A 72,089-nucleotide genomic window follows, 5' to 3' on the forward strand; every position below is an offset into this window, starting at 1 on the left:
CAGGAAATCTGTCACATGATATGCTTTATTAAGCGTTGTGCTCCAGGTCTGACATCTGCAAAGGTGAAATGCGTTAGACTGCATACGCTCTCAGTGACTCTTAGTGGAGCGAGGTTACAGAGCTGATAGGGCTTTCCATCCATCTTTTGGTCTATCTTTCCATCCATCTATTCATCTATCTCTCTATCTATCGCTTAATCTATAATTTTATGATTCCATCTCCATGATTCTAAGTTGTAGACAAAGGCCCACCGGCCTCCAACATTTTAAACTTTCAGCAGTACTTTACTTTCCCTTTACTTTTGTTATCATTACTGATGCATTGAAATGACTGAATTGAATCATTCATGCCAACGAAGCACTCTGAAATTGAGTTGTTTGCTTCATGTCTGCAATGCAATTAGCCGATTATGAGCAGGGTTTTACATCTTTAACCGACTGAAGGCAGCGTGGTGTGTGGTAGGAGAAGGCAGGCTGGTGTTAAAGTCTCAGTTGGTTGGTCTATGGCAGGTGCAGCCATCTTCATTGTCTTTGTCCTTGCTGTGGAGAGCAGAGACATATATTTACCTCAAATCCTTTTCCTGCGTGACCAACTAACTCTGTCTCTTTTGGCCCGTTTGACTGATCACTGCTGTCTGTGAATGTCAGGCTCGACGAGCTTTACATTTATGAAGATTCTTTAATATGTGCTGTTGAAATCACAAATCCAAGGACTCATGCAACAATGGCAGTTCCAGGAAGAATGTTCTTACCAGCTGGTTTACAAGAGGGATACGCTGAAAATTTGGCCACTTCTTTTGCAAAATGAGAATTTAGGCTAAACATTTTTACAGAAATTGCTGGGAAATTGGTTATGGAGTGTTATATGGAATGATTCGGGTAATTCTGGTTGATGTTAAAGAGCCTATGGTTGAGCCACATGCTGTGTCTTATGTAAGTAAAGAAATATACAATGTGATTAACTGCACAAAAATATGACTGATGTCATATGATAAATATTTTTCAGTCAAACTGTAAATGCAAAGCCTGTTTACCTTTGAACTTACTAGGTATAATGAAGCAATAATTTAATTTGGAGGCCTTTTTTTGCATCATGCTTCCAGCCAGCTTCATCTCTGCAATGTGTGCATGATGTGTGCAGGATGTGTGCAGGATGTGTGCATGGGGATTTGGTGTTACCAGAGTGACTGAAAACTGAATGAACCCTCTGGTACTGGTCAGACTCACAGCAGCCCTGAATGAGTGAGTGTTTGTTTGTGTGGGTGGTCTATTGATGGTTTATTTAACCTGCTATGCTTTTGTTTTATGAGGTTTACCCCACTGCATCTAAAGTTGCCCTGGATATGATGAGGTATTACCCTCTCATCATCTCCCAGACCACAGAGTCAAGGTCAGAAACAAACAAGGATTACCTCTCTCTCTCTCTCTCTCTCTCTCTCTCTCTCTCTCTCTCTCTCTCTCTCTATCTCTATAACTCCCTTTCTATCTATTTAGGTATCATTCTAACTAAAGTGTTACTTCATAAGTGACAGTTCTTGAATATTCTACATAGGCAAATATGTTGCTATTAGCATAGTGCAAATTCTGAAATAGGTAAAACATGTTTGCTGTTGCTCTGTGCAGACTTTGTGGATGAGATTCAATTATTCCAATAGCGATCTGGAATTTTGCAGGTTTCACTTATTTACAAGTTGGTCACATTGGTGTTGACCAACAAAAAGCTGCTTGGTTTGAAACTGAATTGTGTGTGAGCTGTGATTCACACACTACAATCTATCTCTTTTGCTTGCAAAACTTTGCACTAATGTGACTGCACCTTAATGCAAAAATAGCATTTTTAATTCAGTTTAATTTTCTAGTTGTCTGTTTTCAAGCTTATTTGTATTTTCAATTATATGTACTTTTAAGTTCCCTTTATCACTTTTTTTTCTGAGATTTTTGCAATGCATTCTGTTCTCTTAGAAGCATATTGTGCATGCAATTTGGCCAAAAGAAGGAAATAAATGAAAATATTAGTTTCAAAACATTTTGTTCTGCTTGTTTTGGAGAACCAAAATCATTAATCGAAACAGTGACTTTTAATCAGTCCTAATGGTGTTTAGTTTTTGCACATAATTTAGGATAGGATGCTAGAACACCAATATAAATGTAGCTTTGCTGAAATATTGAAAGGTGTCTCATTACCCAAATTTAATTACTGAAACTTTATTTATTTATTTTCTTTTTTTCTTCATTTTTTTTTTTTAAATGAAACATTTATTCAGTGCTTTAATACTTGAAATGCTATCTATGTATCTTACTATACTCTAAAGTACATAAAAATAGTGCACAGAGGGTTGATATAAAATTATTTTACATAGTGATTTTTTTCAAAGGTGTTTTACTTGTATTTTCAATTATGCGTTGCGCTGTTTTGTATTTTAGAGTTAAAGGAAATGTCCATAAACTTAACAGATAATGTCTTTCCATATTTATTAACTGGCCATTTTCCCCTACAATGTATGTTTTGGAAGGTCCTGTGTCCCCTTCATCTATGCCAAACATCACTGCGGCCGCTAATGTTGTTTGTGAGCTTGTATTTTTCTTCTCATTAGCTTTTTGCACATGCAGCAGGAGCACGCTGGGCATGCTCAGTTAATGTAAACATTTCCAGTTCTCTGGTCAGCTGCAGGGGCTCCAGCCGTGTGTCTGAATGATTGAACGCCGCTGTTACTTACCTCCCGTGTGCCGTGTATCGGACAAACAGCTATACGCTGCTTTCAGACGCAGACAGAGTGGCATCTTTGGCACAACGTAAGAATAGCATCTAAAAGAGAAGTGCCGGAAAAATCAGTCAGTGTCTCACTACGTGTTTCATCACCTGAAAGCTCAATGAAGGAACGTGTGGAAACGAGCGTCAGAGTTTGCCATCACTGTCGCCCACCTCTGCGGAGCATATCAGATCTGCTACACGCTACGCTGCCCAAGAGTGTGTATTTCTGGAGATGATTGAATCAATACCATTTTGACACGACTTGTTGGAACATGCCTCTTTATTTCACGCAATTCCTTCCGTTTGGTCAGGGAACATTTATCAAGGCAGCCGCCTGCTGTCAGCTAATAGAGATTGTTCTTTAGTCGGTGTGTGATAGAGGGCCACAGTTATGATACATGTTGATCGTTTGTGAAGATATTGACATGGGGCCAAAGAGCAGGACCACACTTCTTATAGCCTCACCATTATACACATGAACACACACGATAACGGCCAAGACCCATCAAGGCATATATATTCATTAAGGTATTCTTTTATCACAGAAAGGCATGTGGGAATTAGTGCTGGTGGTTTTAATTTTGGGTATGATATGTTTTAACCATATTAAAAAATTCAAAGAAACAGAAATGAATAAATTTTACAAAAGTGATCCCTGGACTACAAAACCAGTCTTAAGGGTCAATTTTTCCAAATTGAGATTTATACATCATCTGAAAGCTGAATAAATCATCTTTCCATTGATGTGTTGTTAGGAGGACAATATTTGCCCGAGATACAACTATATGAAAATCTGGAATCTGAGGGTGGAAAAAAATCCAAAATACTGAGAAAATCTTTAGATTTGTCCAAATGAAGTTCTTAGCTATGCATATTACTAATGAAAAATTAAGTTTTGATATATTTATGGTAGGAAATTTACAAAGTATCTTCATGGAACATGATTTTATTTAATATCCTAATGATTTTTGGCATAAAAGAAAAATCGATAATTTTGACCCATACAGTGTTTTATTTTTTTATTTTATTTTTTTGCTATTGCTAGAAATATACGACTTAAGACTGCTTTTGTGGTCCGGGGTCACAAATGATTACCGACCAAGTGATGGAAACACAGGTGTACAGGTGTTGTAGGCAGTCGTGAACAGACGGCTTTGTGGCACATCTGGGAGAAAATGCAAATAAAAAACATTGGAAGAGGGCAAAAACAAATGACGGATTCCTCCTATAAGTTCCTCACCCTGCACAAGTCTGATAGGAGCAGCTCTCCCGGCTCCCCTCACCCATGACTTAACATCTAATCCTAAGTGTAAGTTATTATTTATCTTTCACAAAAGTTTGTCAAAGCCAGGCTTTGATTTTTTTCCTCCCCGACCTGATTTTCCCCCGGTGGCTGGCTCTGCATCGGCGCAGACACATAATTTATGAGCTACCCGCTTTCTCCTGACACATTATTAAAAGCAGAATTAGTTTTTTGCCTGGGATCTGTCCGCTGGGAATAGGGAGGGCTGTGCTGAGAGCGGAGGAGTCCGGCGTGGGGGTTTGTCTGTGAGCAAAGGGGCCGTGATGGGCGTCAGGCCGCTAATGAACAGAACGCACGGTGGTCAAAGATGCATCCTGTGCTCAGGGAAAAGATTAACCTCCTGTACGCTAAGACCTTTATTGGATTGTTTAGAAGCATGATGTTGTTGTCATGGACTTCTTGGGAAACACACACACATGTTCAGGTGTGAGTAGGCAGAAGAACAAGCAAATGTGTGTGTGTGTGTATGTGTGTGAGAGAGAGAGAGAGAAAGGCATCTCAGCTGAGCACGTCAGTTTAATCTTATGCATCATTAAGCTCTCAGCAGTGCACAGGCTCCTCCCACAATTGCCATCTAAACCCATTGAACATAATGATGACATACGTAACATCTAATTTCAGCAGAATTTAAATTAGAAGAATTCACAAACGTAAATCATTGGGGAAGAGTCTAATAAATAATCATAATGAATTGCTTTGTGTTCACAGAAGTCGTCTTGTAGCTGCTTTTATTCCGTTGGCTGGCAAAACACACACAAACCTGTTAGAGTGTGTTTCTTAAAGAAAGAGACAAATATATTAAATACTACTTTTCATTTCTTTCTTTTCTTCACCCTAAACTCTTGAATGGAAATGTAGTTCTGTGAGACTTTACTTACTTGTGTGTGTGTGTGTGTGTGTGTGTGTGTGTGTGTGTGTGTGTGTGTGTGTGTGTGTGTGTGTGTGTGTGTGATGTGTGTGTGTGTGTGTGTGTGTGTGTGTGTGTGTGTGTGTGTGTGTGTGTGTGTGTGTGTGTGTGTGTGTGTGTGTGTGTGTGTGTGTGTGCGTGTGTGTGTGTGTGTGTGGATGAGAGTTCAAAGCTCAGCAAGTTTGAACCCAGTGGTGCATGTGAGCCAGTGCCAGCCAACGAGCCAAGAGCAGCGTTCAGGGCTCATTTACAGTTATATTTCTTCTTAATTTTCTCTTTCCTCATTATTTGTCTTTAAAACAACCACTGAGATTAGATTATACATGGAGGTCAAAGTTTGGATGGTTAGTGTGAACCAGTCAGTCCCTGCTGGTTGTAGCATTTTTCTCCATTGACGGCCATTCAGGTGTTTTTGCAAGCTAAAGTATTTAATAATTTCTGGTGGGCTCTGAATGTATCTATAATTTTCTCTATTTGTTCAGGGTAGTGATTAGTGACTGTTTGTGTCCGTGTGGTGTCATCAGCCAATCATTGTAGTCACTTTTTGTTTTTTTCTGCAGCTGATGCATCATTTACAGCTGCCAGAACTGAACGGCCATGAGCAAAGAAGGCAAATCTCAAATTGTGGGTTTCTAAGGGAGTCCTGGCATCTGGGATCGAATGGGAATGCTAATGCACCGCTCTCTCCAGGTATTCTAGACCTTCACAATAATAATTTGCAGTATCTCATTGCTTTAGTATTGCATGATCAGCTCCGCACTACTAAATTTGTGAGGAACACAAAGCTGTTTATGAGTGTGTGTTTTATTCCATTATAATTCTCCACTCCACGGACACACACACACACACACACAAAGACACAGATTGATTTATTAATAAGTCAGAGCAAGCTCTAATGAACCTGTAGAGTTAATTGCCTCCAGCAGCAACTGGCTTAAATGTAAATTAACCGATCGGAGTTGCAAAAAAGAAAGAGTGAGTGGAGAATGAATGGATACTTAAGAACGGGAAAATCAATAACCGTCAAAGCTGCCGTTCTCATGAGACCATTCATTACGGTGGATGCAACCTCTGCTCACAGGCCTCCAGTGAACATTTCACAATGTTTTGACCATTTTGAACTTACAAGAGTAAAAGACATTTAAAAAAAAAAAAAATATTGCATTTTTTTTTTTTTTTTTTTTTTTTTACAGTTTGGTTAGAAACAAAAATTGATACACGTGAATAATATAACAAATTTAATTGGTGATATTTATTACAATTTTTACGATTTACAATTTATATTAAAAGAAAATCGGCAGACCTTAAAAAGTACATTATTTCATAACTATCCTGTAGCCTATATAAAGTTACATTATTCAGTTTGAGATTTAATTATTTCAGTATCAATTTTGAGCATTCATTGATTGCTTTAAATGTTTATTGTCAAGTCATTTTATGTCTTAATAGCACAATGCTTCAGTTCATACCCTTTCAATGCCATTTTATCCGAACTTAACTGATGGCAGCACGCATTTGTCTACAAATCGCCTTTCAAGTCTGTCTGGTTGAAGCACCGTGGCCCACCAAAACCAAAAACATTTTTCTTTCCCTAGCAGGAAAAATGAACTGTCAGCGTTTAATGACAGATATTTGCATTGTGATACAAATTGTGTCCTTGGCCATGAGCATACCATACAGACCCATTAATAACAAAACCACATGATGGCTTCGCTTTTTTCCCAGCACCGCTGTCGAAACATCTTCATGGATATATGCACCTATCAGCAGTGAGCGCAGAGCATTAGGACAGAAACTCAGGACAGTATCGGGCCGCCCATCAATCATGCTTTCTTCTCTTTATCGTATATTGTTTGCATCCGATACCATTTTGCATCTTTTCATTTATTTTCACTTGCAACATTGAGCTTGACGGTTTAGTGCGGGATCTAAAATGTCAACATAGAGTTGAGCAAAATCGTGTTTAGTAATTTTATATTATGGTGATGGTGTATATTGCAATACAATTACATTTATTGTTAGTTGTGTTATAGATTATATATTGTAAGGCAATATATACTATAGCAAATATCTGCTGGCTAAGGTTTTTTTTTTTTTTTGCCACAAAATATGGCTATGTAGTTAGCAAGCTCTTCATATAAAGTTCATTAAATTATTTATAAGAAAAATTGTATATGTTATATAAAAAGACTATTTCTTGGATCATTTATGTGTGTGTGTGTGTGTGTGTCTGTGTGTGTGTGTGTGTGTGTGTGGGTGTGTCTGTGTGTGTGTGTGTGTGTGTGTGTGTGTGAGAGAGAGAGAGAGAGACTCTGGAGTGTATTTGTAGCAATAACCAAAAGAAAAAGAAAAACATTGTATGGGTCAAAATTATCGATTTTTCTTTTATGACAAAATTCATTAGATATTAAGTAAAGATCATGTTCCATGAAGATATTTTGTAAATTTCCTACCATAAAAATATCAGAACCTAATTTTTGATTAGTAGTATGCATTGCTAAGAACTTAATTTGAACAACTTTAAAGATGATTTTCTCAGTATTTAGATTTTTTTACACCCTCAGATTTAAAACAAAAGTTGTATCTTGGTCAAATATTGTCGTCCTAAGCCATACATCAATGGAAAGATTATTTATTCAGCTTTCAGATGATGTATAACTCTCAATTTCAAGTAATATGTCTGTAAAATAAATGTCTGTAAATATGACACACACATGACTTGTCTATATCTACCACAGTACAGAATAATCTCTATTATTGACACATTTATACCACTCCAAGGTATTTCTGGCATATATATTAACATGCACAGCATATCTGTCCTTCTAGTTCCCTGGCTTTGAACAGTCTTGAGGAGATATCAGGAGGGGGTGAGAGACATTAGCTGTGGCTCCATCATTAAACTGTGTGTGTGTGTGTGTGTGTGGAGGATAGTATTTATGTCTGTGTTGGAGTCTAGCTGGGCCGGTCTGATAGCCTTGATAATGACTGCCGATGGGACACTTCCACTGACTCTAATGGTGTCGTACTGGAGAAGAGAACAGCAAGAATAAATAAATGTTAGCCACTGTCTCCTAGATCTTTTCAGATATCCAAGATCACGCATCCTTGTTTTTAGGTCCATACCGTTGCTGTCTGTCTGTCTTTACTGTGTGGTTTACCTTATGAGTTCTTCTGCTCGGGTGGCAAGGAGGATGTGTGCTCAAACCCGCAGTTCATTAGCCAACACCACTGAGCGCTAAAATGATTCCCGCTTATGGAGATGAGTTTTAAGCATGCAAAGCATTAGAGTTTCTGTAAAGTGGCATTGGAGCTATGGAAAGGTCAGCATTTAACTTGATTATAATGGACAGGAAAGGTGAGTTGAACAGGTTTGACAACTAATGAAGCCATAGATAACATATTTCATAACGGACGGGGTTTGGTTTATCATTGCTAGTCTTCTATAAAAATAGATATTCAGGAAAAACAAGACTCTTAAACTTAGTTATTACTGGATTTGTTGTCTTGCATTCTGTGCAAATTTTGCAGGTCAAGATTTAAAGTGACAGATCATGCATTATTTAAACTTAACAGAAACTGAAATGACGTTTTGAGAGATGTTTTATTAAAGATCTGGCCAAGGAATATTTGACATTTGGGGATGGCCACTTTGTAAAAGTTTCTTTTAAGCTTAGCATTTTCTTTGACATTTTTTTATAATGTTAATCAAAGTTCCCCAAACCAGTGTTATCTTAGAGTCATGGAAATGCTATTGTTTTATTTTTTAACATTTTTAATTATATTTTATTTATATATATTCTGTTTTCGTGTTAATTTTAGTAAATGTTTTAGTAGCATTTAATTTTTATTTTTTTTATTTTTTATTTTGTCATTTGTATTGGTTTTAGTTTTGTTGTTTTTAAATGACCTATATCTATACAGTTTTATTTATTTTTAATATTTCTTTATTTCAGTTACTTTAGCACATACAGTCAAACTTTTTAAATGTATTTATTTGTTTTATTTCATCAAGTATTTCATCATGTCTTTTTCTTTCTATATATAAAAAGAATAAATGTAATAATTTCTCAGAAATGATCTCCTGCTTGCAATTCTTACTGGAATTATAAAGTAAATCACTTGTCTTGACTTAGTAAACAATAATATAATTGTCATTCAGTAAGAATATAGAGTTGTGTTGATTGCATCCAGGGAAGACTCTATAGCCACATTACAAACCATGGTCCACCTTTAATTTCCTTTTCACTTTCTCTCAGTCTTATGTTATGCATTAATTATGACCATGATAATTCTAATATTAATATACCAAATCCAGAGCACACATGGGATTCCAGCTACATGTGTAAAGTCCTATGTTTCCCCCGGAGTGAAGTATATATTGAACTAAAGATGCTTTTATTCTAAAATCTCCCTTCAGTCACACCTGACATTGAAATCTCACACCTGTATCACCATCATTCGTGCTAGTTGTGCGAATCTCGTCTCGTTTTGTCTGACTGATTCCACTCTGAGAGCAAACTCAGACGTGTCCCTCTGTTTGTCTGGCTGCGAGAGAAAAATCCATCTGTGCTGTTCCTCTCGCTGCTGTGAGTTTATTGACATATCAGACGGAGCAGCGGTGCAGAAATGGCCCTCATTTGTTTCTCTGTCTGATGTAATGGCAGCTTGCTTTCAGTCTGCAAAACATTGACAGACACTGATTATTGGTGAGCGAAGGCCTCGGTACAAACTATGCTGTTATATCGGTTTGATCATCTTTCTGGTGGTTGAGGTTTTAAAGTGTTCTGTAGGTTTTACTAAAATGCTGCAGCATGGATTGAGCTCACAGAAACTCGTGTCTCTCTCCGAGTGAACAGGTGTGACTCAGGACGCAGTAGCGTGCAGATGGCAGTGTAATTAGCATTGATTTAGCCCGACTCACTCAGGGCAAGGTCTTGATCGGCTGCAGCAACTCACTAACCTTCAAATCTCTTGATGGGTGAGCGCAGGGAAAGATCGAAGTTCATTTTCCTTTCTCTCACTCTCTCTATATTTGTCTTTTACTGTTAGCCTGACATCTATAATAATCGGGATGTGGACTAGAATAGTTATGGGATGATTCTGATCAAACTTAACTATGTTTTTCTCATCATGTGATGCACATATTTGTAAATTAAAACTCTGTTTTAAGAACTTGGTGACTGATCAGTTGCAACAGTTTTCCACACAAAAAAAAAAATAATAATAAAAATAAATAAATACAAATACAATTACAAATAAATAAATATGCATAAAGACTGAAATAGTATAATCTTGCAAAATGTACATTGCAAAATGTATTAAAAAATATATACCGTATTTTTCGGACTATAAGTCGCACCTGAGTATAAGTCGCATCAGTCCAAAAATATGTCATGATGAGGAAAAAAACATATATAAGTCGCACTGGACTATAAGTCACATTTATTTAGAGCCAAGAACCAAGAGAAAACATTACCGTCTCCAGTCGCCAGAGGGCGCTCTATGTGTTCAGTGTAGACTACAGCGCCCTCTCGTGGCTGGAGACGGTAATGTTTTCTCTTGGTTCATGTCTCTTGGTTCATTTCTCTCAGTTCATGTCAAATTAATTTTGATAAATAAGTCGCACCTGACTATAAGTCACAGGACCAGCCAAACTATGAAAAAAGTGTGACTTATAGTCTGGAAAATACGGTATATAAATATTTCATGCATGCTTCCATTTAAAAGTTTGGGGTCAGTAAATCTTACTGACAATTTTTATTATTTGGATTATTTTTTTTTTATTTAGCATTAAACTGATCAAACATGACAGCAAAGATAACATAATGCTTTCTATTTCAAATAATTATGTTGTTTTGAACTTTCTATTCATCGAAGAATCCAGAAAAAGCATCAAAGTTTAATATCTTGAACATTGATAATAATCAGAAATGGTTCTCGAGCAGCAAATCAGAATATCAGAAGATTTCTGAAGATCATGTGACACTGATGCTGAAAGGTCAGCTTTGTATCAATTACATTTTTTATATCATATAAAGCAGTTATTTAAATTGTAAGAATATTTCACAATATTGCTGTTTTTGGATGTTTGATCAAATAAATACAACCTTGGTAAACAGAAATGACTTCTTTCAGAAACATTTATAATCCTTCCGATCCCAAGCTTTTGAATTTACATTCATCTATTTGTTTGGCATGCTGTTTATTTTGCAGGTCCTTTCACATTAGCACAATGAAACAGAGATATTAGACTCTTTAAATCCTGGTCATCTGTCATGGTTCATTATATTTAGGGTTGATTTGCATAATGCACAAAGAAATCAAATTTTATTACCATAATGTATTTGATTACACTTGTTATTAGCTTTGAGTGACAGTGATTTAGCAAACAGGTTGATTTAAGGTTAATAGTGTCTGTCACCGGCCTAGCAAGAGTGTGTCAGTGTATTGATTGGTTTTAAGTTCCTTTCCTCGCTCTCTCTCTTATTTATTTATTTATAATGTGAGAACATTTAATGTGTAAAATGGCAAAAACAGCACCTTTAAGTAAAACATATAGCTTCATCCGTATCTCTTCTGAACAGCTGCACTATGACGATGTATAAAATTAATGCTATGAAGTTGTTCTCATATGAAATGATGAAATTTGTCACCCAGTACTGCTCAAACATGAAAATTAGCATTTCAGCAAGTAATTTTTATTATGTTCCAGAGGAGACGATGCTAATGTCTCACCTCATCCTCATTAAGAGCTTTGTGTGTTTTGCACCTTTTATTGTTCCAGAGAATTTCATTTCATTGACAAGGCTAATGGTAACCTGGCACGGTCGCATTAATTCATGATAATTGCCTGTAGAAGGGCAAATAAAGAAGAACTAATGGTCAATGCGATCATCGTTTCCCTGTGGAATGGCCTACATTTTCATACAGGAAGTCTCTCGTTCGTGGGCTGTTGACTGAGACCTCCAGTTAAGTATAAATTAGCCTGTCCTTGACTAGCAAAACACAGGGAGAAATCATTGAAGCAAATTAGACTATTAACATTGTAAAGAGCGTTTACAGTGAGGATCAATAGAGTCTGGTCTCTTTTAGAGGACCCTGCTGTGTCCTAAAGCCATCAGAGAGAGATTATGACTCAGTCTATTCATTACACGCAGATGGACCGATAATTATCGACACCATCCACACTGATAATTAAACTAGAGCCCGTCTTAGAAGAGCCAGAGGTTTGCATTTAATTCCTTAGTTTATACCTGGGGCTTAGTTTACAGAAGCACTTGAATGATTTGTTTTGTTTTATAAATGCATGCATTAATTGATTAATGTATGCATCAGTTTTTTTATTTAGTTCCTTAGTGGTATCATGGACACACCGATGGCATCAGATGTTATTGTACTGAGCGATTATAATAAATGCAGCTTTGGTGAGCATAAAAAGGCTTCTTCCAAAAACATTGGAAAGGAGAGGAAACTTCATCGTAGTGATTTTTATTTTGCATTACATTTTCTTTTGTGGTTCAGTGGTAAGGTGAGGCTATGACAGTCCTTTTGAAAGTATAAAAATATACCTGTAAATTTAAAGTTAAACGTTATTTTTAAGTTGAAGCCAGGGCAAGATTAGGACTCATTTTTCAGTTTTCCCAGCGCTCCCGATTAGCCAATCCGGGCCTGGTTGAAGCCACTTCCATACTTTGTGCCAAGCAAACATTATAATATCAAAAAAATGCTTCCAGAATCATCTAAACTGCAGTATCAGTTGATACTCTCAGTGATACTTCTCTTAAGAGACTGGCTAGTTTTCCTAGTTGATCTAATCTGTTGATGTTCTTTGTTATCTAGACCACGTGTTGTCAGCTAGTTGAGACAAATTACATGTCGACATCCGTGTCAGACTAGAGATGTGCGGGGGAGTTAAATAAATTATGTTTTCATTATCTCCAGTTATTCTCCAGGCCGAGCTCAAGCGCTAAATCACAATGAATGCCTGCGTCCGACACAATAATGCCTCCAAATGGGAATAAAATGGCCTTTCCCCTTCATTTGTTGTTATGCTAAAGCGCTAACCCTAAAGTGACCGCGGCGGTGGTGGAGGGGTGTTCGGGGACAGGGCTCTGTGTGTGTGCTGACGGAGAGCAAGAGCCGTCTGTTCTCCATATGGCTGTATTGTGTTTATAATGCTGCACGCTTCTGGCCCGCAGCTACACAATCAACTGCAGCTTTCATTCACACACACACACACACACACAGAGAGAGAGAGAGAGAGAGAGAGAGAGAGAGAGAGCAGTACATGGGAAATGCACCAATCCTCGGACTAATGCATAACACTTTGTGTGCATTTACTTTGTGGAAGTCTAATTAATTTTCCATAGATCTGATGAAGAAATAAACTGCATAAGATGACTTTCTAAAGTTTTAAATCCATTTATTCTAGTATGTTTTATGTTTGAAAAGTTTGTTCAGTCGTTTTCTTTAAATTTTCACTTTCAGTGCAATCTGTAACTTGGTGTTACATCATTAATCACAGTTCTGTCAAATCAAGAAATCACTACTCCACTTATTGTAAACTTTCCAGATGAGATACTTTCTAGTTACTGTTTAAAGATTTAAAGCATTTTATTGTATATTTTACCCTAGCGGCACCTCCCGCTCTCTCTCGTGAGGCCAATAAGGAAGTGACTAAAACTGTAATTCATGGACTGGCCGCTTGAGGCTGGCTGCAAAAGGGAGTCAGTCCCATAGACTCCCCATGTTAAAATGCCCAACTTTACAGCAGAAAAAACATGTTTACAGCCTGGTTCAAAAAATGATTTTGGTCTATATTGCTAATTTTGCCCTCCATGACAACTGTGAGGGGGGTGAATTTTTTTAAAACTCATCCGTTTAAATTATATTAAGACTTAAATTTCTGCATAATTAAGGGCATGGCCACTTGAGTGACAGGTGGATTGCCGCTGCTGACAATGTCGTTGTGGTAAGTGGGCGTGGCTTGAGCAATCAGCTCCCGCCTTTTTGCCCATTTTCGATCATCCGGGAGAGTCGCGAGGTGACGCGCTGCCAAGATGGCGACGGCACGCTCTACACACTTTAGGCTTCAAAACCGCTAATGAGGAGTCTATGGTTTGCCATTCTTCATGTGTCCATTGCTTCATAAAACAATTACACATACCAAACTGTTAGCTGAAATAAAATAACCAAACAAACAATTTCAGATAGCTGCCAAACGAACATTTCTCTTTTTTTGTCTTGATTTATTTAAATACTAAACCTAAAATTAATCAAAGGTATAGGCATATTTCTAATCTTTTTTAATTTTTTTTACTAATTTAAAATATTAATAAAAACTATGTATTTTGGCATACATAATGTTCATCTCCATACAAATGATGTTCCTTTTTAAAAGTAATTGATAATTTATACTACAGCTTTCTTTCTTTCTTTCTTTCTGTGCCTTTATTTTTTATTATTTTATTTTTATTATATGACTTCACTCTCCTTGCTGACTTCTCCAGACTTTACTGTTCTGCGCTCAGTGTGCAGAATAAATAGTTTTGAGCCGGCTCACTGTACAGCGAGGGTCCGCCGCGCTCAGGGGTCACCTGCTCAATGAATATGAAGGTGCTTCCTATTACAACTCTGTCAAAGACAAATAACAAAAGGGGGCTAAATGAAATGCTACATTGCACCATTTTGTGGAGGACAAGAGACATTTTCAGCTTGGCTGCTCGCGTACTCGCCTCATGGCCGGCCCTGGAAAACCACTTTGTTTGACCCTAAGGAGTGAAAATTGACAAAGTAAGCCGGGAGCATTTGTTTCATCTGCTAAATCAAAGATTGAAAATGATTTCCCAATGTGCCGTCTAAAGATCCCGTGAGGGGGGTCATCAATTACTTCCTGCAACGTGTCGGAGTGCAGTAGCGCAGAGTTTTCTGTGACTCTGAGAGCTGGATCTTATTGAAGGAACAGGGAAAACTTGGCCGACTGAGTTCATGTATTCACAGGTGCATGCTTTCATCCACTGCATCTTTTCCAAGATTGCATCTTTTTCATCCAACTCTTCTAAATTGTATCATCAAGATGCAACGATGAAACATTACATCTGTTTATTTGAAGATTAATATAGGGTCAGAATGTTTCAAACTTTGACATTGAATTTGATGTGTTTCATTTGTTTGCTGTTATAAATCAATGCAAACAAGTTATGATGCAAAATTTTGAATAATTATTATGACAAATTTGTATTCAATTAGAATTCAAACCAGGATTATTGTAATTAACTAAAACCATAAAACACGTTTTGTACCTTGAAATTAAATATACTTTAAATGGTCTCAATTATAAAAATAATAATAAAAAAAAAAGTTATGAATTAAAATTAAAAGTTATTTTTAATTTATCTTGGTGTACAAAAAAAGTAAATTAAATAGGATATTATTAAATAATATAAAATTAGAAATATTAAATAATACAATTTTATTAAATAAGACAATTTTATTCTTCTGAAGGCTTGAGCTATATGAGCTCTCAGTTATGTTTTATTTACAGGAAATATTATTTTTAAGTATTAATTTGAATTTGATGAAAAAAGGTTTAATTTTATATTAATATCCCTGATTTAATTGCAACATTTGTGACCCTGGACCACAAAACCAGTCATAAATCGCACAGGTATATTTTTTTTCATAAATCGCACAGGTATATTTTTCATAAATCGCACAGGTATATTTTTCCTTTACGCCCATAATAATTAGGATAATTAAGTAAAGATCATGTTCCATGAAGATACTTCGTAAATGTCCTACCATAAAAATATCAAAACTTAATTTTTTATTAGTAATATGCATTGCTAAGAACTTCATTTGGACAACTTTAAAGGCGATTTTCTCAATATTTATTTTTTGCACCTTCAGATTCCAGATATTCAAATATTAAAATTTGTAAGTATCCATCATGCATCGTTAAAAAATGTAAAATTTAAAGAAATGTATTCAACTTTCAAGTGATTTATAAATCTTGTGACCCCTACGACTAGTTTTGTGCTGCAGGCTCACATTTGGTCATTTTATCAAATCTGAGCAGCTTGAGAACTCTAGAAGACAAATGTGAAATTACTTGGGTCTTTTTCTGAGGAGATAAATTCGAGAATCCGAATCACATCACTATCCAAGTGAAGCAATAGAGAACAGAGATTTTAAAGAGCTCTCGTCTGTGATTCTTGGTTTGTACGGGTCACATTCATGTTATCGGGAAGCAAACATTAGTGTCTCTCTGTCAAACCGTGTGAAGCAGCACAGGTTTGTTCAGTTTCGCTGAGAGGGCAGAGACTGAAGCGCTAAGTGCTGGTTCTGTGTGTAAATGGCTTTTTAAATTGGAGCCCTTTTTTCTGTTTAAGAAGCGTGCACAGCTAATTTGTGGATCTCCAGGCTCTGTGGCCCGGCCTGGCAGTGATTTATGGCCTGGTCCAGACACAAATTGACTTGTATGCAAGAAATGCAAATGGAAGTTGGACATTTGATGGAGAAGCTCGTTCCCGTGCTTTAATGTTTTAAATTAACCACAGAAACTTGTGCAGCCCCAGCTAAACACAGCCCTCCCTCTCTCCAGCCCCAAACATCAGATGAATCATAAGTTAATTTATTATACAAACAACCATATTGCTCCAGATTTGCAAGGATCAATGAGTTTGATGAAGAGGTTTCATTTTAGGAAATAAACCTGCAAAATTAGCCCTGGAATAGGGTAAATATATAAACTGATTTATGTGAGGTGTAGAACACTGTTATACAAATATTCCTCCAAAAATAGAACAGAATACAATTCTTATTTAACAAATGGGCTATTTGTGCCAAAATTCACAAAAATAAATGGATCTTTCAATGTTTAATTTATACACATTTTAAATATCCAAATAAGATATCATCAGCTTTTTAGAAGTCAGTAATGTGTAGGTTGTTAGCTTTAACTGTAGACATATTAAAAATAATAATACAGATAATATACAATTAAATATAATAACAATGGGTAGTACCATTTTAGAATTTTAGTAGTTTATTATTATTATTATTATTATTATTATTATTATTATTATTATTATTATTATTATTATTATTATTAATAACTATAAAATAGTATCACAATTTAATTTTAAAATTTTATTTAATTTTTTTCACAATTTAATTAAATTTTAGTTAATATCTGAAAAAAAAGTGTATTATTAAAATGTATTCACTGAGCAATTTAATTTTATATGACAACCTAGCATATAAACATCTGCATTGCTGCATGAACATTACTGTTTTTAGGAAGGTTTTTAAATTTATTTATTTATTTATTTTTTGAGGGGATTTAAAGTATCCTGGGGAGTTTTGATGGTGAGAAGGGTGTTCAGTGAGGTTTAAACCCTCTCAAAAGCCCCTTCATTCCCACTGGACCGTCATTAAATGTTATTCCATCAATGCACAGACACTTTACAAGCTGCTCGTTTTGTAATGCTATCATGTTTGCCCTAGAGATACTCCGGAGCTTTTGTGCTGCTCTCGGCGGGTCTGTTGCCACAGATCTATATGGTCTTTTAAGATACTCGACAGGGGGTGTTTGATTACCCTGATGTATTCAGAGAGACTGAAAGGGACAGAAAGCCAGGGAACAGAGCATGCGCTTATAAGTGCACCGTTTCCTCTGTGTCGATTTCCCTCATTGGCTTAATATGCAAGAGCACCATTTTTGGTTGATTGATGTGAAAAATGTAACATTATTATTCTATTATGTTTTTATGCAGTAAAATGTGCACCATGAAGCAAAGCACACTTTACATAATACTATTTCCCACAATGCAATGTGCATGATTTAACCTTGCTTTTATAATGCAAGGATTTGCACAAACCTGAATAATACAATAAATTAATATTGTGTTGTTAAGAATAATCCTTATATACAAAATACAAAAAAATATTACGCTAATATTACATTGGAAAATATTTTGTAAATTATATTTCTAATAATTACTGTTGTGTGGTAATATTGCACAAATATTCTTCAAAAATGAAAATATAATATATGCATATCTTTTATAATATAATAATAATACATTTTAACCTTAAACAATTAATATGTAATGTTAATATATTTTTACATATATTATATATTTCGTTTAGATGTCTGGGACTGTGTCTTTTATCAGAAATATGTAATTTTTATGTGAGATAATATGTCAAATTATTTTTTTTAAATGAATAATGCTTCACACAAAATTGAATTAAAATGCAATATGTTTTATTTAACACTAACATAACACCAGTAAAGCATTTTATAAATTAGAAATGCTTTTATTAGTTACTCTACTATATGTGGTAATATTTCACAAATATGTTTAGCATATTAAACTATTATGTACACATACACACCGCAGGTTATTAGCATTTTTATCTTCTGTAACATGGGCAATGTGTATCCCATACTGAAACCAGATCCTTCTCTAACGCAGGGCCTCAGGCTATGAGAAGACAGACGCGTGCACACACACACACACACACACACACACACACACACACACACTCTTAACAGGCATGTCTGCAGCGAGATCACATCAGATCTAGTGCTTAAGCACACAGTCCAGATGACTCAGTTTTACAGAAGCCCAGCTGGAGGCTCTGAGTCTTCAGGGACATTTTCCCTCAGTTTTACTCATTGAAAAATAACAAGCGCAGAAATCCCTGCAACTCTCCTGGGAAAATTCATATTCATGCATTTGGTTTTATCATGTTATTCAGTTTGGTGCAAATTCTCCGTTCCTCAGTGTGGAAATGGAGGGTCAAGTCATGAGCATTGCATTGTGGGAAACAGTGTCCTTTGATGTACATTTTACTGTGCAAAAAGAATTACAAAGTCACATAGTTTTACACTTTCAAGGAAATCAATATATGGTGCACATAAAGTGAACAAAGGTGTAAAATTCACTTAATTTTCACTCAGAAATTGCTAGAAAATGGTGCAAATACTTAAAAAGAAATGACAAGCCGCAGAAAAGACTGAAATGTACTGCAATAATATTTATTTACAAATAATAATCATATTTTACAGTATAGTTAAATATGCATAAAGCCATAGGATGTGAAAAAGGGATTTAACATAAAAAATACTCAGCAAATTGTGATAAATCTTTATTTATTTATGTTTGTTTGTTTGAATAGTTTATTTAAACTGTTTATTTATTTAAAAAAAAAATTGATTGATTGATTGTAGTGAGTAAAAGTTTAATAACTGATAGAATTAATGACTATAATATAATATTAATACTAATATGCTGTACTATTATATCTATAGTATAAGTTATGTTATTTAAATAAATAATAAAGATGTTATTTATTTATTTATTTTATTTTTTACGTTTATATGCCACATTTAGTTTCCTGTTGTGTGATGTCACTGCAACATCATTTAATTCTTCAAAAAATGACACACACACACACACACACACACACAAGAGAATGTTTAATAGAGTTTTTGTAATAATTACACAAAAGCAATAATGCACTCATTGTCTTGCTGTATCGTAACACACCGCTCAGATCTGAAATATCACCTGATTCCACAGTCAGTCGGTTTCCCTGATGCTGTTGTTTACATCATAGTAATCACGGCTAAACTGCTGATCTGTAAAACCATTTCAAGTAAACACACCCCACGAACGCACCAAAACGAACTTTTCCATTTGAACCCCAGTAACCACACGGCTCCTGCTGCGACTCGTTCGCTCTTTAATGTCCTCTTATTTGAGTGAAACTTTTCTGTCTGTCAACAGAAATAAAGCTATGGGGATCTTCATCGCCTTTTGCACAGGCCCATTGAGATAACCATTAACCAACACACACTCTCGCTGTTTGGGGATAGCGGTAATAATAATAATCCTGAAATAAGTCCTGGAGTTAGGGCTAGTTAATCGTGTGCTTCCTGGAGGGGGCCACATTAACAGTAAGTGAGTGTAAGTGACAGAGATTGGCCTAAGTACAACCCCAGCGTGAGGCCGGTTTTTGGCTCTAATTCACATCTGAATGAAATCACCCCCGCTAAGATCTCATCAGCGTTATTACCCCCGCGTTTACCCTACGTTTATACCATTGTCCGCTAGCTTCCCGTGGCTGCATGCGTGGGGCTGTAGATGTTTTAACTCGCCATTATCTCACGTTCAGTTGAAGACGCGTCTTAATGTCGATGCACGATTTGGGGCGAGGGGTGCATGAGATGCTTTTAGTTTTAAAGAAAGAAGATTAGCACCGAAAGATTAGTGATATGGCTGTTTGTTAAAGTTTAGCAGTTTGGGAAATACGATTACTGCAAAACGGTTTTCAAAATGAGGGGTATTAGAGGGAGTCACGGACCCCCAAAGAGGTTAAGACACCCCATGAATGAGCGTCGAATCATTGCCCTGACATAACATGATTGTTTCAGCTTGTCTAATTTCTCATCTGTGATTTAAAATTCAAGCAGTGAAGAATTTACAGAATGAAGATGAAGTTGCAAATTGTCTATAAAAGTGAGTTTTACCAAACCAAATGGGCTCATTCCTGTTATACAGGATGCTCCTTGGTGGAAATTACATACATTTTTAGCCCAATTGACCAGTAAATAGTTTTGATGGTGCACAAGAAAATAACAGAATAAAAATAAGGTCCCTTACACACACAAACTAAAATGCATTGAAAATACATTTAAAATACATTTATTTAAGCATACTCCAGATGCTTGAAATGTGTTGCAATCATTATCAATAGTGACATTAAAACACATTTTAGGCATACTATTAAAAAATGTTGCATTGTGCAAAAAAGAAATAATCAGATGTAATGCAGTTTTAATTGGGATTTATGTCTATTTTTCGATCTTTGGTCCTCTTTCATGGAAGTGGATTGCTTGAATCAGTGTTTCTGTGCTCTTTAACTTTTATTAGTCTTTTCTAATATTGCTGTTGATGCCATTTTATAAAAGTAGTACATTTGAAGACTTCTTTTTTAATGCTCTAAGAAACAGTTGTTACATTTTTGTACAGTACTTCTAAAATGCGAATAGTATGAGATTTTTGGACGATCAGCTGTATTGGGCTCCAGGCCGTCACAGACACTCGTCCGTCCCCACCACGTGTCTTTAGTTCATTCTTCAGTAAAGATGCCTCTCACGGATTGCTGCTCTCGCTCAGATAAATTGATCTGTCGGGTCACCTACGGCGCTGACTCTTCGATGGCGGGGCAAACAGAGAAGCCCAGAGCAAAGCTATCTTAGAGCAATATCAATAAAACTCTACAGTATTCACCCACTGAGCTGTGTACACAGCCACAAGACAGCGCTCCAGCCCTCAGCTCCAATGCAACTGTTGTGCAAAATCACTGAGCCATGACCGACAAAATGGGGTGTAAATGTTAAATACAGTCAGATATTAGGCACGAGTGCATTAGAGGAGCTTTTCGACCAACAAACACGAGCCTACAGAATTTCTCTCAGCTCCTAAAGCCCATCTGACTCTTATTTGGTCAATTTTTCCAAAAGCAGCCTGTTGTAGTCGTCTAAAATGCATACAACAGGAATGGGTTGGAAAAAATAACGTGGTAGCATGGTAATATTTCTTAATGAACTTCATTTGAGAGCTTTTCTTTAGCAAATACTATATTATCTGAGACTAAATGACATATTATGACAATAAATCCAGTGTAGACTTAAAGTTTGGCTGGTGTGACAGTGGACTTCATGACAGTTATGGCCTTTAGAAGCACATCAAGGGACTTCTCGTCTGATTTGTTGCAGCTCAGCAGTACTTGTCCCGTTAATGCATTTTTAATATCCTTAATGACAGCAAAAGGATGATGTAATTAAGGAGGCCAAGTTTGGAAAAATGCTGACCGGCACTCTTTTTGGAGAACATCTTAATAGCGCTTCCCACAAATTAACATATTATCTTAATGAACAGATTTTGATTCAAGGGAACTGTGTTCTTGATCAGGTTTATTCAAGTCTTAAGATACTATATATATATATATATATATATATATATATATATATATGTATGTATGCCATGGGCAGGTAAGATCCGGCTGCCTTCGGTGCAAAGCAGTTCCAGTAAAAGAGCAGATATCCTTTAGCTAACTGTTTTATCTTACTCAGCGAAGGAGGGGCTCTCGTGTTATTGATTAAAAACAGAAGGAAGAAGAATCCCACAGGCAATAAAAGGAACAGGCAATGATTAATGTCCCTCTCGGAAAAAAAGAAATTATATGGAATAAATTAAACTACTGCGGCAGCAAATTGAAAAATAAGGACGCAAATGAGGTTTGAATACTTAATATCTTTTGAAGAGAAATAGTCAATGAAGCACAAAAACGATGAGGGATTGGCAAAGAAATGTGATATTAGCACTAACGACCCAGGCACGGTTTGCTGTACTGTCAGAATTCACCTGTCATGTGTGATTTTACAGCAGAGCAGGAGTATAGCATTGTGCTTATCAAGGAGATCTGCAATACACGCAGACAGCTATTCACTTTAGCGTTCTCATTCATCTCAATGGAAGATGCGGCTCCTGGAAATACACAAACGGCTCATCAGACATTTTAATGCTTCACAATGGAGAAAGATGCTTTATTGTGGCTCAGGATCAGGTAGTTACCACATCTAACCAGCTTTAGTGTCTGTGCAAAACATTCAGGTTTATACACAATAGAAGCAAAAAGAGTGGCATGGATAATGACAGTGTTTTAACTTTTGAGTTGAGTATTTAAACTATATCTTTAAATATTGTCACATATATATATATATATATATATATATATATATATATAGTGAGAGAGAGAGAGAGAGAGAGAGAGAGAGAGAGAGGGAATCAGTGCTATTTTAGTATCATAGATGTACTATTATAGATTTTGTTAATATTTTGAACTAGATTTGTTTTTTTTTATTTTTGTTTTTATTAAAATGTATTAATAAATTATTATTTAGTTAATTTTAGTGATTTTGTTGCGTTTTGAAATTGTATTATTTAAAAAAAAACAATAGTGGTTTATTTTATTATTATTTTTATAAATTTTTATTTACTTGTATTACTTTAATTCAATTTCGTTAAGTAATTCAAGTTAAACTAAGCAAAAAATGTAAAATTGTAAGTTTTATTAAATTGTTATTTCGGTTAACATGTTTCAAGTAACGGTTACAGTGTTTAGTTGACTATAATATCCCTGTTTATAACATATTAAAATATGTATTAAACATAACTGAGAGTGAACAGATGTCTCTCATCTATCATGACAACCTTTAAGAGTTCCTCCTCGGTCCTCCTCATGTAGATCACAGAACATGTTTATAACAAATGATTTCTAATGCAAATTATTTATACAAGCCTGCAATAACTTATAGCGAATGATTCATATTTCATTGATGGTTATTCTTCTTTGTCTTTCCTTTAAAAGGTCAGTCTGTTATAACGGGCCTTCGATACATCACATGCTGTCATCAGCTCCTGATGCACCATCTATTAAGAGTCAATGATGACACAGCTATCCCACAATGCACTTGTGATGTTTGATGCAGGAATGGTGCTTCTCCAGTCAGAACCAAACCTTTGAGCAGTGTGTGTGTGTGTGTGTGTGTGTCTGTGTGCGGTGTTAATCTGCTTTATAGCCACACCCCATTACCTGAGACGGATGTTTGGTGGGGAGGGACATTAAAACACTGATCGACCACATGGAACCTTTAATTAGCCTCATTCCACAGCACACAGCCACACACTGATGCCTGCACATATGCTCCAAACCCACCGCAGCACGACCGTTCTGCTACACACACACACACACACACACACACACACACACACACACACACACACACACACACACACACACACACACACACACACACACACACACATTTGTTTTTGTTTTAGTGTGTTCATCCCATAGGTGTAATGGTTTTTATTCTGTACAAACTGTATATTCTATGGTCCTTCACCAACCCTACACCTAACCCTAACCCTCACAGGAAACTTTGTGCATTTTTACTTTCTCAAAAAAACTCATTCTGTATGATTTATAAGCGTTTTGAAAAATGGTTTATGTCCTCATAAGTCTCCCTCTCCTTGTAATACCTGTGTCATACCCATGTCATTATACAGACTTGTGTCCGGATATGGCACAAAAACAAGAGCACACACACACACACACACACACAGAGACACACACACACACACACACACAGTGCTTTGAAATTGTTTTTGTTTTTGCATGTGTTTGTCTTTATCCACCATGTAGAGAGACTTGTTTTTATTTGTTAGCAGTGAACCCATAAAATATAAAATTAAAATAAATTTTAATTTTAAAATAAATTAAAATAAAATAAAATTTAAGTATGTTAAGTAACGTATTCGTGAATTAGATTTGAATTTACTGAAGAAAATAGCAATAGCAAAACTGTTAAACTGTTTTAAAAATGTTTAGGTTTTAGGCATTGCTTCTTCTGTGAAAATGAAATAACTCCAACCAAGCTATTGAAATATGTGGAAAATATGAAAAATGATATTGCATGTCCTCTTGTGTGATACTTTTATAGTGAAATGTCCAGTGCTAGAAGTGCATTCAGTCTGATCCTAAACAGGGTTATTTTAGTGTTATTGAGAGACAGTTTTATTGATATTTTCATTTTTTATTTCGGTTTAAGTTTTATTTATTTTGTTGTATTATTTTGTGATTTCTTTTTAAATATCTTTTTATAATAGATTTTATTTCAGTTTTAGTACGTTAGGTTGGCTTAAAAGAAAATGAAATTATGTCTGAAAATAGCTTAAATAAGTTGATTATTGTAATATTTTTTTATTTCTTATTTGCTTTTCTTTTTTCAGTTAATGTTTATTTTATTCCAATGTTTATTGTATTTATGTGTTTGTTAATATTTTTAGTTTTAACAAAAGTAACCCTCTGCTGAAATTAATGAATGGGAATCTGGCAATGTTTTATCACAGTACATTGACTTTTGTCATTGCAGTTTGGAAATGAAATATCCTGTAGTGCTACAAAGTTAATGCTCTACTGTATTTAAAAATAATAACAATAATAATAATAATAATAATTCTACCACCTAAACTAAACCTAACTGATAAAGTAAAAAAAGAAAAAGAAGCCAAAGTGAGATAGAAATGCTTTTGCTGGAGCAACTGTGGCTTTCTAGATTGCTTCTACAAGTCTTGAACTCTTTCATCATGTCTCATGTTTCACATTTGTCTTGATAAGCTTTCTGTACCACAACTGCAGTGCTGTACCAGGTGAGCTACAGAGCAAGCTTACTGTGTCAGAAAAGCCATACTGTAGACACTGAGCTGGTTATTCACATATAAATATGTGTTGGTTTACATTTCATACACCTACAGGTAGGAAGAGTTGATTTGAGATCATAACATTGCATTGTGCAAGGAACCACACAATGTTTTAATCAACTGATAATCTGCCCATGTAATCACAATTTGTGTGAAAAGGCAAAAACGTTTTTCTGTCCACTGTGAATGATAATCAACATTCACTTTCACGCAGCTTTGCAGTGTAAAGATTTTAAATGAGAATCTGTATGTTGGCCTGAATTAATTGCTAAAACACCATATGAATCTAAAGTTTGGACGGATCACTCATTTATATATTACAGCTATTTTCCACATTTTAGAATAACAGTAAAGTCTAGTCAAATCAAAGCTTTGTTAAATTTAAGCTCCTTTAAAGTCACCATCCTTGACATCCCTCTCTGCATCAGGTGCATTCTGGGATGCTTTTTTAGTTTATTCTACCTGGACACATGACTGCTTCAGCGTCTGCTCTTCAATTATATTTGTCTGCTTTTCTAATTTCAAGGATTTAAGCGTAAGCCTTTAGGCCAAAAGGTCTGTAGGATTATAAGAAACACATTCAATCAGGGGTGTCTAAACTTTTGACTGGTTCGATAATATTTGAGATAATTCATGCAGTCAATTCTTGTACTAACAGTATATATCTGTTATGATATTTATGACATAAAACAGTTCTCATTTGTTCTCTGTGGTGTATCAGAGGTATACAAACACATGATGGCATCAAGATTTTTAGAGCAGAGTAAGTAGGTTTTATAGTTATTCTAATGGGAAACTAAACAACACAATCACCATTACCAAGACATTATGTGTCAATATACATCGTGTATATACTCATGTATCAGGAATTTTAATGGTTTCTGGCTTCAGCTTCCTTGTATGCTCTCAAATCTTAATAAACTGAGTTTATCATCATATAAAGCTATGAACCAAAGAAGCAAAACAAACATGTAACTTGTTTCTTGTATTAAATTATTTGTTACAAGAGTTTTTTAATACATATGAAATCCTTCAAATTTTATTGTTCAGACTTTTGATTGGTTCATTACGATGAACTTCCTACTGAATGACAACTTCAGATTAATGACTCACTTCTGGGATTTTATCAGTTGATGGACAATCTTCATTTAGTAGTAAACCAGCAGCTTTCTTACAGGAATGAGCTCTGTAAAATCCTGCGGATTTTTACTATCCAGCTGACTCCTTCATTAAAAAAAGAAGAAAAGAAATGCATGCATTAAAAATCTTTATTGCTAAAAGTGAATCAGAATTGGACTAGCAGTTTTGGATTATTATTTTATATATATATATATATATAATAATGTAAAATATATAAAAATCTCAGTTTATTAGTTATGTTGACCTGTGCAAAATAAAATGTTATGAATTAAATATTTTCCTATTTGCTTTGAATTTTGAGTTCGAACTAAAATCGAATTAAAATCGAACACTGAAAACTAAATTATGCTAGTAAATAATAATAATAAAAATAAAAATAAAAACTGTTAAAAATAAATAGCATCTGCACATGTCAAACATGAAACAAGTGATAAGTAGATCAACTGAAAATTTATAAAACATACAACTTAAATCAACTTTGGATTATTATTATTTATTTATTTTTCACAGTGCAGATAATAATAATAATGCTACTTTTTCTTATTAAGTAAAATTGATAATCAGCAATTTATTTACACATTTGAAACATAGAACTTTATTTTAAAACAACATGAGACAAAAATTGAGACACATACTGTTGCATACAAAACAAAGTTACAGACTTTTAAACAAAATATAATGAAGCGCTCCACAGTCTACCCTTTAATGCTTTTTAACATATTTAATAAAGTATTTGATTTTGAATTCCCCAATCTGTGCTGTGCTGAGCTTTAGCTTACTGTGATGCCAGCATCTCTCTCTCTCTCTCACACACACACACACACACACACACACACACACACACACACGTAATTGGTGCATCGTACCTGAACATGTACAGTGGCTGATTTGGCCCACATTTCAGTTTTGCCCCATTGGTCTTGTGAGGTGATGACAAAATGTCAAAGAGAGACGGAGCAATTTGCTTTCCACACAAAATAATCATGTTCCCCTCCAGAAACAAGGATATAGGATATTAAAGCGGATGCAAAGACAACATTTTCAAGTGAAAGCAGGCGCCTGAATGACAGCAACACTGTTTATTTTTTCTCATTCCCTGCTTTCTGCTCTACACAGGCTTTTGAATGAACAAACCTGGAACATTCAGAGAGAGAGATAATATACTGTATATCTGAAATAAATTGTAGCCTCACACTTTTTACTTCTAGAAGAAAACACCCATTATTTAGTGCATTCACGTATAATTTTTAGAAGAAGAAGCACATGCAGAGACTTTGTAAAGTAGAGCAATGCATTAAGCGTTTCCCTTCTACACAGTTCCATTCATCAGTGTCACACACACTCAGGGTTTATAAATCTAAATGCACTGAAGCATGCTGCTGTCTCCAGCCGCCTGTGACTCTCTATGGGAGAAGGTGTGTGTATATTAGCCGTGGAAATTCCTGCTGTGATGTTTTCCAGCGTTGTCTAGTCTGTTGGACAATAATGACACCAGCTAAAAAGTGAGTGTTACTTTCTAACAAACCTGAGAGCCGTGACTGGGGCAAGTCATCATAAATGCTTCTTTTCTCTTTCTGGTTTAAACCCCTGTTACACTTTCATTCAATTGTTGTTTTATCTTAAAATGACAAAATTATTTAGCATTTAAAGAGAATGATAAGTTGCATACTTAAGCTTAAAAAATATATATATATTTATTACAACACTGTTAAATGTAATAAAAATTAAAAACACACAAACACAGAATGTGTAAAATTCCACTGTGGTAATAGCAACACATAAAATACAATAAATATTAATATTTATTTATTTTATATAAATAGTATTTTGCATGTGCATATGTTTACATGGTTACTGAAGAGATGAAATAAGAGCGACCAAGAGAAAACTGAACACAAGTTAGCAGCATTGTTTTTAATCTTTTTGTATTAATGAAGAAACTCTGAAATTAATTCTCCTACTGTAATGGATCTCAACTGATGGGTTAAAAAATTAGTCACAGGTCTGTTCTGAAACTTCAGTTTTCAAATACTAGCTCTGCATTTAGCAGCTAATGAGACTGTACTAAATCCAGCAAATATCCTTTAAACTTCACGATATTTAACATAAAGTTGGTTGAAAAATACAAAATGTCACAGCACCCTCTAGTGTTAAACTGAAAAATTGCACATGCATAAATACGAAAACAGAATTTCTATCGACCCTACTACATTTTCCAGATGTAACCAGAACCACTGTGAATATTGGATGGTTATTCGTTTTCAGAATGAGCTGGAGGAAATATTGGCTGATATTCTTTGCATCTTTTTGATTCATTGTTTGATTGACAATAAATGTATGTGAACTTCAAAATACAACATCTCACATCATCACATAATCTCGTGTACACAGATACAGATATCTGTCGAACACTAGGTGGCGCTATGATGCGGTGATTTGTTGTTGGATCAGAGCAGAACCCCTGAATCCTCGAGGCAAGTCCTACAAAAGAGTTTGGTGCCATTAGTGTTTGGATATCATGATTGCTGCTGGTGCATTTTTTCTTTGATTGTGTTCTTTGTTCTAAGATTAAGCAGATCGCATGCTTGATTTTGTTGCACCTGCTTTTAAAGAGTGAAACCAATTAGAAGGAGCAGTTGATGAGCCGTTATTTTAGAGTTAAAAATGAAATAAAAACAACTGAATTTGCAAATGACATATTTAATTGTGAGACTGATAAAAACAACCCAGCACTGGGTGAAATAAAAACAAACCCCAAAGTTATATTATATGTTTAACCCAACCATCTAGGTAGTTTTATTTAGCCTAACTCAACTATTGCTTAAAAATGTGTATGTATCTTACTTAAAATAAACCCAGAACAGTTTGAAAATGTAAATAATAGTTTAATAAATAATGACATAAATAATACACTTATGTTTTATTTACAGTTGACTATTGCCAAGAAATGATCAGCATCTATTTCTTTGATTTTCATTGCTTCATTGTAAATCAATCGATTGGTAGCATCACTTTAATCATATAGCAGTATTAATGAGATTATCACTTTACTGGTTACTGTGATTTGGTTCAGTAGATGTTCAAGATGTTTCAGAGTATTTCTTTTTCTTATACGTTTTAGATACAGTGTTACACACCATGTAAAGGTCATTGCAGTTATTGTATACAGGAAAAATTCAACAAATTTATTTCATGTAGTATTAATTAATTACAACAGTATTATATAAACTGCAGTAAAACTGTTATACAGCAGCAGGAGAAGCTTTGGTGCATAGATCCATTCATTACATGTTTGTCTTGATGTTTGTTTGTTTCTTTCTTTGGTGATTTGGTGATTTTTAAGCAATTATGTTAAAACTGAATGCCTCCAAAGATTGAAAAACCTGTGGGAGTCAGATGTGTGGTTACATGCAGGCAAATGAGTAATAAAGATAATAAAATATTCATTTGAATTGCTTTGGCACTGTTTTCACAAGCAAGTCAATATTACACTTTTTAAACTTATCAGCCTATTTTTATGTGTGTGTGTGTGTGTGTGTGTGTGTGTGTGTGTGTGTGTGTGTGTGTGTACAGAGGTTATTTGTCCTCATAGTAAAACCTGTTGAACACCAAAAAAGTCATGCATCTTTGTAAATCTAGTGTTTTGCACATTTTTGTGGACATGGTTACTAAAGATTTACAAAGTGTCCTTAAGCTCACTTAGTTTAGTTTGAAAGTGAAGTGACGTGTGGATACGTATTTTTACATATTCTGAATTTGTGCTTTGCATTAAACCCATCCAAGTGTGTGTACACTCACACACACACACACACACACACACACCAGTGGGCGGTCATATTGTCACGGCACCCAGGGATCAGTTGGGGGTTCGGTACCTTGCTCAGTCGTGGTACTGAAGCTGGAGAGAGCGTTGGTTATTCACTCCCCCATGACAATCCCTGACAGACCTGAGACTCGAACCCACAACCTGCGAGCTACAAGTCAGTCTCTCCATCTATTAGGCTATGACTGCCCCAAATCCTGTTGTGGATTACAAATAGGGATAAAAAAGTTACAGCTGAATGAAAACCAAAGGTTCTCAACTGTTGGGTTGAAAAATGTGTCACAGTGTGTTTTGTTTCAAATGTTCCATCTTTAATTTTTCAGTGAAGTTTTGAGAAACTGTATTAGTGCAGTAAACTAATATCGCTGACAAATTTTTCTAATATTTTACTAACAATTATCCCAAACATTATGGTATTTCACTTGAATCAGGTTTGTTTGAAAAAAATAAAAAAGTCACAGCGCCCTCTAGTGTCAAACAGAATAACTGCACACTGCTGTAGATGGTTTATCTTTGCTGCTTCAGAGAGAACTGAGGGCAACATGAAGCGACACACAGACACTGTATTCACTAAAGCCTCCCTGAAACCCATCCGGACTATTTCTGCAGAATGCAGCATGTATATACAGTGTAAAATTATCTGCCTATGCACTCAAAATTCCCAGCACTGTGTTATGAAGAAATAACGTTTTTTTTCTTCTTTATTTTTCTTACAGTATACAACCAAAACTACTGCACTCACACTGAATGTACTCTCTGACCTACCCAGCTCTTCAATTTCAGTTTCTCAAGTAAAGATGAAAACAATACAAGAACATTTCTGTTAATCTGCCATTAGACGACTTTCTTTGAAAGAATAATCGAGCCAGTGCGGCGAAATTCTTCAAATCCTTTAAAGTAAAATAGCAGGACACCTTTCATGAATGATATGGTAGCAAAATATATATATATATATATAATAAAAAAATAACACTATCATCATTAATATCTTTCTTCGTTGTAAGAAATATTAAATTATTGTAAAAGGGGAAAAAGGCAAATTGTGAAGTGACTTGCTTTAGCCAAAAAATTTATTTTCCTCTTATTACATTCTAGATCATTTCAAATGATTTATTTGTCCCCATTATATATTCCTTATAATAAATTCAATAAATGCATATCTATATTTGCGTTACCCTCTCCTCACCCTGATCACAGTATCACATATTTCTAAAAATCTGCTACCCAATTGTTGATTAAAATGATATTGAATTGAAAAGCAATTGCAGAACAGGAATTATTTTTAATGTTTTTGCATGATTGAGCAATAATACAAGAATCTGATTGTTTTTGGTAATGTAAAACAACCTCTGAAGTATAATACGATTAATGTAGTATATAACAATTAATGCAAATGCTTAAATATGTCATTATGGAGCATAAAATAACATTTGTAACAAGGAGAAATTTAGAAACCATGGAATATTCATTAAAAAGGCATTAGAAATCATGCATATTACAGAAGAAAAACATTAAAATAGGGTCAGGAAACTGAACAGAGGAACAAGTAACAGCATCAGAGAAGCACACAGAGAAGAAGCCTCAGATGCCTTTACTTGATTTTGGACCCACTTATCTGTGAACAGAGAATATAATGCACAGTGAATTGTAATGTATTCACAGCAGAAATCAACAAAAACCTTAATTTACAAATGATTAAATAAAAAAAACAATATTAACCTGTGTTCCCTTCGGACAAAGTCAGAGGACCCATGGATATAGAAGCACTGTCATGGAAGTCCAGAGACCTGCGCTCTCGCCACTGCTGTCCAGAGTTACAGTCCTAAAAGAGAAAAAAGCAATGTGAATCCCTGTTAAATATCACTGAACAAACATAAAACAGAAGTTCCACCAGAGGAAAAAACATACCACCATTAATAAATGGTAAATCTTAAAACTTGACAACTTAATCTTTACATTTAACTATGGAGATATATTCAATACATTTCCATACATTAGTTCTAAAGCTACACAGAAGCATATCCTCACAGTTTTATTAATGATGAGAGGTTTTCTAAACTCACCGTTGAGCAGCGATTGCTCGACATAAGGCACAGGTGAACAGCACAGTGCAGGTAAAGCTTAGTGGAGTTTGCAGTGAAGATGAACATCCTGAAGGAGAAACGGCTGGATGTCGAGACGCCGTTCTGCAGCAGCTCCACTGTGTCGTCATTTGGATTGGGACACCTGAGAATCACCAAATTAATTAATTTTACTAGAGAGGCATTCGACTCAAAAGCAACTTCCTGTAAATCATCACACATTTGCATTCTATATTCAATAAATGTAATTCTTTGCATTAGTACTGCAGTATTGGAAGATAATATGTCAGGTCATATTAAAAGGGATATATATTATTTATTTATTTTTGTCAGTCTATGCGCAAATCGAAAGTTACAATTAAAGTTACAACAGAACAAATCAACATTGCTTTACTCTCTAACGATGAGATCCCAGCGGAGACTGTAATCAGGATCATTCACAGGTGTAGCCCAACACGTGTCCATCACCAGAGCAAACTGACGGCTGTCCACCCCCTCGACACGAACTTCCACATTCATCTTCTGGTCCAGCTCTGCATCCACTCTACCAGTGAAGGGCCGAGTAAACTCATCATCCTCATATGGAATCATCCGCACCTGATATCTGCCTTCACCAGCCGGGAGGGTCTTGTGCACAACACTGTTGAAATAATGGAGAGATCTGTGTTAAAACTACAACACTTTACGGCTAAAATTTTACTCCTTTAATAAAGCAGCACAGCTGGAATCAGAATTTGTATTTGACTCGCACCTCTCCAGTGGGTTGATTTCCACATTCATGGAAAGTGTTTGGGTTTGAGGATAAACACAGCTGAAAGAAAGCTTGAGGATTTTCTCTCTGCTGATGAGACCCTCTGACCTCGGTGTCCCCAGAATAAAGTTATCATAGATAAAGTGGGTGCCGTTGGCCTGTGAACAACATGCTAAATTTAAGTCAAGGTGTTAAAAAAGACTGAGACTATGAGACACTACAAATGTTTGGATTATACATAATTTGTCCTACCACAAGATTTGTGCCACAGATGTGTTCATCGTTATCAAAATAGAATTCCACTCTGCCATTCCGGACCGTTCCTCTGCAGCTGGGATCATTGAGGTGCAAGACGTCAGCCGGAAAACCAGCCTCAAAGAGCTGACAGCGAGACACAGACATGGAGCCAGAGCTGCTCTCACAGCTTTCTGAGAAATCTGAGAGATTTAAAAACATCCAAAACATTGTCAGAAGTATTTAAAATAAAATGTAATAACAACCAAAAAGAACAATCATATTTCACATTCTGTTGTAGAATGTTACCAACCAAAAGAGTCAGCTTGTGGTCTGGGTAGGTCATCGTTACACATACAGCCATAAACACCATTTTTCTTCCCACACCATTCATCCTCAGAGCAGCTGAGCTCAGAACAGCGATCTCTCACATCTAAGAGACGCACAGATTGATGAAATACAACACAAAGACATTGAGTCATAGTAACAGAGTGAACCCCCTGAATAATCATCGTTCTACAGTCTTCAAAGAAATGAAATGTATATTTTTGAGTGAATTTAAGTGAATTTTTCTATTATCAATATTTTTCCACTGATATCCACAAATAACAGTTGTAAAGGTTTTTTTACCAGTAGAATTAGTATTAGAATTAATTAGCATAAGAATCATATTGCTGGGGGATTTCCTCACCGTTAAAGTATTTGTATAATCACCCTCTATATGTCTAAGTCTATGTTAGCTGTGACTGATTTGTGACAGGTTAGGTTAACAAAATGTTCAAATCATAGCTTTTTCATGCACTGAATCATTTGAAAGCACTTTGTCATGGGAGTTGATAGTTGAGCTACCTACAATTTTTTTTGTTGTTGTTGTTGTTTTTGTTTTGCAATACAGGTGACAAGACCACAAAATAATCTGTGCTGAAATATTATTATGACTTACCACACCGCAGACCCGAGCGCCATTCTGGGATCTGTATCTCCAAGATGGCACAAGCTGTCTCATAGGCCTCAACAGCTGAACACAACATGCCATTTGCACGTGTGTACAGACACAGATCATACACACAAGAGTAGTAGTAAGGTGCAGGGTCAACATGAAGATGGCAGTTCTGGAAGGGGCCAGTGGTGTTGGTGATAATACTACAGAGATCAGAATATCTCTGTCTGGATGGACACTCATCAGCATTACCAGTCTGGTCTCTGGCACCACAGCTGAAGAACACATGAATATATGAAAACATAAAGGACTTGGACACAGAAAGAGTTTACCGTCAAACAACTAACATGATTTGCTATTCTTGGAATGCAAACCTTTGAACCTATTTCCCTTTCCACTGCTCTATTAAAACAATCCTGAGAAACATTGCTTTTTTATCAGATGACCCACTGTCCTAAAGTCTCATGGTTCTTACCCTGGAATGCTGGTGTCTGATTGCCAGCTGTGGCCAAAGGAATCATCATCAGGAGCGGGGTCTCCACTTGGCAGCACTTTGTCATCTGCAGGATTTCCATTGAAATTTCCACACATTCCACATAGAGATCCATAGAATCGTTCACTAACTCTGACTAGAAGGCTGCTATGTCCATCAAAATGGACAATGAATTCATTAAAAGCATTTAGAATCACGAATCCCTGCTCTTCACGTATCTCTACAAGATCATTGTTTTGATATGCTGGTGTGTCGATGGCATTCCCTTCAACCTGGAGGGAAATCAGAGAATTCCAATATAACGATAATAAAAGAAAGAGAGTGAAAGCGATGTTGACACCATTTGAAGTCCAGCTTACTTTAACTATCCTGTTTTGGCCAATTGTGATGTGCGTTTGTTGTCCATGCTGAGACAACCAAACATCCACTGCAGACACAAATGATACCACCATGTTTCCACGGTGCCTGTTGGTGGCCACCACACGAAACTCCAGATCACTGTCTGTAATATTACCACAGGTCTGGGCAACCTCATATGAACAAGTTCCCTGGTAGGATTAATATGATACACATAGTGTCCATTACAACTTTCTCCCTCAAAGATGCAACTTCAAATCCAGAAATGCCATGCAAGACATTGTAAACATTCATAAATTGAAGAATCTTCAGAGCTATGTAACATTTTTGGGAAATACATTTCACATCAATAACCCTCCTAAACCTCCTTTAAAAAAAAAAAACGGACTGTTACATAAGTTGTCTCTGACCATTTGGATTCAAAAGAACAGTTAATGTAGTCGACTGGAGAAAAATAAAACAGCAGTTACCAATGAATTGACCAATTCATACCTGAAAGTGAGCCAGAGCTCCATCAAAGGTGATGTAGTGTGGATCGCCCCAGACTGTGCAGGTGGACATTGGACTGTAGCAGTCACGTTGTCCATTTCTGACTGCACACTCCAAGGCTGGTGGGCAGACAGATGCAGAGCAGCGTAAATCATTTGGAGCAAAACACTGACAGCGTTGGGAACATGTTGAATCCCAGAACTGTTCACCAATCTAGAAAACCATAATGATAATAATTAATGTTACATTTTCAGAACATAATGTCAGCAAGTATATTCATCTACAAAAACGCATCAAGGTAAAAACATTATGTTTAATCCTTACATTATAGTAGAATCCATCATACAAGCAGCCACATTGCTCCACTGGCACACAGAGTCCTCCACTCCTCACATATCCCTCATCACAGAAACAACCTTCTGAGCATGTGTGTTCACAACTAGCATCAATGCTGCTGGCGCATGTATGGCCACAGTCTGTGCCACACACCTCATAATGGCTATTTGGGATGTTTGCTGAGCAGTCCATGACTGGAAATGCAACAACAAAATGTATTTGTGCAATGAAAGGAAAAAAATTAATCTGTAGTCTGTCTTTTTACATTTCATGTACACTCCAGCTTACCACAGGATGCATTTTCTCTCCAGGGATAGACAACGGCATTAGCAGATTGACAAGAACTTGCATAGGCTTGAACTGAGTGACACAAAACATCATTGTTGTTCTCCGAAGTGCACACATCAAACACACAGCTATCAAAGTAGGCTTGTGGATCTACAGAACCATGGCAGAAGCTAAAGGGACCCTGACTGTCCCTGATGATTCCACACAAGGCTTGTGAGATATGAGTCGTGCTCTCATCTCTGCAACAGTCAGGACAAGTGTTTTCAGATCCATCATTACATGGCATGCCATCCTCAACCATCCATTCTGCCCCAAACTGGTCTACTGAAGGTGCTGGAGTGCCTGAAGGAGTGAGGAAGTCATCTCCGGGATTGCCATTAAAGTTGCCACAAATGCCACACACAACTCCACTGTAGTCTGCCGGCACAACAATGTTTACTGCCCAGAAACCAAAAGTGACAGTGAAACCAAAGTCAGTTGAGACATATGTAAACCCTCCTGTGGAATAAACAGATACTCGACCAGAGTCAAGGTAGACAGGGAGGTTTCTGATCTCTTCATCAACCTGTTTGAAGAAACACAAAATCTCGTTTATACAAAAATTCTTATCAATAATAACAACTGTAAAATCTGAAATATTCCATGCCAAATTAAAGCTCGTGGGACTTGTTTACCTTAACAGCAGAATAACTGTTCATGTCCTGTGAAATGTGCACAAGATGCCCAGACACATTGACCAAAACTTCAACAGTTATTGACACTGGCCATCCATCCAATCTTTGATTTCTTGCATCCACCTGGAAGGGCGGTAGACCACGAGCCTCGTCACAAACTTTGGCCAACACATATCGGCACGGGCCTTGAAAGTCAAAATAGGTTCCATCAAAAGAGATATAATGGGGGTCTCCAGAAGCATAACAGCTACCATGTGGACGAGGATGGCAGCCATACTCTCCTTCCACCACACGACAGATTTCCTGTTCACTGCAAGATGATGGTGTGCAACGGACATTTCCAGTGATTCCATCACAGACGCACTGGAACTGGCATTCTTCACCATGCCAGAACTGCTCTCCAGGTTGCCGATAGCGGCCATCATAGTGGCAGCCACAACCAGTTGGGGAAACACAGCGGTCTCCGTCCAGCACCAGTCCATCATTGCACTGGCATCCCCCCTGGCATGGCAGCGTGCACTGGAAAGGAAATGAGAGACTAGGACAGGATGCAGGACAGGATGTGCCACACAGTTCGTAATGGGTATTAGCTGGACAGTTGGGATCTAGGAAGACAAAACATTGAAAAGACAATGAATGATCAGCACTTTGAATGATATATATATATAGTTTCAGTTTTGAAAATCTTGTCACATTTGTAAAATACTAACCACAGTGGGTGATACTCCTCCACTCTCCAACTGTGATGCCATTCTGTTGGCAGTACAGTGTGTAACCTCGTAGGGCTTCACATAGAGCCTCCCTGGCACCGTCTGTCTGCTCCAGCATCTGAATACAATCTTCAATCCGTTGCCAAGGGTCTAGTGTTCTACTGCACTCAGCAAATGGTCCCTCATTCATGGCCATAATGTTGCAGTGCTCTATGAACTCACTTCTATTCTGATAAATACCTGGTTCCCACAAGTCTGCTGAATCCACACAGTGGGCTGACAGGGATCCATCACGCCAGCTGTCTGCAAAAAGCTGGGAGTCATCCAGCAGGACACCATTTGGGCTGTAGAATTCATCATCAATATTTCCATTCAAGTTCCCACAGAGACCTCCAAGTGTACCATTGTAAGTGGTTGGAGCTTTGATTCGGACAATGTGGGGCCAGTCAGCTCTAACTGTCACTCCAAAGTTTGTTTCCAAAACAAATCCTCTTGAACTGCTGTGATAGATATGGATCTGACTGGAGCCAACACTGATGGGTAGACCAACCATCTGTCCATCCACCTAGGGAGAAAAAAAATTGGACTTTTATCTAGCATTTGAGTTTTATACAATGGTTAAACTGTTCTTAATACAAGGTTGAGCTGAAATTATTATTATTATTTGGCTAACCTGCACATTGCTACCTTCTCCCAATTCAATGGAAACATGAGTTCCTCCTGTCTCAAACCTCAGGAACCTGGAAAACTCTTGAATACCTCTAGGTACTTTCTCCACTGTCAATACAAAGTATGGCAGTTGGGATGGCCCCATCACTCTTGCAAGGGTCAGTCCACAAGCTCCTGGATATCTGAAAGTTTGTCCATCAAAGGTGTGGTATGAACCCAGGCTTTCAACTGAACAGGTAGCATAACTGATGGGTCTACAACCCCTTACACCATTATGGAGTCCACACATTTCTGCTGGACCACACTGGTGCTGACTGCACACCATTGACCCTCTACTGCAAACACATTGCCTCCCACAGTCCTCGCCCAACACTACTAACTGTCCCTCAGGATAATAGAAGCCCTCAAAGACACAGCCACAGTTCGCTTCAGGCACACATTGCCCAGCGCTGAGGATGTGCCCATCATCACAAAAGCAGCTCTCCTGATTGGGCAAGGGACAGTTTATTGGGGCGGAGGGGTTGCTGCAAGTTGCAGGGCAGCCTGTTCCATGGGACTCGAAATGACTGTGCTCTGGACATTGAATCTCTGGAAATGCAGAGCAGATATAAGTATATGCCTCAAACTCAGTAATATTTCACCTAGTACAAATATTTTAACAAGGCACTTACCACAAAAGCCTGGTTGTCTCCAGTGCCCTAGTTGTACACCCTGCTGTTGGCATTGAGCAGAATACACATTAAGTGCCTGGCACAAAATGGGCTGGTACCCTCCTCCTAAGCAAAGATCATAGACGCAGTTCTCTATGTAGGTCTGAGGGGTAAACACTGAGTGGCAAGATGCAAAAGGCCCTGAGACATCTCCTAGTATCCCACAGTGGTTTGTGTCACTGTAAAGGCTTATTTCATTGGCAGTACAAACTGCACAACCTAGACCTGTGCACCTGACATCATGGCATTCGGGGTCTGTGTCTCCCTGTACCTTCCAAGAGTTGGCAAAATCAACATCTGAGCTCAAGATCTCTCCAGAGATTGAACGGAAGTCATCTTCAGGATGTAGGTTATAGTTTCCACACAGACCACATGTGGCATTCTGGTAGTCATAAGGTACAGAGATGGTGACGTAGCTATATGCGTCATATGTAACTAGGAGACCAAAATCAGTGCTGATGGCCAAGGAAAAACCAGACTGATAGACTTGGATGGAGCCATTGTGGAGGGTGAATGGTGTGGCTATAAAGGTCCCATTAACCTTGATAATGTTGACAAAAAGAAATTAGGAAAATGGAAGGATGCCTGACCTCAATATTACAGCAATACAGTTATACTTGCCTTTGCCTCATAATAGTGATCTTTAACCAATTCAATTTCTTCATCATAGACAAATACTCTGACCATTCGAGTCCATGACACATGTGTGCTACCCCGATGCTCATTTTTTCCCTCAATTCGATAGTACGGCAAACCATTTCCACAAGCCTACACAATAACAAAACATCAGTATCAATAAAGGATTCCCGATTTTTTCAAATCTGTACATTAATTAGAAATCCATGTCAACATTACTAACCTCAGAGAGAACATATGTGCAGGTTCCCTGAAAGTGAAAAATCTGATTGTCAAAAGTGTAGTAGTGAGGATCACCAGAGATGGTGCATGTTTGTCGCTGAATGTTCTGGCAAGAGTATTGGAAAGCAGCAGGACGACAAGTTTGGGAATAAGTACAGGGCTCAACATTACATTGGAGGCCTCTTGTGGTACAGGTGCATCTTTCCTGGCAGACAGCATCACTCCAGAAAGAATCTCCCAGCTGCACTGGAAAACCTATGAGAAAGAATCAATTAGAATATGTAATTCATAGTCTGGCTGCAAATATAGCATGCAGTTAGGGAAGCAACATTACCATTAAATTGACAGCCCCGTGATCCATGATCTGTTCTGAAGGCCCATCTGCCTGGCACATTGACATTGCTGCTGTATGGTAGGCTTGTGATGTCATTCTGGAGCGATCCAGTAATTGAAAAATGGTGGCTTGAATCGATAGTGTCATAACCAGCCTAAGATATGGAAGACATCCCGATGTTATTCATAGAAAATGCAATACCTTTTATGTCAGTTTGTCATCTACTGCATACCTGTACATATCGTTGTGTTGGAGCGATTGCACCATAGTTCATTAAAACAAATGAGAGATGGCCATTTGAAATCAAAACCACTTGGAAAGATGTTTCCTTAAAAAGAAAGAAAAGTCATTATGTGGTATGATCATTTTTAACTTTTTTTTTCTTTTCAGGAATATTTTATGTACAAAGCTGAACTACTTACTGTTCCTGAATTGTAGTAATATGCAACTCTATCCCATGTTGCAACAAAGACCCATGAAGCAGAGAAACTCAAGTCAGGGAAGTACTGGTTTATGTCTTGGGTTGCTTGTGTAAGGACACTGCCAGAGGTGTACTGTTGATATGAGATTACACCAGTCCAACGATTGTCAATATCTGTCCAGAATGGAGCAATGAGGTCTTTCCCTCCATAGGCTGGAAACTGGTATGGAGTGCAGCTGTACCATGCCCCGTCAAAAGTCAAGTGTCCGTTGTTGTTGACCTGAAATAGAAGAAGACTGATTATAGTCTGCAGGATTATTATAAAATATACAAAGTAGTTTGTAACAGAAATTTAAACTCTTTTAAGCTCTTTTAACTGTTTACAGTCTGTAGTAATTGACACTCAGAATTTGAATTTCACCCATTCAAAAATGACTCACATAAATTTGGTTGTATGTTTGCCCAAAAAATATGAATGTTTCCTGAAGGTATATAACTGATGAACTCCCGTCATCAATGTGTCCATTCACTGTGTCTCCAGTTCCAAATGGATAAAATGGCCCTGTAATAATGCTTTCATTGTCTGAGGGAGAGGAAAAAAACAACACTGAATAATTAGTTACAATATAAATGTCAGTTTCTGTTACCTGTCATTTACATTTTCAATCACCTTGCTGTAACATTTGTATTCATTGCCTAATAAAACATATATGATAACCCAATATGACTGTATATCAGCATGGCTTTGAACTGAACTGAACTGAACACTATTTATTACAATACATTACCAATTTTAATGTTCATACTTGTTTCTATGGTTGTAGTTTCTGTGGTTGTGGTTGTAGTTTCAGCTGTGGTTGTCTCAGGCGTGACAGTAGTAGTAGTGTTTATGTTGCCTGCATCTGAAAGATATAATTCATATATATATATATATATATATATATATATATATATATATATATATATATATATATATATATATATATATATATATATTATACTGTACAAACTGTATATTCTATGGCCCTAAACCAACCCTACACCTAACCCTAACCCTTTTACTTTCTCAAAAAAACTCATTCTGTATGATTTATAAGCGTTTTGAAAAATGGGGACATGGGTTATGTCCTCATAAGTCACCCTCTCCTTGTAATACCTGTGTCATACCTATGTCATTATACAGAGTTGTGTCCTGATATGTCACAAAATCATCCACACACACACACACATACAGTATATATAAATATAATCAGAATTATCTCTTACATAAAAAGGGCACATGTAGCTAAATAAATATATTTACCTGCACAGTATACCAAATGGCAGGTTGTTGGACTCACAAACTCATAGACAAAATAATCTCCTGGACAGGCTTTTACTTTAATGGGATTGGATTGGAAATGGCAGCAGTCATTGTTCCAGTGACCGCAGACATCTCGAGTGACCACTCCATCCTCAACTGTTGGATGACTTCCGTTCAGCCAGAGTGGAGCATTAGTGCCACAGCTGTCCTCCTCAACACATGTGTCTGGCATCTGAACGCTCTGACCCTGGATGTAGAGACGGTACCAGCCACTCCAGCTGACCCAAGCATCACACATTATTAAAGAGGAATGTTGATTGTTGGTGGCTCTCCATGGATCGTCCAGGACATAGTAGTTGTAGCAGGGGTCAACAGGGACAGCTATTGATATGGACACATTGAAACAAAAAATGCTCTAGACTGAATGAATGTTCTTATATGAAATATCCAGTACACTCGTTACTCAAGTTCCCTGATAAACTTATGTTTTAATTAAATTGAAATTAAAATTGTATCCTAAGTTTGCACATCTTTTATTTAGCTGTGAAAAAAACTGATTGTTACAATGTTATGATCCTGCCTGTGTTTCCCTGTATCATTTTGAACTTTTATTTTGAAGTGTTTTCTCAGCTGCTATTATGTCTATGTTTGCTGTGTTTGGCCTGTCTCATAAGCTTGCTTGTTTGTTCTCATAGTTACCCTAGTGTGTTCCACTGACAATTGACCACGCGCCTTGATTGTTTGACTGTATGTATATACTGTATACTGCTTAGTTTTCACCAGAGGAGGACAAAGTACACAATTGCATTAATTTAGTAAAAGTACAGATACTTCTGGTCAAATATTTATCTTTTACAAGTAGAAGTTGTAAAGACGTATTTTTATTTAAGCAAAAGTAGAGAATAACTTGCTTTTAAATACCAAAAGTAAATTTATTTTTTATGTCAGTGCAGTTTTATTATTGTTTATGTAATACTTGCAATACATTGTGCCTCTGAAGCAACTAACAATATATTAAAACTACTATTATTGAATTGTTTAAATAAATATTCAATTTGCAACTGGTCAGTGTTAATAAATAAATCATTAAATAAAATGCTGGTAAATCACTTTACATAGTCCCTAAAAAATCTCTCTAATAATCACGTTTTAGAGAAGAAAAAAAATCACAGACTGACTTCAAAGCTGCTTCATAGTAACGACTTTCTACTTCGAAGACCTTGATAGAAATCTAATGGAGTGAAAAGTACGATATTTGTCTTTCTAATGTAGTGAAGTTAAAGTCATAAGTTTCCAGAAAAAAGTGAAGTACCTGGAAGTACAGATACTCAAAAAGTGTACTTAAGTACAACACTCAAATAAATGGACAAGTAAATGTTCCTTGTTAATCATGTGTGAACTATATTTGGCCTTTTCTTAATTGTGCATGCATGTGGATTCTCTCTCTGCCTCATCTTTCCATTACAGTCAAGCATGAGCCCTTTTGCAACTGAGCAATATGACTTTGAGAAGAATACTTTTAAAACACACTTTCTGTCTTATTTACAACAAAAACAAGAGAGTACTTTACCAGTGGTTGTGATTGGTGGAGTAATGGATTCTATGGATGGGATTGTCTCTGATGGTGTAGACACTGATGGGATGGACTGATTTGAGGCTTCTGTTATTAAGAATATCAATAAATATATATTTTTTTATAAAACCCCTAAAGTAAATTAATTATTTATAAATGCTCACCTATACAGTATGCTCCACAAAACATTGGCTTGACAAACTCATAAACATAGTAATTTCCAGGACAGGCTTTGACTCTTATAGGGTGGGATTTGTATTCACAGGTGTATCCCCATGAGATACAGACCTGACGAGTGACTACTCCATCTTCCAGCTGTGGATGAGGTCCACTGAGCCACAGGGCCTCGTAAGTGCCACACATGCCTTCATTTGCAGGTGATTCTGGCATATGGGCATTCTGGCCATTGTAGAACATTCTGTACCAGCCATTCCACTCCACATTATAATCACACATGCCATTGTAGTAATAGTTATAACTGACAGGATTGTCAGTGGCTCTCCAAGGCTCATCCAGACTGGTGTAACTATAGCAGGGATCAACACTTGGGGTGGTGAAAATAACTATTGTGGAAAAGTAAAAGTATTCAAGACAATCATAAGAAGACCAACAGTAGAAGTGATGATAAGCATGTCAGATATAATGATGAATGAAAGAACACAATACCTGCACAATACACAGGAGCTGGGATTGAGACTGTTGGTCTGGTAAATTTGTAGACATAATAATCTCCAGGACAAGCTTTGACATTAATTGGTTCAGATCTGTAATAACTGCACAGATCATAGCGAGAACCAAAAATTTCAAGAGTAACAACTCCATCTTCTAGCCGAGGATGAGAGCCACCAAGATACAGGGAACTAAAACCTCCACATGACAATTCATAAAAACACCACTCGGGCATCTGAGCATTTGATCCATCGATGAAGAGTCGATACCAGCCGTCCCATTCTACAAGAGTGTCATCATGATCAGCGATGTATCCATACATAGACCAGTAATTGAGTGTGCTTCTCCAGTAGTTGTCGATTACATTGTAGTTTTCACACGGGTCATAATCTGTGTTATTATGATATCAAAACAAACAAGTTATATGTTAATCAGGAGCTTCACAAGTGCAAATCTCAACCACTAAAACACAGTAACAGTCATTCACAACATGACCGTGGAGTAGTGAAGCTAAAAGTATGAAAGGAGACATTTTCATTCCAAATAAGATTTAGATTAGAGAACACACTCAGGATTAGTATTAAGAGATTAACCCTCAGTAAACTTTCTGCTAATCAACAGTAAATAATTAGTTATTGTAGTAGTTATGCTTAGGTATATTAAGGGTCAAAAATATGGTCATGCTAGTCATTTGCATTCTAACATTTACATTTTACAAACGCTTTTATCCAAAGCAACTTACAGTGCATTCAGGCAAAAATAAATTACCTAATGTGTTCCCTGGGACTCAAAACCACTACTTTTGATGCTGCTAAAGCAATGCTCTACCACTGAGCCACAGGAACATTATAATAAGTAGCTACTTAAGAGCGAGTAGTGTCCCCTAATCTCAAGTGTTACCATTAATAAGTTTATAAATTAAAACATATGACTTACTAAAGGTGCTGCTGGATCCAGTGATTATACCTGGACTTACAGTGGGAGCCACCTGTGAAATGGTGCTGACATCTGCAAGACATGAATGAGATCATTTTAAAAGTTAGGAAAGACTTTTTAAGTAATAAATAAATAAGTAAAAAGCACTTTACCTGTACAGTATCCTGAACACCAGAACTGTGGATTCACAAGTTCATAGACATAATAATTGCCTGGACATGCTTTCAGTCTGATGAAGTTTGCTTTGTAATCACAGCAGCTACCCCAATTAGTCCCTAAACAGACCTCTCTGATCACCACTCCATCCTCTATCTGAGGATGAGGACCATTGAGCCACAGACTATAGTATGAGTTACAGCGGTAAGAACTAATACAGGTCTCTGGCATCTGGATGTTCATTCCATAGTAGAAAAGCCGGTACCAGCCATTCCAGGAGAAAGATTCATCACAAATCCAGTCTCCACTTTGATTGGTGGCTCTCCAGGGACGATCCAGAGACTCATAGTTGTAGCAGGGATCACTGCTGATGCTTTGGAAGGCAACTGTCAAAGAGTTTGAAAAATTACAATTAAAATACTGTTTTTACTGCACTACTTACTGTACATTGAAGGCTATTTAGAATATTACATTGCAAAACACAATGATTGTTCATTTCATGATTTTCAACCAACCACTTGGCAAATAGCAAATCTAACTAGTGGTGTGCAGCCTGCAGAACGGCACAGAACATCAACATACCCTACCATTACTATGTACCAGCACTGCATTCATTATAATATACTGTATAATATTACATAATATATAATACTGTTTTATGATTATTGTTTATATATTTATAACTGCAAAAGCAGCGCAATTTCACAAAGCCCACAAATTTATTTTAGCAAAGTATTTAGATTAAGTCTATGAGGTTCGTCTGCTGTCCAACAGTACTCTCATGGTACTTTGATGTCATACACTGATCGGTCTGCGCAGCGCAGCTTCAAGTCGAACATACCTTTTTGTCATGTTGTGATTGGTTGTTTTGTTCTGTTCTCTCATTGGTTCATAGTCTTAATTGTTCACTGGTATATTTAGTTAGTGATTACTGTCTTGATACATATAGCCCTCATTTACCATTATCTCTTGTTTAGCTTTGTTCATTGTAACCTTGCATTTGGTGAGTCCCGTGCTTTCAAGTCTGGTCATGTCAAGATCTAGTTTAATTCATGTTTGTTTTTCTGTTTTGTATCACATTTTGGTTTGTCCTGCGTATGTTTATTAATAAACTGCACTTGAGCTCTGTTCAACTTGCTTCAGTAGACCTATGTAACAGAAGCCTACAGAATGGTTAATGACTGCTCTAATTCTAACTGGTCAAACCATGTTTCACATCATTAAATAATACATTAAAATGCATGCTAGGTTATCAAATAATCAGACCACTTAGTCTTGATACTGACACTGAACAAAGTAGAAGAAATAAATCACAATAATTTGGAGAGAAAAGGGGAAAGCTTCACCTGCACAATATGTAGGACTTAGGGCTGATATGTTGGGTTTGACAAAATCATAGACGTAGTAATCTCCTGGACAGGCTTTGACTTGGATAGACGTGGATGTGTAGGCTCCACAATGATTGGCATCTCCCCACCCCCGCCGTGACGTTCCCACAACTTCACGGGTCACCACTCCATCCTCAACTCTTGGATGAGAATCTCTGAGATGCAGTGCAGTTTCACCACCACATCCCATAGAAGTCATACACCACTCAGACATCTGGGCACTTTCTCCATTCAAATACAGCCGATACCAGCCACTCCATTCAACGAGGGTATCATCATGGCCATGGAAGTTATTTTGTTCTATATCTCTCCAGTATTCATCAAGAGTGTTATAATTATTGCATGGGTCAAAGCTGGAAGTTGTAGGATCTGAGAGAATAATGACACAGAAAAGGACAATCCAGTGATGAAACACATACTCACTTTTTATGTGGCAAACTGTTGTGTCTTTATAAACAGATATCGGGATGGCACACAAGAGGGATTACGTTAACTGCAGCTACAAGATTTTTCACAGTTTAAGCCATTTGTTCCCTAATTCAAAAAAATTTAGTAGCCTACTTTGATTTCAGTTCATTTATACCAGCTTGAATGAAATTAACAAATAATTGCTTATGTAACCGGGTGGTATTAGGGTGCTTTCACACCTGCCTCATTTAGTTCGGTGGAATCTTACCAGAGTTCATTTCCCTCTTTGGTGCGGTTCGATTGGGCAGGTGTGGAAGCAGCAATCACACTCGGTGCACACCAAATGCGGACCAAACAAGCGTACTGAGACCTGCTTGAAGAGGTGGTCTCGGTACGCTTTCAAACAAACTCTGGAGCAGTTTGTTTGTGATGATCTGACCTCGAACAGACCCAACTGCAAAAAGTACTGATCATTTTTGGACTAAACCAGCTGCCTTAATCAGCTGTGCCGTGCATTATGGGATGAGGAAGGGTTTGTTGACAGTTTGCACTTTAGCATGGCAGCTCGTGGACAAACTTGGAGTATTGAGGAGGTGCGGAGAAATTTGGTCAGATGACCATGAGCATGTCAGAGTTAAGAAGAATTAATGAGTGCCTCCGCTTGAAGTTACGATTGATGCCCGCTTGCCGTTTGCAGTGCATTAGAACATTGTTTTCAAGCCGCATCCACGCTTCATTATAGAAATTTATTGTTTGCATATTGTGGTGTATACAAACAATAGATTATGGCCAGGGACAAAACCAGCCCACGCAGTCGTCTCTCGATAGTTGTGTTGTCTCCGTGTTGTTTGCTGGCTTTTCCTCTTATGCTGGAATTTTTCCACATGTAAATTCTGACCAATCGAAAAGCAGTTTAGGAAATACGTCATGGCCAATGAGTGATGTGGTGTTGTCATGTGACTGCATTTTGGTTCATTTCAACGGATTTGGACCAAAGCAATCAGTGTGGTGTAAAAAGGAACTAAAAAAGCTGAAAAATGCTACAATGTATAATTGTTTGCCCTTGGTTCAGACCAAATGAGCCGAACTAGAGATGTGAAAGCACCCTTAGAGTATGGGGTATGCAAGGAGTGCATTTGATGATGATGACCCGCTCAGAGTGTGATATAGAGTTTATGCAGAGCATGAGAGAAGGCAGTATTGTGTCATCCTAAGATAAATCCATCATTTATGTACATATGGTGATATTCATTTAATCTGATGTTACATTAGGTTTTTGTTTCAATTCCGTGCATGGACAATGTGGATTTTATGGTTACGGATTTGGATGAAAGGAGATTAGGGTTAGGGTTAGGGTTAGGGTTAGGGTGATATTCCACATGACAAGTGTCCCGGATTCTCAATAAAACAAAATTTTGGTAAGTGTTAATTGTGATGTCTAAGTGCCTAACGTATCTGAAGTGCGTGTACAATATCATTTGTACATTTATATTTGATTTCCATGAAGTTTAATTCAAATGATGGAAATGCTGACAGGTGGTCTGTGTTTGTGTAGGGTGCCACTGCCGTGTTTGTGTGGTCTTAAGTATAGAGGGTTTTCACGACGCGTCATCAATCCAGATGTCGGCCATTTTGGAGGCACAGAACGTAAACAATGCCACTGAACGGACTCGCAAATTTGACTGATTATTGCTGCTAATCAGTCTTTATTAATCGGTCACAAAACATTTCGAGTTCTGTCAAAAGTTAAAGAGAAGATAGCAAAAAAAGTGATTAAAGAAGGCGTTTGTGGTTGAGAGAGGCACAGTTACAGCATCAGCTCATCAACCACAGGCACGAGTGTAAATAATTTTTTACAAAAATCTCATCCACCGCATCCAGTGATTCGATGGGCAGCTGAATGCATTCAGGACACTCTGGCTCTTGAGCAACCTGCTGCTCAGGTGATTGACATGTAGCTGTTGAATACATAGTATTATAGAATAATTTTGTTATAGGGAACATGCTCAAAGGCGCTGCCAGAATAAGGCTTTGTTGTTGCCGAGTGCCGGACGAGCAGACAATTATTATTTTTTAAACAAGCGCAGCGCGGAAAAAAAGCTGTAACGTTACATACCAGCCTCCTACAGTTCTGCAGCTCAAGACGCAGTAGTCCAGCGCATCAGCTACATATTTCAAGTTGTAAAATTTAAATAAAATAACATCTCTATCGCAAATGTAAACACCTCCATCAACGCAACGTCATTCCTGTATTACCAAAGAGCTGCATGGACACACAAATCAGATCTGAACAGTTGTGATATACAGTGTGGACATCATTATTTTAGATCAGATTCCAATCGGATACAAAGATAATCGTATTTGGACTACCTGGATGGACTTATGAGGAGTGTCTGGTTAAATATCTACACCTGGATGGAAACCATTTTGTAAGCCATTGGTAAGAAAATCTATGAACTCTTTAGCGGGTTGGTTTAATAAACCGGAGGTTAGGGCTTTAACCTTAATCGGAGTGCTGAGGTACTTTAGTAGTCATTGAGGTAAGGCGGTTGGGCTGTGGGGGCAGGAATTCCTGGCGTGAGCGCCGCCGCAGAAGGAGCAGACATGAAGGAGTCTGCAGCTGGAGAGTGAACAGCCGAGGTCATTGAAATTATTACAGATCATTCTGCCTCCTTGGTATAGAACCGGCCATCCCATTTGTCTATACTTTTGGGAATTGGGACGTTGACTTCGGGACGTACGTGGAGGGGCTTTGGAATTAAAGGAGGAGGTGAAGCTGCTGGAGACAGTCTGTTGAATATGGGTGTTCTACGAGAGGATGGCAGCTGTGACTTAAGGGGGGTAATAACCATGCACATGGAGGCGGGATGTGACAGGGCTCCGAAAAGCTCGCAGGAAAGTGAAGAACGGGCTGCAAAGATGCGACAATAGAGCTCCGCATCGAGAGTGCTCCAGTATGTCCCTTGGTTAAATTGCTGTAACTGACCTGCTGCTTGAGTAGCAACTAAAACATGGTAGTTATAGAAGCCTGTCCCTCCAAAGCAAACGGCCATATCTAGAACGATAGATAGATAATCGTCTAGCTCGGACCTTCACCTGGGTAAACGGAACAAATTATGTCTCTCAATATCGAGAAGGGAATTCGGTAGGGGTGAGGTCTTTTGAACTAGGATTTATGGTATGGCTAAGCTGCATGATCCCTTGGCTGGTTTGAAGCTCTCTGGGCTGGCTAAAATTTATGAGGGACGGCTGGAGAAGGTGGGCTAGATCAGTCTAATTACCGGATAGGAGCTGAAGACATAAGATTTGGGAGACTGGGGAAAGCCGAATAACTGATGAAGCTGGCCGAGGAGGACATACTGCTGTAGCCAGGGTATATGTGCTGCTGTTAGATGGCACGATATGAGGGTATATAGAAGACTCATGGCTTCGTGAGCACCGGTGGGAAGATTTGCTGGGTGAGGACCGGTGAGAAGACCGGCTAGGTGGAGGAGAATTGCCCCTGAAAAGATCATCATATGAGTCGGAGGGGTTGATCTGCAGTTCGGGATCCATGGCGAGTGGGAGCAACGAGAAACTTAGTCAATAGTTCAGAGAAGGATGGTATTGCATAAATAGCTGATGGCCTTGTTCCCGAACTTTAGGTAACTTCATTAACTCATTTAGGGACGAGTGCGCGAGGTTAAAGCATGTTGTAAATTGTACCGTGTGTTAATCTCGGCTCAAAATTAATTTGCTGCTACATTGCTGCACATGATCGGAGCACAAACACAAGCTTGCACATAATGTAGCCTACAGATTGCGTGCATACAATCAGGAATGAAGGAAAACTGAAGAGGTTACAGCATATTCTCTCTTGTTTCTGAGATGACTACCTTCATCTTTGCCATAGTAGAAAGACACGTTTTTGAGAGCAAGTTTTAGTGATTATGCAAACAAAAAGTAATTTCAATTGATTTTTAAATATAAAACTTGGTTATGTTATTTATGTGTATGTACTTTTTTAACACCTCCAGCACATTATAACAATACCGTGATAATACTGATAACTACGGATATATATATATATATATATATATACCTGTTTTCTTCAGTATGACTCCGCTCGATCTTTCCAGCTCTATTAGCTCGTTCCATCTTTTATGTAATATATTGTCTGATTTGGACTTCAAGGCATTTCTATAAATGTCTTTAACAAACCTGATATTTGACTCTGCATCCAAGTCCAACCTGAGCCTTTTGATATATAATACTTTTAATACAGTGAAATACAGACATAACTTAATAATTTAGAAGAATCTTTACTGCAAAAAAAGTTTTTCAGTAGTATAAAATACATTTGAATTCTAAATTGTAACGCACATATATATATCTATATATATATATATATATATATATATATATATATATATATATATATATATATTAGTGCTGTCAAAATTAGCGCGTTAACGCATTCGATTAATTTGAAATATTTAACGCGTTAAAAAAAAATAACGCAATTAACGCAGTTGCAGTTTTTTTATTTCCAGTTGTGGCCTATGTGTTTTCAACGTGCAAAGAAATATGGATAAGACCAAGGAAGGACTTTTAGACGGAAAGTTTCAGTATAAAACTCTGCCGGATTACTCTTCAGTCTGCCACAAGAAACATTACTCTTCATTTAGTCTGCCACAAGAAACAGCAACATTAAAATCATGAACTCAAATGTCATTGTTTTAAAAAAAAAACAATGACTGTAACAGTGCGTAAATCAGACCTTTCTGTAACGCTAACGTTAATAAGCTTAAACGAAAATAATGAAATAATTGTGTAGCGGAGTATTTTTTGTACACAGTGCCGCGAACTGTCAATCACTCCTGTACGCGTGCATCACTGTCCTCCTCGCAGCTGCAGCAACTTGCGCTCTCTCTCTTCATCAAGCTTTAAAACAAAAAGGGGACAAAAAGATCTTTGTGCATAGGCTATAGATTAATTAGATAAATGAATATCTAAATTTGTGCCTTGCCGTCTACAGTATTTTTTTAGAACTTAGAAAAAAGATGCTGCAGCCAATGAACAGCCAGCGGGGGCTGCAGGACCACTCAACCTCCGCAGACAGTTTTTAATGTTTATCAGACAATAAATACTCAAGATTTTGCTTTAGTATAACTCACAACGAGTTTCACACACCTTCTCCGGCCACGTTGAGTTGTTGACACTTAACAGTGGGAAAAGCGAAACATGCGCTATTCACTTGTATAACTTAATGGGTGAATGGGTAATGTAGTTTCTGCTCTGGGTGGGATGAATTAGGAAGCTTGCATTGTGAAGGGCGCTCTGAAAATCGGCAGTGCAGGTAAAAGATTAAAACCTCTATTAAAACAGATGTCCAAATGAGTGTACCGGTACGCTAAAAGCACGTTCTGTGCGCACGGAGAGGTGGCGGTACGCTCAAGAGCTATATTTGGAAGTGAAGTGAATTTTTTTGCAGTCCACTTAGAATTCAACATGGAAATCATTTTTGTTTTTTATTGGCATTGATTGTTTTGAAATTCAAATGGTACTTACATGCCTGTGTTTTTATTTCTGTAATAAATATGGCTTTCAAGCCAACAGTTAATTTGGAGGATATTGATGGTTTATTGCAGGTATGTTGTTTACATAAGAAAATCTGTGTTACAAGTTAAACAAAAATTCCAATAAACAATCATATTTTGAATTTAAATAGTTTCTTTGTCTTGAGTTTACATTAATTATTTACATTTTACATTTACATATCCAAAAAGTTTCAGTCTTTTAATTGCGATTAATCGCGATTAATCGCGATTAATTTTAAAAAATTGTGCGATTAATTAGTTAATTTTTTTTAATCGATTGACAGCACTAATATATATATATATATAGTAAATATTATAACTGATATTATAAATTATCAGTTATACATTTGTGAGATGGTTGGAAGTTGGAATTATGAGAAATGAGGTCACAATGATAAGATATAAAATTGCCTAATGAGCCTATAAACCTGACTCTTCTGTTGTCTAAAAACATTATCTAGTTTCTTAAAACATAGCCTATTTTGTCCTAGAGAGCCTGACATTGTGGATTATTATTTGTAAATATATTAATATTATAACAGTTAATTATTGATAGCCTATGCATATACATCATAAAATGGACTGAACACAGGATTAGCAAGTTTGGAATGCATGTCATAATTGTCAAAGTTTCCAAACCATTTGTTTTGGGGGGTTTTTAAGAAAAAAAAAATGAATGTTTTTCTGTATGAAATGGAAAACAAAAAAATATTTAGGAGCCTGATATAAATAACAAGAGAAATTCTACAGTATGGAATTTCATTTCATTTGGTAACCTTATTCGCTTAATTATTGCTTTTCTTTCATTTTTACATTTGTGAAGGAAAGCTAAAGATAGAAGAAGTGATTAAGGAAAAAAGTATTTTACCTGAAGTTTGTCCATTGATTAATTCACCTGTTGAATGCACAATATAAATTTATTGATTCAAGAAAAAAAATCAATCAGTTCACTAAAGCATATGTCAGATGATAAATCACTCACCATTAATCAGCAGCAGAAGAGACACACACAGAGAGATCAGAAACCTCATTGTGATAAACAGCTCCTCCTGCACCTGCACACAACAATTATACATTAAATGTTTATTTTATTAATTATTTAGAATAACATATTAGTTTATTTAAAATGTAATTTAAAACAAAATTACTTGGTAAATAAAAATAAATATTATAACTAAAGTTATTCCTTCATCATTTGAGCCCAATGTGATGGAATGGAGAGAAATAACTTTACCTGAAGTCAAATGCTGCTGCAGAGCAATCTCAGGCAGATTCTCTCTTCAGCAGCCGAACACAGTGATGATGAACTGCTGATCTCACACTTATCAGTGCCTTTATTAATACATGTAGGTGGATCATTACTGGAACAGAAATAATTTCTCAACAATGTCTTGAACCAGTTTTTCATGTGACATATTTCTTATTTGAACTGGTTGTTTCCTTGTGCGACAACATTGTGTGCCACAAATTCTTTCACTCTGTGCTTGAACTGATGTGAATGTTGATGGAATGACAAGCGAGTGAGTTTGATTTGTTATGGTTTCGTTTTTTTACCTTTTCAAAGCAGCTTTGCAAAAATAGTATTATAAAATGCCCAAAGAGTAAACTAAATGGTTCAGAAAATATCATTCTGTTTGTAAATAATGTTTAACCATAATAGTGTTTACATTTAATTACTTAAAACCACTGGAGAGGCATTGGAGATTTTTAGACATTTACATTTAAACTTAGCAGACGCTTTTATCTAATGCGACTTACAAATGAGGAGAACAATAGAAGCAATCGGACGAATTAGACAGCAACAGTACTGTGACAATTCTCAGTTAGTCTAGCACAGTGCACATAGAATGTGTTTTTTATAGAATAGAATAGAATAGAATAGAATAGAATAGAATAGAATAGAATAGAATAGAATAGAATAGAATGTCAGGTGTTGGTAAAAGATGGAAAGAGATGTGTCTTTAGACTTTTTTGAAAATGACTCGGCTGTTCGAACTGACATGTCATTCCACCAGCTGGGGAGAGTCCAGGAAAAGGTCCTTGAGAGTGATTTTGTTCCTCTTTGGGATGGCACACTACAAGGCGTTGTTCACTTGCAGAATGCAAGCTTCTTGAGAGCAGTAGGTCAAGTTTAGGTATATCAGTGCAGTGCCAGTGGTTGTGATGTAGGCAAACTTCAGTACCTTGAATATGATGTGAGCAGCTAGCCAGTGTAAATGATGAAGAGAAGTGTAACGTGAGTTTTTATTAGCTGGTTAAAGACCACTCTGGCTGCTGCATTCTGGATCAGTTGCAAAGGCTTGAAAGTACAAGCAGGAAGGCCCACCAAGAGAGCATTACAATAGTCCAGTCGGGAGAAAACAAGAGCTTGAACAAGGAGCGTTGCAAATTAACACAATTAGAACACAAAATAAATACATACATATTTGTATTGCAACTTACAACTTAAACCTAAATCCTAAAGTAAACTAATGTCTTTAAAAGCAGCTGTGGAACTACATGCTAGTTACAAAACAGGTTCACTTTAGGATAATAAATAGGTATTTAGTATTTGGATAAATAAAAGAAAGGGAAAAACTACAAGAAGAAGCAACAAATGTTATTGAAGCTGATTATAAAGACAGCATAAAATAAACAGAATGCGTTAGAACAGTTGGAACTTCCCTAAAGCAATGTCACATTTACTGAAAAAAAGGGCAATTAATGATAATCAAAATAAAATCAGGTCTGAAGAATTAACTCTGTTCTTGGACAATATAAGAAAGTGAACTCTAGTCACAGTTTAACTGGAGGTGCAGAATTACACTCTTTAGGAAGCACTGGAATTTCTTTCACACACTGCCCAGTATTGTTCTGCACATATCCCTCCCCAGCAATAGCTGCAATACCAAACCATTCCATGTTTGTTTTCATAGTCTTGTCTTAGTTTCTAGTTTTTACAGTCTTAAGTTCATAGTGTTCATAGTCTTGTTTCAGTTTAAAGTTTTCATAGTCTTGCTTCAGTTCATAGTTTTTATAGTTTAGTCTTTTTCTTACTTTGCCCTGTTACTCATGTTTTGATCCTTTGCTCTGGATTGTGGATTATCCCTCTTGCTTTGCCCTCTGGGTATTGTTCGCTCATCAAAGGCCCATGCTTGCCCTAGGAATATTCTTTGTCTTGCTCCATATAGCTGTTTGCCAGTGTTTGACCCATGCATGTTACCACCAGGTCTCTGTCTAATAAAAGCTTGCACACGGATTTGAACGTCAAATGACTTGTCAGCCTCATTACAATTACCACAACTGAGGTGAGACCCTTGAGCAAGGCACTGAACCCCAAACTGCTCCCTGGGTGCTGCGGAAGAAACATCTGCCCACTGCTCCGTGTTTGTGTTCACAGTGTGTGTGTTTGTTCACTACTCACTGTTGTGTGTGTGTGTGTGTGTACACTTGGATGGGTAAAAAGCAGAGCACATATTCAGAGAGCAGTACACCGTATTTTACCACTTTTTCACTTCACTTAAAAAAAATCAATAATATAGATTATATATTTATTAAATATTAACAATCAATTTAACAGCATTTATGAACATACTTTTTCTGTTATTATTATCTTCTCCATACACTAATGCATTTTTAATAAATAAATGTATTATGAAGCAGCATAATATAAAACATTATTTATTAAAATCAATGCAGTTTATGTCCGAGTCCAAGTAACTTCATTGTCATTCTAGCTCGTATAGTGTTAGTATACAGTGAAACAAGAGACCGTTTCTCAAGGACCAAGGTGCTACAAAAAAAATTGCATTAGGTATCATATATTACAAATATTAATGAAATGAAACCAAAAAAATTACAGCTACTTTGCACTAAATCTGCTGCAGCAACAAACTTAACACCCATATAAAAAGACATAAAGAACAAAAAATGTTTCCCCTTTTGTTTAGTAAAACTGGATAGTCAGGTTTATTGTCATTTTTATACATTGTAGGACTTTTAGAAAACCACCAGACAATGATAATGCTTTAAAGTATCTTGATCGAGTCACTAAACTGCAGCTGTCAATCACTGAAAGTGGATTTTTCCAGTCATAAACCAGTTGAACAAGATTCACCAAGAACTTCATGCAGTACAGAACATGACTTTCCCCTTTGCATGTTTTTATTTTATTCTCCATTATCTTGCTATGATAAATTCTGGTGATGGCAGTTTCTGCATAGTATTACAAGTTGCCAATGAGACAGATAATCCAATAAAAAAACAAGAAAAAATAAATATTTGCATAACAATACTGAACATTATTAGAAGCTGGTCATAGCTATTGGCTCACACTGAAGCACAGAGATGCTTTAGAGACATGCTGCAGAGGATGCAGTTCCATTAAAACAAAGACTTTCTTAATCACTTATTTATTTTAAAACTCTGATTTTAACATATAAAGCAGTGCATGTGCTGGCTCCAGATTACATTTGTGACTTTGTAACTCTTTCCACACCTTCTCGCTCTCTCCGCTCTGCTGGTTGTTTTTACTTGTATCAGCCTCATTGTAAATTAAAAACCATGGGGGGGGGGGGGGGGGGCTTTTTCCTATAATGTGCCTAGGTTATGGAATGCATTACCTATGTTGATTAGGAATGCTGCTTCACCAGATTTGTTTAAAAAACTTGTGAAGACATACCTTTTTACTGAAGCTTTTAATTTATGACTGTTAATATGGTTTTATTTTTGGTATTGTAATTATGGTTGACTTGTTATTTTGTTTGTACATGTTGTAGCGCTTTGAGTATTAAGAAAGGTGCATTATTTAGCAGCAGTTATATGCTTTAGCTCATATAATTGTGATGATGACAAGTCTGGAAGGAGCATATTCACCACTGCTGATTGCTTATCATATTTAGCAATCTTATAAATATAGACGTTTTTATAGATTTATTTTATTTTTTTCATCAATTCCAAAGATATCTATTGGAATTTATCATAACAATGCCAGAATTTTGACTGCATTTCTGTAACACTGAAATTTTAAATTTAACAGCATTTTTCTAAATGCTGATGGGTATATCAGCATTTAGAAAAATGCTGTTAAATTTTAAATTTCAGTGTTACAGAAATGCAGTCAAAATTCTGGCATTGTTATGAAACTTTTAAGAAGGGATTTACAGAGGCTTTAGTTAAATGTTTGAAAATTCAAGAAGAGTATCAGAGGACTGTTCAGACATCAACTTATGTGACTGCATTCTGCCCTACCGACTCCACAATTTCAGTTTCTCTTCACCTTCTTTAAAAACAATACATATTTTTGTTAATCTAACCAGTGACTGAATATGACCCCACCTTTCCTTCACAGAAAGAACAATTCAGCCAGAGTACATATATTCTTCAAAACCTTTAGAACCGAAAGCAGAATAACAAGATACTTCTCATGCATAGATAGCATAACCATGAAAAATATGCAGAACAATTACAGAGAAAGATAGCACTATGAGCCTTAATCTTTCTTTTGCTTTTACTTTTACTGAAAGGAAATTACTACAAACAAAAAAGAAGGGAAAAAAAGCTTAGAAGATTTTTCTTTACCTTTATTATTATTATTATTATTATTATTATTATTATTATTATTATTATTATTATTATTATTATTATTATTACTACTATTACTACTACTACTACACTGAAAACCCTAATAAGTTGACTGAACTAAATTGACTGAGTAAACTAGTTGCCTCAATTTAATTGAGTAATGGAAAAGTAAAGTTTAAGTTTAAGTCTGGATCCTTGTGTCTATTTTTCTTTGTACTGTTTTTTGGAAGCACAGCTTCTCTTGTTTTGTTGCACCTTTTATTAGTAAAGTCTTGGATTCATTTAGTGGGGAGTTAGCTCAATCCATTAACTCTGTGACTTTGGACCCAACAGACTTGGGTTCAATCCCCACCTAGAACAACCCCGTTACAGCAAGACTGAACCTGAAAACATGAATCCAGCGGAGGAGATTGCCCAGATCTGCCATATCAGGGCAAGCTGCTGCCATTCAGCAACATGAGCAGATCCTTACTGAGATTCTTCAATGTTTAAATATTCAGGCTCCAGCCTCTTCATCACAAGAGCCTCAGCTGCCACATGGTAATCCTTCTCAAGCAGTGGTAGCTGCCCTGTCAGAACCTAAATTACCAGAACGATTTGATGGCAGTCCCAAGAAGTGTCGTGGGTTCGTTACTCAATGCACCCTAGTATTTCAGTTACAACCTGGCAGCTTCCCCACAGAGAGTAGCAAAGTTGCTTACATCATTACCCTTCTTACTGGCAAGGCTTTAGACTGGGCTTCAGCTTTGTGGGACCACTCACTGCAAACAGTGGTAGCTTCATTGCTGAAATGAAGAAAGTCTTCCACCATCCAGCCAGCACAGGTGATGTGGACTACCGTTTGCTTCGACTCTCTCAAGGCACTCAAAGTGTGGCGGAGTTTGCCATTGAGTTTCATACCCCAGCTTCAGAGAGTGGCTGGGACCAGCGAGCTTTAAGGGCCACATTCCACCAGGCCTTGTCTCCGGAACTTAAGGATGAGTTGGCTTTTAGAGACCCTTCTCCGGATTTGGAATCTTTAATTGAGGTGGCTATCCGAATAGATCATCGTCTCCGAGAACGACAACAGGAACGACGTCGGGAAACCAGTGTGTATCATCCTCAGGAATTTTCCAATACTTTTGAACCACTTGGGAAACCCAGTGATCTGGAGGAACCCATGCAGCTGGGTCGAACCAGATTAAGCCAGACAGAAAGGGATCGACGGATGAGGGAGCGACGCTGTCTGTACTTTGGAAAGTCTGGCCATTTACGCTCCAACTGTCCTGAATTGTCGGGAAAAGCCAGTTCTCGTCCAGGAAAGGGGGAACTGGTACGAGTAAATATCTTCCCTCATCCTACAACCTCTGGAGTTACTATCCAAGCCACCATCTTCCACAACAACCAGAATCACCAGCTTGGTGCTTTCATCGACTCTGGGGCTGCTGGGAACTTTTTGGATCTTGATGTAGCCAGACGTTTGGGCATTCCTTCCATGCTCCCCCAGAAACCTCTAACCATCACAGCTCTTGACGGCAGACCTCTGGGGTCGGGACAGGTTAGTCACTGCACTTCGTTTATCCAGTTTGAATCTTGGGGGTCACAAGGAACTAATACAGTTTTTTTTTCTTATCCAGTTATCAGAACTCCCCTTAGTTGTTGGATTTCCATGGCTAACTTGTCACAACCCAAATATTGACTGGTCTAGAGGCGTACTTAAAGGTTGGGGAACTAACTGTTGTGTTTCTGCTCTTTTTGCCATTCTACTGAGAACCTGGAGGTATACCCAGAGCCAATGTCGACACTATCCAGGTGCCCTGCCAATATCAATCCAGACAGCTCTGGTACTCAAGAGATACCTCTATCTCAGTTTAAATCTGCCACCACGAAGTGTCCAGCATTTCACCCTGAGTCGCCACAAGTTCCCCAGGCCACGGATGCACTGCAGCTTCCCATTTCGAAGACCCAGAGTATTATGCCTCCTGTGTGTCTCCCTGATTTGTCCAGAGTTCCTCCAGAGTATGCTGACCTCAAGGAAGTCTTCAGCAAGTCCCGAGCCACCTCCCTTCCCCCTCACAGACCATGTGACTGTGCTATAGACTTGGTTCCTGGAGCATGCCCACCACGAGGTATGCTTTACTCTCTCTCTGCCCCTGAGAGGACCGCTATGGAGAAGTACCTCAAGAAAGCCTTGGATAATGGTTTTATTCGTACTTCAACTTCACCTGCTGGAGCAGGTTTTTTTATTTGTTGAGAAGAAGGATGGTGACCTCAGGCCTTGCATCGACTACAGGGGTCTCAATCGCATCACCATTAAGAATCGCTACCCCCTGCCCCTGATGACCTCTGCATTTGAGATCCTGCAGGGTGCCACCATATTCACTAAATTAGATCTCCGAAATGCCTACCATCTGGTCAGGATTCGAGAAGGGGACGTGTGGAAGACTGCTTTCAACACCCCGACGGGCCATCATGAGTACAGGGTAATGCCCTTTGGCCTGGTCAATGCCCCAGCTGTCTTCCAGGTGCTGATTAATGATGTCTTGTGGGAGATGCTGAACAAGTTTGTTTTTGTCTACCTTGACAATATCCTTATTTTCTCACGCAACTACCAAGAACACATTCAACATGTTCGACAGGTCCTGTCCCAGTTACTTAAACACAGCCTCTTCGTCAAGTTGGAAAAGAGTGAATTTCATGTGTCTTCAACCCCATTTCTTGGCTTCATCATTTCCAAGGACAACATCCAGATTGATCCTGGCAAGGTGCGAGCAGTCCAGGAATGGCCTCAACCTAATTCCGTGAAGCAGGTTCAACTTTTTCTTAGGTTTGCAAACTTTTTTGCAAAGATTTTTTCCCAGTTCCCGGTTCCCAGTTCACCTCCCAGTTCTGGAAGGCTTTTGGCCGTCTCATTGGATCTGACATCAGTCTGTCATCTGGTTTTCACCCCCAGTCTAATGGGCAGACAAAGAAGGTGAATCAGGAGATCGAGAAGACTTTGAGATGTTTGGCAGCAGACAATCCGACCACTTGGAGCTCTCGATTAATCTGGGCAGAGTTTGCACATAATACTCTCTACCATTCTTCCTTAGGCATGTCCCCTTTTGAGTGCCAGTACTCGTTTCCCTCCCATTTTGTTCCCTGGACAGGAGCCAGAGGTATGTGTCCCTGCTGCTGTTCAACTAGTTTGCCGTTGTCAACAGGCTTGGAAGAAGGCCCAGGCAGCCTTACTGAAGGCCACTCAACAACAGCGGAGGCAGGCGAACCGGCATCGGAGGTTGGGACCAGTGGTTCGTCCGGGTCAGAGGGTGTGGCTCGCAACCAGAGATCCACGTTATATTGGTCCTTTGAAGATCCTCAGGAAGATAAATCCATTAGCTTACCGCCTACAGCTGCCCGGGTCCATGAGGATTCACCCAACATTTCATGTCTCTCGGCTAAAGCCTGTTGTTTGTTCTTCTCTGTCCCCAGCTCACAAGACTGCTGGGGATTATCGATGGAAAACCAGCTTACACTGTGCGTAGATTGGTGGATTCTTGTCAGGTCCGAGGAAAAGTACAGAATTTGGTCGACTGGGAGGGTTACGGCCCAGAGGAGCGCTCATGGGTGCCTGCTCGAGACATTTCAGGACCCTACGCTCATCACATTTTTGTCGCACCCAAAGACTCCACCAAGTGAATGTCAGGAGCCGTTCTTAGAGGGGGGACTCCTGTAAGGAATCCTTAACAGGACTGCTATTTTCCTCCTGGTCGGCAGGTGGCGACCCTCACCGGACTCCTGCTGAACACTACCACTCATTATGCCTGATGCCTCACACCTGTGTCTTGCCCTATTTAAGTGTGTTTGTGCCATGCCTTATTGTTCAGTCTTGAGCCTATGTTACCTGTTGCAAGCTAAGTCTGTTTAAGTCTTTGGACCCTTGTGTCTATTTTTCTTTGTACAGTTTTTTTTGGAAGCACAGTTTCTTTTGTTTTGTTGCACCTTTTTTTATTAGTAAAGTTTTGTCTTGTTGAAGACCCACGACTCCTGGTCATTTGATCATCCCTGCTCTCGGATTCATTTAGTGGGGAGTTAGCTCAATCCATTAACTCAGTGACTTTGGACCCAACAGACCTGGGTTCATTCCCCACCTAGAACAGCCCTGTTACAAATTTAGATGTTGAGTTAACTTTAAACTTCCTCTTGAAATGTAGTTCAGCAACCAAACAGACCAAAAGGATGAACTTTGTAATCCACCAATCAGTGCTTTTGTTCTCTTGTTGCTAGGCATAATTCCTCCCATAACCATTCACATTAAAGGAAGAACAGAGTGACGTTAGTTTTTCCAAAGAATTACTCGTGATTTTGAGCTCACAACACTTGAAATCTTAAGTTTATGCATTTTGAAGGTAAATTAATTCATATTTTTAAGTGAGAGGGCCAAAATGCTAAATTTTAAAAGTCAAGACAATGATTTTTTTTTAAGTCAAGACAACATTAGGGTTTACAGTGTATTATTAAAACTTACCTCCTGTGTCATTCAGACTGCATTTTAATGTCCTTATTTATTTCCCATGATAAATATCAGAATATAACTATTATTGCACTTATTTCTAAGGAAAGAAGTCGTAATATTCAATTTCCACAATATCACATATTTCAGTTTTTGCTATTTCTGACAAGTGTAGCTGTATTATATATACTTAGTTAACGATTGAAAAGGAGCCACTGAACAGAAAGCCCATATTAAGGTTTTTATCATAATTTTATTAAACACAAAACTGACTGTGTTTATAGCATTACGTATTCATAAGGCAAGTCTATAGCAGCCTGCAGAACAGAACAGAGCAACATTTGGGGTGGGGCTAAAAAAAATGCCAAAAAAAAAAAAGCTATGCAAATAAGTATAGTCTGGCAAAGAATTGCATGCAGAGAGGTACAAGAGGACTTTGGAGTATACATTACGCATATTAATCACAAAACAAAAGCCCTAAAGTGTGATTTGAGGAACTGTGTCATAAAAAATACAAGAACGCAAGTATGTACTAGTATGTATTAAGTATGTAAGTGTGCTGTAAGTTGTAGTTGACTTTGTTTCTTCAATAGGACACGAACAGAGATTTTTAAAACAAACCGTTATAGTCTGTCTTATAATGGAGGTGAATGGGAATCATGGCTAAAACATTCAATAAAACAAAAAAAAACATAAACAAACAAAATGAAAAAAAAAAAAAAACCTGTGGCTCATAACAATACATTAATGTTTAAAGACTCAAAACGATCAGTTTGTGCATGGATCTGAAAAGTGTCTGAACTGTATGAGTGCTTCCTCAAAACACAGCCTGCTCGTGAGGTGTCTTCTTCTTGCTTTACAGCAGATCACAGACTTATAAGTTTATTAGTGAGATGAGTGAGTGAGGTGACATTCAGCCAAGAATGGTGACCATACTCAGTATTCATGCTCTCCATTTAACCCATCCAAAGTGCACACACGCAGCAGTGAACACATACATACCATGAACACACAACCGGAGCATTATAAGTCTGCGACCTGCCATTAAGCAAGAAGAAGAAGTGGTAACAGAAATGTAAGGGTTAAAGGTTAAAGTTTTTGCTAAAGGTTAAGAGATTGAAGAATATGACAAATGTAAACGTCATATGAATCATGAAGGAGTACAAATAAAATAAATGATCTTGCTATATCAATGCAGTGACAAGTGAAACTTGTAAAGTTAGTTTATACATTTGAAAATATATAGTGATAGAGATTCGAACATATAAGGTCAGATGTTTTATTTTTTAAGTGCAATCTATTGATACCACAGCTTATTTATATTATATGATCTGTATACATTAATATTTATTTATAAGATACAATTTATAATAACTGTTATACTAAAATTACTTGTGTGTAAAAGATGAATAATAATAATGTGAATCATAATAATTATATAAATCTAAAATGACAGTAATTATCATTGAAGCCAGAGTTCGTGTTTTTTTTTTTTTTTTTTTTTTTTTTTTTTTTTTTTTTTTTAGCATTAGTGACCTTTAATTTTGGAGCATGATAAACCAGGAGAGTGACTTTGTGTCAGACATGTGTCACTTTTCTGACACCTGATTGGTCCAACTTCAGTTTGAGATCTCTAACCCAGAACATATCTGTCCCGGAGCAGGTTAGCCGTGGAGTATAAATTACTATGGCAATGAATGCCGCTAAAAGCCAAGCCACTTACATGCTACACTCCACAGCTAACCTGTACCATCTGTACCAACAAAACCGGATTGGAGAGGTTTGGTTTTGTCAACTCAAAACCTATCCTGTGACTCTGAATTTGTTCAGCTACCATCATGGTACAAGTCCCAGGGGTCTCATATAAAAATGTTGCATATGAACAAAATAGGCATTGAAATTGCATACGCAATTTTGTATGCACATATCGGGATTTAAAAAAAATTAACTTGCCGTAAATATGTACGCACCTGAGAAAAGTAATGAAGTAAGGAATGATTTTAAACTAAACTGCAGATCTCATGCTATGCAAAAATATTTTAGTGAGAATAATGATCAATGATGTGCACTTACTTTGATATTATGGGGGACACTGCTGGATTCATTGGTCCAACGGTCCATTTTCCGGTTTGAATAGGTCCAATAATAATAGCTTACTGTACAGCAACAGCTGCATGGAGGTGTTGATGTCGCGTCAAGCCATCTGTACAACATTATGAAAACTGGCACTGTATTTGAAGGATACAGCAAAGAAAATGGCCGTTTGCATGTTTTCTTTTTAAAATAGGCTACTTTATCGGTGATGAGCCTAGTCAGACAATTATATTTACACTGCAATAAATATAGGCTAAAAATAACTAAAAGATGTTCATCTTATAACCAAAAGTGCATAAATTAAATTTGATTTTAATTGTTTAAAACAATTTAAATATTATTCGGCCAGTGGAAAGGAATGAGACCAACTATATTCTAAAATATTTATCTTAGAACTATTTTAAATAGTTTTGTTTTTAGGGATTTTTATTTTTATACATTTATGCTAAAAAATAAAGATACTGGATGATTTTTAGCAATAAAAATTATGGCACAAATAGGATTTATAGTCCATATCTCATATTTCCATAATGTCTTTAACCTTAAACGGTGTTAAATATGTGTCACGTGGATGGGAATATGCACAGAAATGATATGCAGATGAGGTTATGCATAGTAAAACTAGGCGTTGTAAGCTCCATATATGGTGATTTCGGGGAGGACACGAGGTGGAGATATATGTAAAGGGATTTTGCACCCGTCTATTTGTGTCACTGTGAATTGTCAAATATGCAAATGTGCAATGCTTGTTGGCAGTCTTTATTGACTTTAAGGATCCATTTCCTTAAAGGAGAGTTTGGAGGGTTTTCACGGTGGCTCAATGATCGCAAGCTGACAAGAAAAGTCTGGGGAAGACCAATATATAGAGAATTACAATATAGTCAAGCTTAGATGTGATAAAGGAGTGAACCACAATTTCCAAATCCTTCCTGGATATAAAATCCTTTACTTTAATGCAATTGATTTTAGGTTAAAAAAAAAGCTACCTTTAACGACGGCACCAATCTGTTTCTTAAAGTTAAGTCATGAGTCCATAATAACCCCTAAACTCTTTTACAGCCTACAATCAAAACCTCAGTTTTACTCTCATTTAATTGGAGAAAGTTGCTAGATAGCCAGAGTTTAATGTCACTGTAAATTCATGTGCTTTGTCCAGTGAACAGGTTTTATATAAGCTCACAGGAAGGTAAAACTGGAGATTGTCTGCATAACAGTGAAATGAAATACTATACTTCCGAAAAATAGCGCTTAGAGGAAGCATGTAAAGAGAAAACAGCAACGGTCCCAAAATCGACCCCTGAGGGACACCACAAACTAAAGGGGCCTATGTGGAAGAAAAGTCTCCCAAATTCACAGCAATTGTCCTGTCTCTTAAATATGATGCAAACCACTGTAGAGCTATATCCTGGACACTAACCCAACACTCCAGACGATTGAGAAGAATTCATAAGTATTAAGCCTATAGTTGTTATAGACTGTATGATCCAAATTAGGTTTTTTTAACAAGGGATGAAGAATTGCATGTTTGAAACTTTTAGGTACTATTCCACTCATCAAAGAGCTGTTAATTATAGCTGTTAGGCTAGAACACACAGTAGAGAAAACATCTTTAAATAGATGATTAGGTAGAACATCCAGTCTGCAACTACCTCCGTTCATTTTACAGACAACATATGCTAGCTGCGCCTATGAAACTGGTTCAAAGTTTGAAAAAATATTAGACAGCACAGGATTAATTTATGAACAGGATTGTAAAGGTACAATTTCACTTCTGATCTTCTAAATTTTTTGAGTAAAAAACAATAAATATTCTTCACACGTTTCTTGTGTGTTATCTCATGACATTCCTTGGAGGGGTTTAAAATGGAATCAATTGTGTTAAACAGTACTTTTGGCCGGTTTGCATTATCTGAAATTACCTTAGAGAAAAATTTATTTTTTTCCTCCTTTACTACTTTCTAGTCAGCCAAAGAATTTCTTAAATTTTCAGATGAAATTTGGAGTTTATCTCTCTTCCACTTCCGTTCAGCTTTTCCACATTCTTGTCTAAGCGTGCGAGTTTCATTATTTAGCCAAGGTTGAGAGATTCCCTTGTGTTTCTTTAGTTTAAGAGGGGAAACACAATCTAAAGCAAAAGTTCATGACAGGAAAAACCTCAATCTGTTCCTCAGTGTCCTCTCCATAGACTTTGTCTGTAACATGAGATGAATAAAATTCAGAAAAAAGGTTTGCAGTTGTAGAATTGATGGACCTAGCATAATGTAAAGGCTGAGAAGAGATTGGATAGATATAAGAACAAACAGCATCAAATACCACTGAATAATGGTCAGAAATACCTACATCTGAAACCTCCAAATTTGATACAGAAATACCAAATGATAACACAAGATCTAATGTGTGACCTTTCATATGAGAAAGAGAAAGAAAATTCTACTGTATCATTGTTAATCTATTTCTTAGTTTTACTGAAAGTAAATTAGTATAAAATGAAACAAGAAAACTCACTTTGCTTAATAATTTTTACTAATTATTGTTATTTTATTTTTATTTTTTTATTTACCTTCTGGGGCATTCACACTGAATTTTAATAATCCTATAATTTATGCCCGATAAAAAAATGCCAGAATAAAACATTATGCCAGAATATGAATATTATTAAACTTATAGTTCTTAAAGAAAAAAATTATAATATTCTACTAACACAAAAACACATATTTCAGTTCAGCTATTTCTGACAATCAGCCTACTATAGAAGAATTTCCATCAACCACGAAAAGTTAAAATTTTGATAAGGAATCGCAAAACAGAAGTTACCCTATTAATAATTTTGCATGATTTGAATTAATGCAAATCTGATTGTTTGCTATTGCAGAACATCCTCTCAAGTAAAACAGAATGAATGTAGTGTATAATAACTAATGTAAAGGGTTAAATCATCATTTATGACACCAAATAAATGAAAGAAAATAAAGAAATTAAGAAACCCACCACAAATGTAATATCAGTTCCATATCAATAGACAAAATACTTTTTTTTGTTGAAGTAAACTAAAAGAGGGTCAGAACACTCATCAGAGGAACAAGTAACAGCATCAGAGAAGCACACAGAGAAGAAGCCTCAGACACCTTCACTTGCTCTGGGACCCACTTATCTGTGAACAAGGAATATAATGCAATGAAGTGAAATGTATTAAAGGAATAAATCATTACAAACCTTTATTTACAAATGATTAAAATTAATGAAAAGTTCACCTGTGTTCCCTTCAGACAATGTCAGAGGACCCAAGGATATGGAAGCACTGTCATGGAAGTCCAGAGACCTGCGCTCTCTCCACTGCTGTCCAGAGTTACAGTCCTAAAAGAGAAAATCAGAAGAAGAAGAAAAATGAAACAGGATTAATAAGTAGTTTACCACCATGGACATCAAGGGTTAATATTTACCTGCTGATATTTAAAGTTTGATAAAAAATAATGTATCAATGGCACATCCGTAAACCATTATAACTTCTAAACTCACCAGTGAACAGCGATTGCTCGACATAAGGCACAGGTGAACAGCACAGTGCAGGTAAAGCTTGGTGGAGTTTGCAGTGAAGATGAACATCCTGAAGGAGAAACGGCTGGATGTCGAGACGCCGTTCTGCAGCAGCTCCACTGTGTCGTCATTTGGATTGGGACACCTGAGAATAGCAATTATGACAATCAACAAATCAAATTCTTTCATTTAGTTCAAAAGTGATTCTGTAAATCTTTACACAAATATTTCAGGTATAAAACATGGGATATTGTACTTTAGTTTCAAAATACTGAAAGATACAATTCTGAGGCAATGCTAAAAGTTACAGTTACAGTTAAGCCTGAGCTTTAAGGATTCTAAACAGCTTTACTCTCTAACGATGAGATCCCAGCGGAGACTGTAATCAGGATCATTCACAGGTGTAGCCCAACACGTGTCCATCACCAGAGCAAACTGACGGCTGTCCACCCCCTCGACACGAACTTCCACATTCATCTTCTGGTCCAGCTCTGCATCCACTCTACCAGTGAAGGGCCGAGTAAACTCATCATCCTCATATGGAATCATCCGCACCTGATATCTGCCTTCACCAGCCGGGAGGGTCTTGTGCAAAATACTGTTGAAATAATTGACAGATTGTTTTTAAAATTACTGTTTTACAATTACTGGTGCAGCGTGTTAATTTTAGCAGCATCTAGCGCTCAGGTTGCAAATTGCAACCAAAGTTTCAGTCCCCCTCTCACCCCTCCATTTAGAGAAGCTACAGTGGCTGACACAGGACAAAAATGTCATCGTCTAAGACAACAGAGAGTAGCCAGCAATGAGGTTTTTACACTGGTAAATCAAGGAATAATATTTACGTAATTGCTCAATATAACGTTGTTATTGCAAATATTATTGTTACTTGTTCATCATTGTGTCAGTGTTTTATTCACAAGAACATCATAGTGACGCAACGTGCTCTGTTTGTCCTTTAAGTGCTATTGAAGAAACATGGTGGCGACTTTCGTCTAAGGGGACCCATGGTGTGTGTAGATATAAATGGCTCATTTTAAGTTAATAAAAACATAATGATTCATTGTGCTAAGGTCTTCATGCATCTCTGAAAACATAGTTTAAACAACATGATGGGAAAAATGCAATTTGGTGAAATTCTCCTTTAATAAATCAGTACAGTTGAAATCAGAATTTGTATTTGACTCGTACCTCTCCAGTGGGTTGATTTCCACATTCATGGAAAGTGTTTGTGTTTGTGGATAAACACAGCTGAAAGAAAGCTTGAGGATTTTCTTTCTGCTGATGAGACCCTCTGACCTCGGTGCCCCCAGAATAAAGTTACTGTAGATGAAGTGGGTGCCGTTGGCCTGTGAACAACATATATATATATATAAAATATACTTTTTTTTTTTTTTTTAATTTAGCTCAAATAGAATTCGTGTTTCAAAGAATTTTATAAAAGCAACCTTAGAAAAACCCACAAAAAACAGTCAAGTGAAATAATGGTAAATTATATTATTGGTGGAGAATGCGGGCACAAGTCCACTGAATCTTTTTGAGACTTTAAGTGATCTTTAGGGTGGCCTGTTTGGGCCCTCCAAAGAATCAATCTGTAACAAAAGTAAGGGCCCAAAAAAAGGGTGTCCTCCCTAGATATCCTCAAAATCTCAGAAAGATCCTTCAATTGTTTAAACCCAACTCCAACTGCTGGTTTAATCGGGCACTACAAATATTTGGATGGTGTATTTGAATAGATTGTATATAGTTAATCATACCACAAGATTTGTGCCACAGAGGTGTTCATCGTTATCAAAATAGAATTCCACTCTGCCATTCCGGACCGTTCCTCTGCAGCTGGGATCATTGAGGTGCAAGACATCAACTGGAAAACCAGCCTCAAAGAGCTGACAGCGAGACAAAGACATGGAGCCAGAGCTGCTCTCACAGCTTTCTGAGAAATCTGAGAGAAAAATAATAATAATTGTATATATATATAATATATTTTGTGTGTGTGTGTGTGTGTGTGTGTGTGTGTGTGTGTGCGTGTGTGTGTGTGTATTTCGATGTGTATTGTTACTAACCAAAAGAGTCATGATGCTCTCGTCTGTGATGGTCATTTTCACATAAACAGCCGTAAACACCATTTTTCATTCCGCACCTTTCATCCTCAGAGCAGCTGAGTTCAGAACACGGGTTCCTATTAACTAGAAGGAGAAGTTGTTTTGTAAGACATAATTGATTAGTAACCCACATTCATAATCAAACCATTCTCAGTTTTCTTGTTACCCCATCAACAGAAAGAGATTTTATTATAAATGTGCAGATAAGTGTTGCCGATACAAGCTGTTACATTATATTATATTATATCCTTATACTAAACATTCTGGACCCTTGACTGATTATTGCTCATGCTCTAAAGTGAATGCATTTAATTTAATTTTGTTTTTTTTGTTTTTTGTTTTTTTTAGCGAATTAAATGCATTAAAAAGCATTTATAATCAATTCCCCCTCAAGGTCCACTGGTAATATTAGTCAAGGTGTTTGGCATGGTGATCTGTGTTCAATTCTTTACATACGTAATAAAATGTAACATGGATCTGATTTGCTCACATTAAACAATAATCCTCGAGATTGTCATACAAACACGTTACCAATCATTGTGGTTTCAGATGTAGTTTCTGTGGTTGTCTCTGGCGTTACAGTAGTAGAGGTAGTGTTCATGTTCCTTGCATCTGAAAAAAACAATATAACATGAAAACAATGATTTGTTACATAAACAAAGCACATGTAAATATATTTACCTGCACAGTATGCCAAACTGCAGGCAACTGGACTCACAAACTCATAGACATAATAATCTCCTGGACAGGCTTTGACTTTAATGGGATTGGATTGGAAATGGCAGCAGTCATTGTTCCAGTGACCGCAGACGTCTCGAGTGACCACTCCATCCTCAACTGTTGGGTGACCTCCGTTCAGCCAGAGTGGAGCATGAGTGCCACAACTATACTCCTCAACACATGTGTCTGGCATCTGAACACTCTGACCCTGGATGTAGAGACGGTACCAGCCGCTCCAGCTGACCCCAGTGTCACACATTATTTGAGAGGAATGTTGATTGCTGGTTGCTCTCCATGGATCGTCCAGGACATAGTAGTTGTAGCAGGGGTCAACAGGGACAGCTGTTAATATGGACACATTTTAAAAAATATTACATACTTCTGTGTAGTTGTAGTAGTTATGGTATAGAATTGTTCCTACCAGAGCACTCTTTGCTTAAAATCCCAGGCACATTTGTGTTTTAAGTGCAACAAATGTTTTTTGTTTTTTTGTTTTGTTTTTTGAGACAAATGATCAATGAAAGTCCTTCACATTTGGTATTACATACTCTGTGAGCTGTATTATATCCGTCTAACTCAAATTTTACTTTTACTGGGAAATTAATTGGAATATTATGAATTGTTCTACACTTATGTAATCAGTTATACAGAGAAAAAGTTTAGATTTTTTTAAGGGTGTAAGTCAAGACAGTACTTTACCGGTGGTTGTGATTGGTGGAGTAATGTATTCTATGGATGGGATTGTCTCTGATGGTGTAGACACTGATGGGATGGACTGATTTGAGGCTTCTGGCACTAGCAACATATAAAATCAATTTCAGTATTTTTTTTATAACCTAGAAACATAAAAGGCTAAATTACGTATGAGTATATACTCACCAACGCAGTAAGCTGAGCAAAACATTGGCTTGACAAACTCATAAACATAGTAATTTCCAGGACAGGCTTTGACTCTTATAGGGTGGGATGTGTATTCACAGTT

The 72,089-nt window shown here is 37.1% G+C and overlaps 2 protein-coding genes across 3 annotated transcripts in view; both read right to left on the reverse strand.

Annotated features, from left to right (window-relative positions):
- Positions 1-31,541: 31,541 nt before the first annotated feature.
- LOC113111374 (alpha-tectorin-like) lies at positions 31,542-53,935 on the reverse strand. Its single transcript, XM_026276007.1, has 34 exons — positions 53,862-53,935; positions 53,610-53,682; positions 53,496-53,522; positions 46,599-47,009; positions 45,249-45,638; positions 45,097-45,168; positions 44,158-44,550; positions 43,656-44,054; positions 43,489-43,578; positions 41,919-42,299; positions 41,422-41,517; positions 41,056-41,198; positions 40,617-40,895; positions 40,427-40,522; positions 40,195-40,348; positions 39,862-40,115; positions 39,624-39,770; positions 38,964-39,543; positions 38,297-38,880; positions 37,624-38,188; positions 36,914-37,518; positions 36,240-36,804; positions 35,940-36,145; positions 35,619-35,828; positions 35,129-35,317; positions 34,752-35,041; positions 34,280-34,551; positions 33,650-33,769; positions 33,355-33,539; positions 33,103-33,260; positions 32,746-32,991; positions 32,334-32,496; positions 31,990-32,092; positions 31,542-31,885 (listed from the first exon to the last, which is right to left on the reverse strand). Exons 2-34 carry the CDS (start codon positions 53,656-53,658, stop codon positions 31,782-31,784), a joined length of 8,526 nt encoding a protein of 2,841 aa, XP_026131792.1. The 5' UTR covers positions 53,659-53,682; positions 53,862-53,935; the 3' UTR covers positions 31,542-31,781.
- A 13,388-nt stretch (positions 53,936-67,323) lies between these two features.
- LOC113111380 (uncharacterized) overlaps positions 67,324-72,089 on the reverse strand; it is a 9,469-nt gene continuing 4,703 nt past the window's right edge. The window contains exons 8-18 of one of the 2 annotated variants that reach the window (XM_026276018.1): positions 71,987-72,089; positions 71,807-71,896; positions 71,069-71,449; positions 70,919-70,999; positions 70,349-70,471; positions 70,043-70,227; positions 69,477-69,634; positions 68,641-68,886; positions 68,271-68,433; positions 68,006-68,108; positions 67,324-67,905 (exon numbers count right to left, since the gene is read on the reverse strand). The exon at positions 71,987-72,089 is cut by the window's right edge and continues 296 nt beyond it. In XM_026276018.1, coding sequence (XP_026131803.1) covers positions 67,802-67,905; positions 68,006-68,108; positions 68,271-68,433; positions 68,641-68,886; positions 69,477-69,634; positions 70,043-70,227; positions 70,349-70,471; positions 70,919-70,999; positions 71,069-71,449; positions 71,807-71,896; positions 71,987-72,089 — 1,737 coding nt within the window. In that variant the 3' untranslated portion in view covers positions 67,324-67,801. Of the gene's footprint in view, positions 67,906-68,005; positions 68,109-68,270; positions 68,434-68,640; positions 68,887-69,476; positions 69,635-70,042; positions 70,228-70,348; positions 70,472-70,918; positions 71,000-71,068; positions 71,450-71,806; positions 71,903-71,986 lie in introns of both variants that reach the window. The other variant, XM_026276017.1, reaches the window with a different exon arrangement.

The sequence above is a fragment of the Carassius auratus genome, chromosome 12 (genome assembly GCF_003368295.1).
Source record: "Carassius auratus strain Wakin chromosome 12, ASM336829v1, whole genome shotgun sequence".
Lineage (NCBI taxonomy): Eukaryota > Metazoa > Chordata > Actinopteri > Cypriniformes > Cyprinidae > Carassius > Carassius auratus.

What these genes read in the sequence shown, in the direction of transcription:
- LOC113111374 (XM_026276007.1), bottom strand. Translation starts at nt 53,658, where the DNA reads ATGAGGTTTCTGATCTCTCTGTGTGTGTCTCTTCTGCTGCTGATTAAT. An exon ending in TTGTGGAGCATACTGTATAG is followed by an intron (nt 43,579 to 43,655) that starts GTGAGCATTTAT and finishes TCTTAATAACAG; the next exon opens with AAGCCTCAAATCAGTCCATC. An exon ending in GAGACAACCAGGCTTTTGTG is followed by an intron (nt 38,881 to 38,963) that starts GTAAGTGCCTTG and finishes CTGCATTTCCAG; the next exon opens with AGATTCAATGTCCAGAGCAC.